The sequence below is a fragment of the Leptopilina boulardi genome, unplaced genomic scaffold, assembly GCF_019393585.1.
Source record: "Leptopilina boulardi isolate dan_hultmark-lab unplaced genomic scaffold, ZJU_Lbou_2.1 LbouV2_121, whole genome shotgun sequence".
NCBI lineage: Eukaryota > Metazoa > Arthropoda > Insecta > Hymenoptera > Figitidae > Leptopilina > Leptopilina boulardi.
Window position 1 is genome coordinate 626,414 of NW_026137665.1, and position 54,577 is coordinate 680,990.

Sequence of the window (54,577 nt, forward strand, 5' to 3'; positions counted from 1 at the left end):
AAGCTTTTCTTCCTGTTCATCTTTTTCAATTTAAACTATAGTTATGAAAAATATTGTCGACAAAACGTACAAAAATTATATCAAATTCATTAGGACATGTACAATATTATTAGATATTAAAAAGCCACTGCCGACAACAAGTGTCTCGCCAATGCGGAAACAGCATTTTTCGGTAATGACGATGTACAATCCTATGCATCGAACAATAATTCATAGTGCTCTGGAAATTTTGAAGGAAACTTAAATACTAAAGACTCAAAACATTTAACCCTTCAGAAAATTCCGGAAATTTTTATATATTATCACTTATACCGATGGGAAATAAAACTTCTAAAATATCTTGAAACTGTTATTATCAGTATAGCGATATTTCGTACATCAAAAACGTATGTATCATATTGAAAAGTTAAAGCACAATAAAACTTGACTTTCAGACCAGAAGTGCCAGCACAGTCAGTTCAGCTGTCTGAAATATCCTAATGTCTCGCCACACCGGCTGTCTCGCCACTGCGGACAACGGCTTACCTATTAATCAAATTAATGAAACTTTCTGATTTTTGGTATACTTATTTAAAATTAAAGCTGCTTTCGATTGATATTAATTATTTGAAAAAGTTAATTGATTTGTTAAAAATATAAACAATTTAATTAAACAAATAAATGAGGGGCTGATAGTAAAAATGGTTTAAAATAACATTGGGAGCAAAAGTGGGATAAGTGACTTGGGAGCAAAAACGGGTTAAAATGATTCGTGTAATTTATTGATAAATTCATTATATTAACGATTAAAAAATATTAACAATAGGAAAAAATGCATATTTTATTATAATTAATATTTTTTAATCGATAATATAATGAATTTATCAATAAATTACACGAATCATTTTAACCCGTTTTTGCTCCCAAGTCACTTATCCCACTTTTGCTCCCAATGTTTTTTTAAACCATTTTTACTATCAGCCCCTCAAATATAATACTAACTTCTCACTGGCTTAAAAAAGAAGAGAGAATGTGTATTTTTTGTTGTAAAGGATCACAGTTTTCTTGTGTGTATCAAATTGATACAAGAATTAAGATCAACTCATGCAACGTTTTGATTCGATATAAGGTATCAAATTGATCCAAATATTTGGATCATTTTCAAGAAATGATCCAGAATATGGGATCATTTTTTGATACCTGAATTGGTATCAAAGTATAACTGTCATGGCTGGCATGATCTTATTGACAAGTTTATTAATTAATTTATTCACTGCACTGAATATTCAGATATTAAAAATACTTTTATTTTGAATTTTAAGAAAGAGAGAATCGAAAACTTATAAATTGCGAGCAATTAAATAAGAAAAAATTTATTTCGAAATAAAATGAAATACTCTAACCTTTATTTATGTTCATCACATAAGATTTAAGTTAAGTTCACAATCACAACACTTGAAAATTTTTAATTATTTTTATGGTTCAAATAATTATCAATAATTTATTTATTATAAATAAACAAAATTTAAGTAATGCACGCTTGATAAATATTTCTAATGTGTTGTCAATTAATGCAATTAATAATTTCCTATTACACAATATCATAATCGACATATATATGACATTTGTAAACAAACAGGGTTGGGAAACAAGAGCCCAAAATATGTTCGTCCAAAGCGAATCTCAATCCTACCCAACTCTGCTTTGGACGAACATATTTTGAGCTCTTGTTTCCCAACCCTGTTTGTTTACAAATGTCATATATATGTCGATTATGATATTGTGTAATAGGAAATTATTAATTGCATTAATTGACAACGTATTAGAAATATTTATCAAGCGTGCATTGCTTAAATTTTGTTCATTTATAATAAATAAATTATTGATAATTATTTGAACCATAAAAATAATTAAAAATTTTCAAGTGTTGTGATTGTGAACTTAACTTAAATCTTATGTGATGAACATAAATAAAGGTTAGAGTATTTCATTTTATTTCGAAATAAATTTTTTCTTATTTAATTGCTCGCAATTTATAAGTTTTCGCTTCTCTCTTTCTGAACATTCATAATAAAAGTATTTTTAATATCTGAATATTCAGTGCAGTGAATAAATTAATTAATAAACTTGTCAATAAGAGCAGGCCAGCCATGACAGTTATACTTTGATACCAATTCAGGTATCAAAAAATGAGCCCATATTCTGGATCATTTCTTGAAAATGATTCAAATATTTGGATCAATTTGATACACTGTAAAAAGTCCAAACAGAATTTTCCCAAAGATAGGAATTTTACTTTTAAGAATCCATGGCACAAATACTATATTAAATGCAGAAATAATACAGGGTCCAAAATGGAAAATACAATATTTGGTAATTTTACTGTTTCGAATATTGGGATTTTCCATTCCTCGGCGAAATTCCTCCTTTTAAAGTGGGTAATAATGTTACCCACTTTCAAAAGGACGAAATGACTGACGGCTGTGAAACTGCACTAGATGGGAAAATTACCATTGGCGAACGTAACCTTACTAAAGCAAAAATGACAATTCCACACTGTAGTATTTTTCCTGTTTTTAATGTAGTATAATCACAAGTGTTGGTAATATTCCCGTTTCTTTAGAAAAATACATTAGCGTGTAAAATTACCATTTTTTTAAAGTAATATTAACAATTTTTGGAAAATTCCCAAATATTGAAATTTATAATATACGCACACACTGTAAAAAGACTTAATGGAATTTTACCACTTTGAAAGTGGGGAAGATTATTACCCACTATCAGAACGGCACTTTTACTGTCGATGGGAATAAAATTTTTAGGTTATGTAATTTTCCAGACGAGATGGGAAAATTGCCACGAACTGTACAGTTACACTTTCTGGTATTTTAAACGCAAGAGAAAGTAAATATACAGACATCAACGATGTTACCGACTGAAATAAAATTGCTTTGAAAAAAGAATACTTTTCCGAAATTTTATAAAATTTCCAAAAATAGTGAAAATGACATTTCAAAAATAGTACTTTTCTTAAATTTGGTAAAATTCCCAAAATTTTTCACCATTAAAAAAAATGAAATTAAGGCTTTAAAAAATATTATTTTTTCAAAATTTTGCACGATTTACAAAAAAATTAATGTTTTTTTGTTTATTTATTTCAATCAATATAAGTTTAACATTATTTTATTAATATTATTTTTATTCGGGAAGGGTGTGTTATATATTTTTTTAAATAAAAAAGAATATTCAACGAAACAAACTTTGTTTATTAAAATGATGAAATATGCATAAAACAATTTTTCATTGGTTAAAAATACAAAATGAGTTTGTGCAGTTATTTTGAATATCCAAATTAATTGAAATATTTTAAATAAGTTATTATTTAACAAAGTTACTTACACACTGAATTAATGGACGTACATACATACATACATACACGTGGAGCAATTTTGATATAAACAATTAAATTGTAAGACCACCAAAAATTGAGTCATTTTAACATTTAAACGTAGATATTAAATTTTTATGTTTAGAAAAAAAATGGGAATAATTTATACTTTTTGTGCGATTACGATGAAGGTATTTACTTTTAAGTTATTAATGTTCGCTAAAGAATTTTATAAAATAAAGAAAAAATAATTATAAACACAATTAGACTCTATATTTTATTCCTATATTTTTGCACAAGAAACATTAACATTTTTGTTTTTCATATTCAAGTTTAATTTAAATTATGAACAAAAACTTTTATGAATTGTCCTATGTAAGGATAAAATAACTCGTGTCGTAAAATTTTACCATTTTTACGTCATCTTTACAGTCAAAAAGAAAATTCATATTGATTACAAAAATATTTTTTCATATACAATTTTTATCATTTACATAAAGTGTGTCAATTTTGTGCAGAATGTTTCAATTGCACATATTACGAAATATATTATTTTCTATTGCAATTGATAGAAATATTTTAAAGTTAAAAACAATTATTTAAAATCTTTTTTAAACATCTTACTTTGAAAATCATCAAAGGAGTTTTGTTTCTTAAATAATTTTCAATCATTGTGCCATTTTTCGCCATACTCGCTAAATTTTTTTTTATTTGGAAAATTCATGTGATAATGTGAAACTTGTAATTTAAATTGTAACAAATTAAAAAAAAAACAATTTTTAATCTTACCCTCCTCCGCGAATATTTAGTATTGCTAAAACTCCATTCAAATGTTGAATAAAAACTAATATCGATACAGTAAATGTAGGTAGCAAGCTAACGTTAAATCCTCCGTACCCATAAAGCAATGCTGGCATAGAACCATCCAATTTTGCTCCCTGTATAAACAATTTATTATTTGTATAATTTTGAAAAGTAAATTAAATTTCAAATAATGTCAAAATAAAAATGAAATAATATACTTTTAATTCTTAATATTTAAAAAAAAAATTGTAAATTACCTTCTTCATTATTATAAACATAGGAATTTTCGTTCCGTCTTTACTTGTATACACTGTAAACTTGATGGTATCATTTTAGAATGCAACGTTTTGATTCGATATAAGGTATCAAATTGATCCAAATATTTTAATCATTTTCAAGAAATGATCCAGAATATGGGATCATTTTTTGATACCTGAATTGGTATCAAAGTATAACTGTCATGGCTGGCATGCTCTTATTGACAAATTTATTAATTAATTTATTCACTGCACTGAATATTCAGATATTAAAAATACTTTTATTATGAATTTTAAGAAAGAGAGAAGCGAAAACTTCTAAATTGCGAGCAATTAAATAAGAAAAAATTTATTTCGAAATAAAATGAAATACTCTAACCTTTATTTATGTTTATCACATAAGATTTAAGTTGAGTTCACAATCACAACACTTGAAAATTTTTAATTATTTTTGTGGTTCAAATAATTATCAATAATTTATTTATTATAAATGAACAAAATTTAAGCAATGCACGCTTGATAAATATTTCTAATGCGTTCTCAATTAATGCAATTAATAATTTCCTATAACACAATATCATAATCGACATATATGACATTTGTAAACAAACAGGGTTGGGAAACAAGAGCCCAAAATATATTCGTCCAAAGCGAATTTCAATCCTACCCAACTCTGCTTTGGACGAACATATTTTGGGCTCTTGTTTCCCAACCCTGTTTGTTTACAAATGTCATATATGTCGATTATTATATTGTGTTATAGGAAATTATTAATTGCATTAATTGAGAACGCATTAGAAATATTTATCAAGCGTGCATTGCTTAAATTTTGTTCATTTATAATAAATAAATTATTGATAATTATTTGAACCACAAAAATAATTAAAAATTTTCAAGTGTTGTGATTGTGAACTCAACTTAAATCTTATGTGATAAACATAAATAAAGGTTAGTGTATTTCATTTTATTTCGAAATAAATTTTTTCTTATTTAATTGCTCGCAATTTAGAAGTTTTCGCTTCTCTCTTTCTTAAAATTCATAATAAAAGTATTTTTAATATCTGAATATTCAGTGCAGTGAATAAATTAATTAATAAACTTGTCAATAAGAGCATGCCAGCCATGACAGTTATACTTTGATACCAATTCAGGTATCAAAAAATGATCCCATATTCTGGATCATTTCTTGAAAATGATCCAAATATTTGGATCAATTTGATACCTTATATCGAATCAAAACGTTGCATGAGTTGATCTTAATTCTTGTATCAATTTGATACACACAAGAAAACTGTGTAGAACACTTGAACTGTTGTATATAAACTGGGATTGAAACCTTCTACTTTAATTTCACGGACAATCTAAAATTCACAAAAAATAATGTTATTAAAATATTTTTTGAAATAGAAATAAAAAATTACCATTATTACTAATAGAATACAATACCTTAGGATTATCATCTTTCTTTAAATCCATTGTGTAGATTATTCCCGTATTTAAAAACGATGTGAATTGATAAAATATTTCTGAGTATTATTTCTCTCCAGAAAATCCTGATATGGTGCCAACATTAAGTGAGAAAGTTTTTGTTACTTCCCCGGATTTTAAGCTATGCAATTGTAAAACAGACTGAAGAAAAGATTAACATAAAATGGAAAGAAAATAAAATAGGAAAAAGAAAATAATTAAGAAAATAATAAAAACAATTATTTAAAATCTTTTTTTAATCAATTGCCAAAAAAATTTAGAGAAATTATATATACAAACTATGTAGATGACATAAATTACATAAATAAAATTGTATTCGCGCATAACTGGAAATTAAGACATTCACTAAATTAAGACATAATTTTACAAACATCAAACTTTTTTATTTATAAAATCTCTCAAAGCTGTAGATTTTCTATCGTAATAGAAGCTGTTTTCAACAGTTTAGTGTTTCCTTAAAATTAAAAACATATATTTTTATAAATTATTACCCAAATAACGCTTATACTTTTTTGGTGTATAAATTATTTTTCGATACCTCGCAATCTTAAAACTAATAACAGTCTCAACATTTTTATTTTTTATTTTAACGTATTTAAGATCAGTCTCAATAATTCCAGTATTTATGTTTAATATTTTCACTCGTATATATGTGAAAAGTTTAGTAACAGTCTTTAAGATAAACATAAATTATTATTCAAAGCTCTCTCTCGTAGACTACATTGACGTTTGTTGCATTTTAAGGATCGTGATCCGCATTGTTTTTTTTTTTTTAATAAATTATACAAAGTTAAAACTTTATCTTTAGCCTTTCGGTTGCCTGCTCTGCAAGGATTGTTAATACTGTTTTTATCATAAATATTGAGTATATACATTTCGATGAATACTAAAGTACTTGCGAGAGTTGAAGGGTACTTTCCATTAAAGACAAAAAACAAAAATATCATCATTTGCAATGATTCTAAGAGAGATTCACATCGCATAAATACCCTTTTTTCGTAACAAACAAAGTACCTACACTTCAATTCATCTTGAGGAATAACCGGCAAATCGTTTTTCACTTCTTGATTTTCAGTATTCGATGAAGCAATTCTGCAACCTTGTAAACTTCGCCTAATAATGCACGGATATGCAAGGTTGATTTGTACATCTCTCTCGTTTACGGAAAACTATTAAAAAAATCAAAGATTTCAATAAATTTTTTTTTGTCATATTTTTAGTAAACATTGTTCAGACAGATTTTTGAGACCGAATAAATACATTTCAATATTAGAATTTAAAAAAAATCAACAGATTTAAAAATAAATATCAAAAATGTATTTTGGTAGTGACCATATATATTTTGTGATAGATTGAACCCTCAAGATTAATTTAAACATTACCCGGTTAATAGAAACTAGTTTTTGATTTTTTGGAGCAAAAATACATATCAGAAATTATGTAGAAATTGGTCATTTTCAGTTTTTTTATTTTTTGAGCTGAATGGAAATGTCAAAAACGTATTTTTATAATAACTATATATATTTTCCTATACATAACACCCTCAAGATCAATTGGAACACTGTCCGGAGTAATTAGAAATTATTTATTGATATTTTGGTGCAAAAAGACACAGCAGAAATTATCTAGAAATTTGTTCATTTTCAGTTATGGACATTTTGAGCTGAATAGGAATGTTAAAAAATGAATTTTAGTAGTAACTTTATATATTTTCTTTTACATTACACCCTCAAGATAAATTTGAGTACCACACGGGTCATTAGAATTTTTTTTTCTTTTTTGAGCAAACAGACACAGAAGAAATTATCGAGAAATTGGTCATTTGCAGTATTGGAGTTTTTTAGAAAAATAGGCATGTCAAATATTTTTTTGTAACTATATCCTTATTCTGATAGATCATACCCTTAAAAATTATTTGAACATTACTCGGGTTATTTTGAACAAGTTCCTTGATTTTTACTCAAATTCCTTATTTTCCCTGAACAAAAACATTTCCTGAACAACCCAGTAACTGCGTTTCAATAATAAAAATGTAATATATATTACTTACCGAGCATGTTTGAAGAAGATTAACATCATTTTCATTAAATCTCTTCTGGATCACTGTCCACATGTGTTGCAGGCGTTTGCTCTCCGACAAGTGTTCGTATGGCAGATGCATTTTTTCATATCCAAAAATTAAAATCGTCTTCACTTTCTGTTGAAAGCTTTCGAGCGGTATGTCAAGTGAACATCCAGTTAATTTTGAAAAATGCCAAAGAAGGCAAGTTTTTGACAAAAAAATCGGCCAATCTTGTAGGATTTGCAAAAGTGGCGTTTCTCCTGGAAATTGGTTGATGAAAAATCTCTGAGAAGAATAGGTTGCTTGGAGTGCATCTGCAATATCCCCTGTGGTCATATCGAATGTCGCGTCGGTGTTAATATTTTTTAGGAAATCCTGTTTCAGTTTCAAAGATTCCTCGGTTTTCCCTTCTGGATGTTCATCCGGCTGCCAGTTGATGGTCCCACTTTTTCTTATTTCCAAAGCACGTTGTTGTTTTAACGGTATTTGCAGTGCTGTACTTAAACCACCTTTTCGTTTCTTACGGTAATTGTTGTGCTCTAAAAGTTTCTTCAAGATGAAATGGTAACCAGTATCGAGACGTTTTCCATCATTCGTACGGTCATCAAATGACTTCGGGAATTTGTCTCGGAACTGCTTAGCTATGAGCTCTAAATGCTTCTTTTTGATTGGAACATTGTGGAAAAGCATGCTTCCAATAACTTGACGAATGACGCGATTGATAACATCATTATCTTTGGTCCCTCGATTGCACAGTTCCAAAGCGTCTGACGAGATTTTCGTCCAATCAACTTGATAATCCTCCCACGTAGTGAAAATCGTTCGTTCTTGCACAAGAAACTCATTTACTTCATTGTTTTCGTCTAGCGGAATTTGAGCTACTTCTTCTCCTCCTTCTTGAGCTTCTGGCACATCGAGCGAATTGGGAACATCGGACAACTCCAGTTGACTCTCTACGTTTTGAGTCAACCCTGTTTCAGAAGGCTGCAAAGTTTGATTTTCCGTATGACTAATAACAGGTAAATCCAACAGTAAGTTAGTCATACTGCGATTGGCCCAAAGCTGACTTTCTTGCATTACCAAGATAGGTTTGTCCTTTTCCACATAATACATGAGGTCATCGTCGTCAAATATTTGCGTCCCGTCTTCTTCAGATTTAAGTGTTGTGCCATTGAGGCCTAGTTTTTCATTAGCCTTGTTTATCACTTGGGGTACGCTGTTCGGCATATCAAAGGAAATTATGCATTTTCTTTCTCGGTTGGCAGACCATACTCGAATGCGAACCATCTAAAAAAAATTGTAAGCGTTAGAGTTGTCCATAAATATACATTTGAGGCTCTAAAACTTAAAAAGGACAACTCTAAAATTTTAGGCATCGTTACATCTCCGGTAATGAAATTTTGAAAATTTCTATAATTCTATTTTAACAATTTTCTCTTTTAGTTAAAATTTAATTATAGCAAATTTCGTAAAAATTTTTTATTGGAGGTGAAAGTGTGTCTAAAATTTAGGTGTGATCCTCTTTAAGATGTAGAGCCTCATTTAATTATTTCGTCTTATTTTTATAATAATCGCTAACGTGAATGGATGATTCTCCGCGCATCGCATATTTCAGTTATTTTTATTATTAATATATTTCATATTTTTTCGAATTTAGTAATAGTCGATATAAAATCTTGCAATGCCAATTGTTGTTTTAACGGACTTTGTAATGCTGAATTTAAACCACCTTTCCGCTTATTACGGTAATTATTGTGCTCTATAAGTTTGCCCAAGATGAAATGGTGACCAGTATCAAGAGGTTTTCCATCATTGTTAAGATCATCAAATGACTTCGGGAATTTGTTTCTTTTATGCTTTCCTACAACTTCCAGATGTTTCTTTTTCAAGGTGTCTAGCAATTTGGTAGTTCGGGGTGTCTACTATTTCTCATTCTTCAAATTCCCGGTTCAAAATATTGAAGTACTTTCTCACTACAAGTATATTCGAATCATAATAAACAATGTTTAAACAAAATTTTTAAGAAAAAAAATTTGTTTATAAAATAACATATTTTATTGTCAAAAAGTAATTGCACTCACAAAATAGACAGGATTTTACATGTAAAGAGTCGAAAATTGTTTTAAAAAAAGTTATAATTTTACAAATAATAAAAAAATTTTCCAGGATTTTCCCGATTTCCCGGGTCGCTAGACACCCTGTTTTTTATTGAGACATTGTGGAAACGCATGATTCCAATAACATGGCGTACTCGACATAGCACGATATCATCTTGGAAACTTCCATGGCAGGTCAGTGACATTCGAATGGAAGTTTCCTGGAATGCCAGGATGTCCGCCTCATAGGAACCTTCCACAGAATCTTCCAAGAACCTTCCACCGAAATATCATGGGAAAACAAACAATTTAAGATTTTTTAATGTACTTTTGTATATTTTGATAAGAAAGAAATTTCATTCGTTCGAAATATTACTTTCCGGTGTAAGGTTCCTACGAGCGGGATATCCTGATTTTCCAGGAACCATCCATTTGAATGTCAGTGATTTTCGATGAAAGCTTCTAGAAAAATATCGTGTTATGAGGGACGACGTGATTAATGACTGCATTATGTTTTGTTCCTCGGGCACAGACTCTTTTTTTGTTTTATTCTCTAAAACTGAATTAATGAAAATGTCCTGATTTTCCAGCGACTATTCTCGCGATTTCATACAGTGGACTTTTTTTGAAATTGAGTGAGATATGTGACCACCCATGACGAAAGGAGGCTTAGGAGCCAACATTTTTTAAGTATATTTTTGATTTTTTTAAAGAAAAAAAAAATTTTATTTGATTTTACCTAATTGAAATGAAAGTTTTCATGAAAGTAAAACTAACACTAAAATTTTTAGGAGCTAGGCCTCTTTTTGTCGTGGACGGTCATATATGATTGAATTTTCATTCGTTTTTCATTGACTGAATAGTTGAAAGTAAATTAAATTAAATTAAATATTAATTACTGAAATTGTTATTTTTAACTGCTCAGTTAGTGATTTGAACAATAATTAAAAATGCAGTCGTTTTCAACTGATTTCAAATGAAAGTTGACTGAATGCAGTCATGAAAACTGAGTCACTTAAAAATCAGCTGATTTGCACTAATTCAATTGTAGAAAGTAAACGCAGTTGTGAGCGAATTTACATCACATTAAAAACCAAAATACTCGTACAGAAAACCAAAATTTTCTCTTCGATTACTGAGAACATTTCCTAACTTATCAATAGGGAAAATTGAACAACGTGGTCCCTTCTCAAAAGGACGTCCACGTCTTTTAACTTCATTTTTAATTAAAATAGATATATGCTTAATAATTATTTTTAAAAGTTTGATTTTTATATAACATAATATTAATGTTAAAATTGTGCTTTTTTAAGTGATTTGTAGCAATATATTGTAATCTAACCATTTTATGTACACATATACTTACTTTATTATTGATAATCGGGCTCAAGAGGTGTATATTTTGGTATATACGTTTGTATTCCCTTGTTTAATTAAATTAACCAATTCAGAAGCTACCTTCTGAAAAACATCATCAATTCCATAATCTGTCAATGCTGATACTTCATAATATGATACATCAATTGAAGAAGCAAATTCTTTTGCTTCTTTTTCGGACACTTCTCGCGTTTCTATCAAATCAAGTTTGTTGCCTATTAAAATCACAACGACATGTTTTTCGCAATGTTTTTGTAATTCAGAAATAATTGTTTTTATTTTTGTGATCGATTCATATGATGTTAAATGGAAAATTAATAAAATTACATTTCCAGCTCTACAGTACGTTGGCAATATTGTTTTGTATTTTTCTTCTCCTGCTGTATCCCAAATCTATAAGAAAATTATGAAACATATTTTCGATTAATTCAATAATACATTTTTTTTTTGTTAAAATATCTTTTATTTAAACATATAAATTTTGTTTGATTCGTGATATAGGGAAATAGAAGTTAATATTAAAAAAATATTTTTTTTTATTTTAACATTCAAAACTTTCACATCATATAACCTGTATTCAAAATAATAATATCTATATTTTTAAATGAAATATTTATCCTGTCAACATTAAGAAAGAAAGATTCCTTTAATTTTTTTTTTAAGTACGAAATTTCATCTCACTTGCAATGACAGATTTATGTCTTCAATATTTAATTTACAACGTAGAAGACTTGTTCCAATTGAACTGCTATAGACAGGTTCAAATGTTTTGTTGACATATCTTTGAGTTACGGCAGTTTTTCCAACACCTAAAATAATTTTTGTTATTTTAGTGTATAGCTCATTTTAAACAGTTAGAATTATATGTCAAATTTATTTTTTAGTTTCATTTTTTCATGTCAAAAACTTTTTTTTCAAAAATATATATTCTGCCGTACAATGTAAAAACTTAGTTAAGTCATATTTTTGACAAAAATGAGTTTTTGGTATCAATGGATTCGTAAGAAAAAACTGCGTCTGATTACGTTATTAAAAATTTTTTATTTTAATTATTTATTGCAAAAAATAGTTATTAAAAATCTACAAAAACCCAGAAAATGAAAGAATACTTGATAAAAACTCAGTTAACTCGACTTGAGTGTTTTCTCTTTCGAAAAGTGGCATGAGCCGGACACTGCATTTCGATGGGAGCAAGCGTAAGTCAACTTCGTCAAAGTTCGGATTTTCCTCGGGTGAATTCGGAATCCCATGCATTTAGCTTGAGTTAACTAAGTTCTTACTTCTGAACGAAGGCTCGCGCTCGCCTACCTTTTCGAAAAGCACTACGTAACTCGAGTTAACCAAGTTTTGCTTTTAAAAAATAAAACGTAAGTCAATTATTTAATATAATTTGTTTAAATAATTAACTTTTGACTTCAGAATTAAAAAGAACTCTATCAAATTACCTAGGAAGTGAAGTTAGATTAAAGAATTATTTATATTACATTAGGTTTTTAAATAGAAATAGTTTTTCGTCATTTTTTCCGTTCGAACAAAATATGACTTAACTAAGTTTTTGTTTCGCACGGCAGAATAGAAAGAGCATCAAAAAAGCTTTCGAAACTGATATTGATCAAAAATTTTTATTTTGAATACTTGTAACAAGAAAAGAATATATACTTTTAAAAAATGTCCTGTGCCTCATTTAACTTTGTATGCTCGAAAAGCAAATAAAAGATTACTCGTATTTTTATACATATTTCAATATTATACGTTAGTGCTTACAAGTAATTACCATTCAGTAGAAAATTACCTATAAATTAAGCCTTGGAACATTAAAAAGCGTTCATTATTATTTTAGAAGTAATTCAAATTTTTATAAAACATTGAAAATGGCAGTTTTCTTATAATATCTAAATGAAATATTGGGGAAATCACTTTTCTTAGGTCTTAAAATTCTCAAAAATTGATCTTTTAAGAAATCTTGTACATTTTTGTAACCATAAATTAAAAGTTTTTTAAGGTTTTTTTTTTCAAATGTTTTAAAATATAACAAGTTAAATCTTTTAACACGTTTTTATGGAACCTATTTTACAATATTTTATGTTTAAATGCAGTAATTCATATCCTTCTTATTGTATTAAGTTCAAAAACGACTGACACTGATCGACACCAAAACAAAAATTTCCTACTGCGAAACTTATATATTTAATATTGAACCGAGCGAGGAATATAACGCTATAGTTATTATTAAAATTAGAATATATTCTTAGTATATACTATAGATTTTTAGTATTTAGTATACATTCTTAGCATTTGGAATGTATACTATATACTAATATTCTAATTTTAAGAATATTTTTTTACTGAATTTAAGTGCAAAAAATTCTAAAATAGGTCCCAAGTATATATGAGGCAAAATTTCTGAAGTGATCCAATTAAAAAAAAATTAATTTTTTCACCCTGTTTTTTAATAATTATGATTTTTCAAAAAATGCAATGATCACATTTTGGAAACTGAATTACTTCAGGAATTTCGGCCCATATATATAATTATTTAAAATTTCTTTTTTTTTTTTTGGTTTCGTCAACAGAAAATGTATTAATAAAATAATTAAACAAGAAATAAACTCACTCCATTGGCCTAATGTTACAACTTTTGCTTCTAAAAATTTCATTTGAACTAAATTATTTAAAAACAAAAAATTAAATTTTGAAAATAAAGTTTCAAAATACAGTAAGAAAATATTCAAATATTATTTAAAGAAGAGAAAAAACTCTCATATACATTTATTATTAATACATTGAACTGAGCAAGCTACACAAAAGGACTGTAACTACAGCAGATCTGAACTACAGACTTGCTCCAGACGAACAGGTTTTTCAACTCATAATATTTCTTAGCAAGTAGAGAAATATCAGTATTGCGATTATTTGCGGTACTTATAAGTTCTAATCTTCATTCTTTATCCCGCGCTGGTAAAGTCGTTTACACTTTTTAAAATTTCACAGTTTTATTAAAAGTCGTTAATTTTTTCTGAAATTTGAAAATCTGACTTCAGATTCGTATTCAGCGACCGCAAAGACCCTCCGAGTAGCGAGATTCAAACAATTTCATCAATTTATAAAAAAAATTTAGGTTCGTCCTCCATATTGAATCTGCCATTTTTAATTTTAAACGTCTGTTTTAGATTTTTATTCAGCAACCCTAAAAACTTTTTTTAATCAAATTTAATGAAAATTCATTACATTTTTTTATTGAATTTAATAAATAAACTATATTAAATGAAGTTACTTAAATGATTTTTAAATTAATATTCGAATAAATAAAAATTCGATAAAGAACAAAAATAAATAAAAAGTCTTCTTTGTGAAAATTTTGCTAGACATAAATTTTGTTAAATAGAAATTGTATTATTTGCATAAATTCAATGTATTTGAAAATCTGTTATGTAAAAGTTTATTTAAATAGAAATTCTATTAAATTAGAATTTAATTATAATTATATGGGTAATTCTACAAACGAGGGAATTATGAGCGATCAAGCTTATTTTGTATATTAATTTAAAAAAAAAAATTTTTTTTTATGAAAATTGTAAATCTAAATGGTTTCTATTGTGGCACTAAAAAGCAGCCGATAAAAAAAATATTTCTTGCAAAAAATACACATCAAAGTGCTAAATTCTCATTCGTCTGGCATGTTCCGCAGTGTAATTGACAGTTCATATTGTGAAAAAAAATTATTTTTCAAGTGTTTAGCGGAAAATTTATACTTGATTAGTAATTTTGAATAGTTGTAGATTATTAATATGGAAATAATTATGACATTACACTATACCTTATTTATAAAATATCTTCTTTAATTTTGTCCCTGGATTTTGTTATCATTCGTCAGGCAGTTGAAAACACGTTAAAATATTAAAAATCAACATTCTAATGAAGTTACAGTTCGTTATTGTTATTAATTAAACTAAACTAAATGTGATACCACGCGCGTTTTATTTAATTTGTTATTCTGCACGGTGGGCAGGAAGCGACGATAGGTTGAACAAAAGTGTCAAGAAAAACTGAAAGTGGGGTTGTATTTATGGATGATTGTAGGTGAAAAATCCGTTTAGAATGAAATCCTAGCTGCTCCTATTTCAAAGTTATCCACATTTTAATTTTTTTAATAGGATCAATTTTTGAAAAATAGAAAAGGCGCGAACATTTCTTTGTGTTTGTGTGTGTACGTGTAGACATATGTTCACATACGATTTCCACACTTGTAGCCAAATATAGCATCCTTTGTAATTTCCCAATTATAAAATAATAAATATTAAGTGTTGAAAGTCACTAGTAGACGTGGCAAATAACACAGCCCCACAAAAAAAAAGTGTCGTGCGCGGCAGACCAGACTAGTCATTTCCCATGTATTTTGACGCGCTGAACACGAATCCGAAGTCCGTTTTGCTCCATCACGTCAGGATTTTTTTCTAACCTCCAAAAACCTGTCGGATTTTGAGAGGTAGGCTATTTTTTTAAAAAATTGATGGATTTACTTCAAAATTGGTATCTAGGGGTTTTTTGAGTCGCTGATGACGAATTTGAAGTTAGATTTTCAAAATTTAAAATGGCGGCTCCAATATGGCGGACGAATTTTGTAAAAATTGATGGATTTACTTCAAACTTGGTATCTAGGGGTTTTTTGGGTCGCTGATTACGAATCTGAAGTTAGATTTTCAAAACTAGAAATGGAAATTCTTATATACATAAGTAAGGTATTTACGTCTTTTTATGGTAGCGCACTCTTTTGTCCTCAAAGGATCTGTGTAATGGTTTTCTTTTCAAATTGGTGCCTCCATGTACAATATCCCTTTTCAGCATCCAACAGTAGTTGGCCATCATATTTACATCCCTTCTTCCTTGATAACGAAGCTCAAAATCTTTCAGATCTTGATGGAATCGTTCTCCTTGTTCTTCACTGTAATCTCTCAAATTTTCAGGGAATTGATCCCGATGCGAGTCTAAGTAATGCAACTTTATGCTCATTAAGCATCCTAACTTACCAAAGTTTTTAATCATATCACTAACTATTTGCTCCCAATTTTCACTCTTGTGATTACTCAGAAAATTTTCGACAACTGCTTTGAAACTAAGCCATGCGGCTTTCTCCTTTTTATTCATCTTGGTGATAAATTGCTCATCTTTTAACAATTTGCGAATACAAGGTCCGTCGAAAACCCCTTCTTTTAGTTTCGCATCAGAGATTTCTGGAAACTTTTGTTCCAGGTATTTGAAACAGTTTCCTTTTTTATCTAAGGCTTTGACAAACTGTTTAATTGCTCCTAGTTTCGTGTGTAAGGGCGGAATTCGACCCTTTGAAGGGTCGATATCGTCCGCCATATTGGAGCCGCCATTTTAAATTTTGAAAATCTAACTTTAGATTCGTAATCAGCGACCCAAAAAACCCCTAGATACCAAGTTTGAAGTAAATCCATCAATTTTTACAAAATTCGTCCGCCATATTGGAGCCGCCATTTTGAATTTTGAAAATCTAACTTCAAATTCTTCATCAGCGACCCAAAAAACCCCTAGATACCAATTTTGAAGTAAATCCATCAATTTTTTAAAAAAATAGCCTACCTCTCAAAATCCGACAGGTTTTTGGAGGTTAGAAAAAAATCCTGACGTGATGGAGCAAAACGGACTTCGGATTCGTGTTCAGCGCGTCAAAATACATGTGAAATGACTAGTCTGGTCTGCCGCGCACGACACTTTTTTTTGTGGGGCTGTGTTATTTGCCACGTCTACTAGTGACTTTCAACACTTAATATTTATTATTTTATAATTGGGAAATTACAAAGGATGCTATATTTGGCTACAAGTGTGGAAATCGTATGTGAACATATGTCTACACGTACACACACAAACACAAAGAAATGTTCGCGCCTTTTCTATTTTTCAAAAATTGATCCTATTAAAAAAATTAAAATGTGGATAACTTTGAAATAGGAGCAGCTAGGATTTCATTCTAAACGGATTTTTCACCTACAATCATCCATAAATACAACCCCACTTTCAGTTTTTCTTGACACTTTTGTTCAACCTATCGTCGCTTCCTACCCACCGTGTCTGTTAACCAAGATTTCTCAATTTGTGACCAAGATTGCGTTGTGACCAGACAAATTCTCATTCGTCTGGCATCTATTTTTTTTGAAAAAAATATTATTTTTAGGTCCTTTTATAGGCTTATGTATTGCAACTTTGAATTCTCTATCGGATAGAATTGCTTATTTTTTTATTTAATGTTGTTTCTACCTATTTTTAAACAAAAACTGCCAAATTCTCATTCGTCTGATTCTCATTCGTCTGGCACTTTTGAGACAGGATATGCATTAGGCACTGAAAACAGCGTAAAACTAATAATTTTTTAACATTTTTCTATTTTCTTGACTTAAAATAATCCTCACAAAATTTTTAAGATATTGCTAAACCCCAATCTTTAATTTTCATTTTGAATGTATAATTATATTAATATAAATAAACAAATAAAAAGTACCTTTTTACTGTGAATCGTATGAATATCACAATAAAATCGAAATATATTTTATTATTAGATACTTAAAGTACTCCTACAGATTTGTGATTTGTAAAATTATGTTCTAGTAGAACACACGTAATTTGTTATAAACAAATTATATAAACAAATTACTAATTAAAGCGATACCTTTTATTGATCCTTGTAAAATTCGTTACTCGGGGGTTTTCGGGGTCGCTGATTACGAATCCGACGTCAGTTTTTCAAAATTCAAAATGGCAGATCCAATATGACGAACAAATTTTGAAAAAACTTATTAATTTAAATTAACCTGTTTATCAAAATTATACGTGCAAAAAATGTTTCGTTCCATACTTTTTCTTTTTAGAGTTACCAGATTACGAGTTTCAAAACAGATTTTCAAAATTTGACTATTTTAAAGAAATATCTTAAAAATTGTGGAATTTTAAAACTTGGACTTTAGATTAGTTTTCAATAATTCAAAAAATTCTGGATTTAAAATTTAATAAAAATCGAACAATTTTTATGACACTGAAGTTTCCAACGTTGAATCGACGAAAAGAATTTTTTTTTCCTAAGATTGAATATTTCCCCGCCTTGTTGGAGGATTTTTAGTGTTTAAGGATGTTTGTGGGACCAAAATAAAGAAGTTTCAATTTTAAAAAATTGGTTCTTGGCCTTTAAACTAATCTGAAAACGAAAAATTCGTTCGTTGATTTGTCGAATCAACGTTGGTAACTTCAGCATCATTACAGAAAATTATAAGGTATTAAAATAAACTGCAACGCTTATTATTTTAATCCAATTTTGCTTATTTTAATACCAAAATGGATTAAAATAAGCAAAATTGGATTAAAATAATAAGCGTTGCAGCTTATTTTAATGCCTTTTAATTTTCTGTGATGTTTTAAATATCTAAAAAGTAGTCATTTAATTTAATAATTGTTTAATTTACTGTTTTATTTTACATTAACATCATAAATTTTAATAATTTATAGATTTAAAAGAGGCGCATGATTATCCCATAAAAATAATTAGTTAAAATTTTCATTTTAAAGAATTTTATTAGATATAATTATTTTTTAGACGAATTTTTATTTTTCAAAATAACATAATTGACAAAATTTCTTATTAAACAAATGTTTACTTAACATAATTCTTATGTATCGAATTTTTATTGTACAGAATTCTTAAAACGCCGAATTTTTATTTGTTTAAAATTTCAAATGGCCGAACAAACAATCGACAGAAAAATTTTGGGGTGATGTTTAGAATTCACCAATCACGATTTTCTTGACAACTTTTGATTGGTGAATTTTAAAAATCGCGCCGATATTTTTCTTTCGATTGTTTGTTCCGCCATTTGAAATTTCAGACAAATAAAAATTCGGCGTTTTAAGAATTCTGTACAATAAAAATTCGATACATAAGAATAATGTTAAACAAAAATTTGTTTAAGGGCAGGTCAAAGTCGATGCGATTTTCCCATTGAGGCTCTATGTAAAAATTGGTTTGACTTTAACCTGCCTTTAAAAAGAAATTCTTTTAAATGTTAATTTGAAAAATAAAAATTCGTCAAAAAAATAATTATATCTAAGAAAATTGTTGTAAATGAAAATTTTAACTAATGATTTTTATGGGATAATCATGCAAATTTTTTTCTATTTAAAAATTTTTATAATTTATATTACTTATTTTTCTAAAATTACAAGTATTTGAAAAATATTTTTTATGCTCGTAACAATATTGAATTTATACGATGTAGGTTAAAAAACAATTTTTATCCAGGGTTTTGTTAATATTGACAAGAAGTGCATATATGGTGTTTCTGGAAAGATAAAGGCATAATGGTGTGTTGAATATATATGTTACGTCAATAATTTGTCTTTATTTGCTATATTGCATTTATTTCTACTTTTAGAAATACCTTGAAAAAAATCAATATTTTTATGAAAGCTACATATTAAAATAGAAATTAAATTATTCAATAATTACCATTTGTAAATTAATTTACATTTAAATTGTTTAAGAAAATAATTTCCCTAAAAACGATTAACTATATATTGATAGAGTAAAGATTGTTATCTTCGACACATCCTGTATTTTAATTTCAATCAGCTCTCCGATAGCTTTGTTTGACATTCGATTATTCGATAAAAATTTTATTTTCTTTTTCAACAATATATAAGATTTCTTAACTACCTACTAATTATTTATGTAAATAGTTCGAAAATCAAAAATTCAGCATCCTTTATAAAAAAAAGAGTGCGGCATTTATATAATTACGATGCTGAAGTACCCCGAAAACCCCCGAGTAATAAATTTTGTATAAATCCATCAATTATTTTTTGTGTTAATGTGAATTTTCTATACACGATCTTAATTTCCTGGATAAATTGTTTAGAAACAACCATAACTTTTGTAATTTTTAATATTTTATCTGGCCACTTTAAGATATCTTTTTAGTGTCATTAACTTGAAGTTAATGTACTTTTCAGACCTTAAATGAGAAAAAAATGTTGTGTCCATATTTTCTTCATTTTCGTCCTTCGTTTGTAGAATCACCCATATAGAAATTCTTCGATATTAAAACTTGATTTATTATAAAATCTACTTTATAAAATTCTGCTAAATAAAAATTCGATATTTTTTACTTCAAAAAATTCTGAAAGGTCTAATATGAAGAATGTTGATGCATCATTATTTATAATATTAATGAATTACATTTTTTTATTATAACAATATAAAATGAACATTTATAAAATGTATAGTAATGCATATAGATGTACATTATTCAAAAGCTCACAGATATATATTATAAGAGTACAAATTAAGTTTAATTAAAAATGTTGAAATAAAAATGATCACATTGCGCATAATTATTGTTTTGTTGAGCCTATACCAGGATTTTAATAATTAATACATACAATAATTATAATATTATATATCTGAGGTTTCCATAACTAAAAAGAAATAAAAAATTTGACATAAATTGTTTTTGATTGTTGCTTCATTTTAGTTATGGAAGCCGAACTGAAAAATATATTGCACAACACGAATTTCACGTTGTCGTCCACTTTTTTGCTAAATGAGCGTTTTCGGTTATTGAGTCTAATATGTATATATATATATATATATATATATATATATAATTTATAAAAATTATTTATAAAAACTATTTTGTGTGTGTGAACATTATAAAATTTAAAAAATAGGTCTCTACTTGTTAAAACTTGATAAAAAATAAAATATTAAAAAACGTTTGAAATTACCCATTGGACCGATTCGATTATCGTACTCGGTAGCCAAAAGTCTCCACCCATTTTAGTAAAAAAAAAATACTAACCTACATAATTTTATATAAAAAATTAACACAATGTTATGTTAAAATATGAAATCATTGAAATATATGACTATAAAAAGGATAATAATAATAATTAATTATTGGCAGGAACATTTTTTCTTCCTTTTTTTTTCGTTCACTTGATTTGAATCACTTAGCACTTTTATAATTTGCTTTTGACTTCTATTAACTAATAAATCAGTTTCATAAAACTTCATGCTTGTCTTCTTCCCTTGTTTAATTAAATTAACCAATTCAGAAGCTACCTTCTGAAAAACATCATCAATTCCATAACCTGTTAATGCTGATACTTCATAATATGAAACATTAATTGAAGAAGCAAATTCTTTTGCTTCTTTTTCGGACACTTCTCGCCTTTCTATCAAATCAAGTTTATTGCCTATTAAAATCACAACGACATGTTTTTTGCATTCTCTTTTTAATTCAGAAATGAGTGTTTTTATTTTTGTGAACGATTCATATGATGTTAAATCAAAAATTAATAAAATTGCATTTCCAGATCTATAGTAAATTGGCACTATCGCTTTGAATTTTTCTTGTCCTGCTGTATCCCAAATCTATAAGAAGATTATGAAACATATTTTCGATTAATTCAATAATACATTTTTTTTTGTTAAAATATCTTTTATTTAAACATATAAATTTTATTTGATTCATGATATAGGGAAATAGTAGTTAATATTAAAAAAATATTTTTTTTTATTTGAACATTCAAAATTTTCACTTCATATAAACTGTATTCAAAATAATAATATCTATATTTTTAAATGAAATATTTATCCTGTCAACATTAAGAAAGAAAGATTCCTTTAATTTTTTTTTTTAAGTACGAAATTTCATCTCACTTGTAATGTCAGATTTATGTCTTCAATATTTAATTTACAACATAGAAAACATGCTCCAATTGTACTTCTATAGCCAGATTCAAATGTTTTGTTGACATATCTTTGAGTTACGGCAGTTTTTCCAACACCTAAAAAAATTTTTGTTATTTTAGTGTATACCATCTACTGATGTTTCTCCAAATAGAGAAATTTGTAGAATCATTGGCATTAAAATTTGTTAATTCTACAAGTTTGAGGTACATTTCTTAAAAACTGTTGAGTGACCAAATTATGTATACTATATGGGGATAATATATATTTGGTAGAGTATTTCTTATAGGTTATATTCTCCTCCGAATACATTAAATTCGCGGAACATTATTGTATAAATTAGTATAACTTCTATGTAAATAAATTCATCCTTCAATAATTTTCTAACAAAAAAAATGAGGAGCAAGTTTTCAAAACTTATGATAAATCCACTTTTTCTTATGTCGAGAAATTGAAACAAACGACTTTTCTCACTTAATCACTACAGTTAATTTTAAAATAAAAAATTTGTAATAATTTATTTCTATAATAATGTTTATATACTTAAGACGCTTCCTTTTTAATTAAACTTTCTTGCAGACACTATGATAATAATAAAAACACTAAATTCGCCTTAACCTCTCGCACTCAATCGTACTCAGCCTTAGTCGAATCACTGCATTGTTTCGTCAACAGAAAATGTATCATCATTAAAATAATTAAACAATAAATAAACTCACCCCATTGGCCTAATGTTACAACTTTTGCTTCTAAAAATTTCATTTGAACTAAATTATTTAAATACAAAAAATGAAAATAAAGTTTCAAAATACAGTAAGAAAATATTCAAATATTATTTAAAAATTGTTATGGCATTCTAAGAAGAGAAAAAACTCTCATATACATTTATTATTTATACATTGAACTGAGCAAGCTACACAAAAGGACTGTAACTACAGTATATCTGAACTACAGACTTGCTGCAGACGAATAGGTTTTTCAACTCATAATATTTCTTAGCAAGTAGAGAAATATCAGTATTGCGATTATTTGCCGTACTTATACGTACTAATCTTCATTCTTTATCCCGCGCTGGTAAAGTCGTTTACACTTTTTAAAATTTTACAATTTTATTAAAAGTCGTTAATTTTTTCTGAAATTTAAAAATCTGACTTCAGATTCGTATTCAACGACCGCAAAGACCCTCCGAGTAGCGAGATTCAAACAATTTCATCAATTTACAAAAAAAAATTTAGGTTCTTCCTCCATATTGAATCCGCCATTTTTAATTTTAAACGTCTGTTTTAGATTTTTATTCAGCAGCCCTAAAAACTTTTTTTAATCAAATTTAATGAAAATTCATTACATTTTTTTATTGAATTTAATAAATAAACTATATTAAATGAAGTTACTTAAATGATTTTTAAATTAATATTCGAATAAATAAAAATTCGATAAAAAACAAAAATAAATAAAAAGTCTTCTTTGTGAAAATTTTGCTAGACATAAATTTGGTTAAATAGAAATTGTATTATTTGCATAAATTCAATGTATTTGAAAATCTGTTATGTAAAAGTTTATTTAAATAGAAATTCTATTTAATTAGAATTTAATTATATATATATAGAAATTCTTCGATATTAAAACTTGATTTATTATAAAATCTACTTTATAAAATTCTGCTAAATAAAAATTCGATATTTTTTACTTTACAAAAATTCTGAAAGGTCTAATATGAGGAATGTTCATTCATCATATTTATAATATTAATGAATTACATTTTTTTATTATAACAATTTAAAATGAACATTTATAAAATGTATAGTAATGCATATAGATGTACATTATTCAAAAGATCACAGATATATATTTTATAAGAGTACAAATTAAGTTTAATTAAAAATGTTGAAATAAAAATGATCACATTGCGCATAATTATCGTTTTGTTGAGCCTATACCAGGATTTTAATAATTAATACATACAATAATTATAATATTATATATATCTGAGGTTTCCATAACTAAAAAGAAATAAAAAATTTGACATAAATTGTTTTTAATTGTTGCTTCATTTAAGTTATGGAAGCCGAACTGAAAAATATATTGCACAACACGAATTTCACGTTGTCGTCCACTTTTTTGCTTAATGAGCGTTTTCAGTCGTTAAGCCTAATATGTATATATATTAAAATTTTGGTTTCGATCTAATAAAAATTTCTTGAAGCTATAAATATTTTTATATATAATTTACGAAATTATAAAAAACTACAATAATAAGTATCAATTATTGATACGCTTTTAGATTTTATATATATAGTTTGTTTTATAAATTACAAATAATAAAAGATTTAAAAAAATTGTTTATAAAAATATTTCTTCACATTTCGTATATATAATTTATAAAAGTTATTTTGTGTATTTTTTTTAAATAGAATCCTGGTTATGAAAATACTGGTATACCTATACAATATGTAATACTTTTCAGTAAATTTTGTAAAAATTTCAAAAGAAATTAAAAAAAATATATATTTTAAATGAACATAAAATTTAAGGGTATGTGGGAACCTCTCACGTGACCAAGTTTTGGTAGTATACATCTTACTCTAAAATAAAAAAAGATTTTTGTCTAAAATTTTGAGGGATGATAGATTAGGGTACAAGGAATCTCGCTGTTCTCCGAAAAATACATAATTTTGCGTTGAATTATTAAAAAATGAAGTTTAAAAAGTGTGATTTTTAAACGAAAATAGAAAGAAACATGGCGGCGCATACACAGACGTTGCTTGAGTTCGTCAGTGCTCCAGTAAACAGCGCCAATTTGAACAAGTGGCCGCTGAATGAACTACGATATAATACATTTTTTTACTATTTATTGCTTTATTTTTATTATTTTTGCGTTAAGTTATGGTAAATGAGTAGAACAGCGAGATTCCTTGTACCAAACAAAATCATTTGTCCAAAATTTTAATCCGAAATCATTTTTTATTTCAGAGAAAGTTTCAAACCATAAAAAAACGTCCTTTGCCCACATACCCTTAAAATGTAGATTTTCCATAAATTTTTTACAATAATATAATACAAGTGTTCTTTTTTTATTTTGCATTCAATTTAAAAACTGATTATTACGTTTTTCTTTAACTTAAGGGGAGTCACAACCTTTATTTTGACCCACTTAAATTTAAATTATTAAACGAGGTTATATTTTTTTTCTTGAATCATTTGGGTTCTGAAAAACATATAAGGTGGTCAAAAAAAGAAAATTTTAATTTTTGACCATTTTAAAATTTTTATTTTTTGAAAAAATTAATATTTTTGAAAATCCATGCGAGAGATTCTAAAGAATCAGTAAAAAAGTGTGGAAAAAATTTGACAATGAAAAATATTTAAAATTGTGAAAGAAATATACATATTTAATAGAAGATTGCAATGATGTTTTAATTGATATTTTCTTTTTTTTCTTGAAAAGATTAAAATTTTTTGAAAATCCATGCGAGAGATTCTTAAGAATCATTAAAAAAATTGTCGATGAAAAATAGTTAAAATTGAAAAAGAAGATAGATATTTAAAATATTAATTTTTTTTTAAGAAATTAATTTCTAAAATTGTCAAAAATTAAAATTTTATTTTTTTGACCATCCTGTATGTTTTTAGGGACCCAAATGATGCAAGAAAAAACATATATCTTCCTACGATCATTAAAATGTAAATGATTCAAAATGAAGATTATGACTCCCCTTAAAACAGAATTGAACTTTGTTAGATGAGTTAGGGGTTGGTTGTTAAGTTGTAACATATTACTTTTACCGAAATTTTGAACTTTTTAATTTTAATTATCTTATTCAATTTTATGCTTATAATCCTTCAATATTAGTTAATTAGTTTTAGTTTTTTATATCTAAATTTATTGTTAAGTAAATTGTACCAAAAGGTTTCATGCCCAAAAAATCATATAAATAACCCCAGCTTTTCTATATGTACGTGTATCATTTGAAACATAACGATTAAAATCTTCAGTTTTTAATGTTTAAAAATTCTATTAATTTTAACTATATCAGTAAAATAACGAATAGTATCATCTATAATTATATTATAGATATACATATAACCTAACAAGTTTTGCATAAAATAATTATTTAAAAATTGATAAAAAATAAAATATTAAAAAATTTATGGAATTTCCCTTCTTAGTAAAAAAAAAAAAATACTAACCTATATAATTTTATATAAAAAATTAACGCAATGTTATATAAAAATACAAAATAATTGTAATATATATAAAACTATAAAAAGAATTATAAATAATTAATTATTGGCAGGAACATTTTTTCTTCCTTTTTTTTTCGTTCACTTGATTTGAATCACTTAGCACTTTTATAATTTGCTTTTGACTTCTATCAACTAATTTTTCACATTGATAAAAATTCATACTTGTCTTTTTCCCTTGTTTAATTAAATTAACCAATTCAGAAGCTACCTTCTGAAAAACATCATCAATTCCATAATTTGTTAATGCTGATACTTCATAATATGAAACATCAATTGAAGAAGCAAATTCTTTTGCTTCTTTTTCGGACACTTCTCGCCTTTCTATCAAATCAAGTTTGTTGCCTATTAAAAGCAGAACGACATGATTTTCGCAATATTTGTTTAATTCAGAAATAAGTGTTTTTGTTTTTGTGAACGATTCATATGATGTTAAATCGAAAATCAATAAAATTGCATTTCCAGCTCTATAGTACATTGGCAATATTGCTTTGTATCTTTCTTCTCCTGATGTATCCCAAATCTATAAGAAGATTATAAAATTCATAATTTAACGGTTTTTATTTTTATTTTATTTTAATTCAATGATATACATTTTTGTTGATAAAATATCTTACATTGAAACACTGTTAAAAATTGTGAATTCATCTTTACACTAAAAAAATTGAAATAATATATTTTCAATCTTGAAAAATGTGAATTTTTGCATGTCATTGGTTGGATAAAAAAACTTTAAGTCAATGAAATAAAAACATTCGCACTTTTCGAGATTGAAACTATATAAATGCAATTTTTCTAGTGTAAAGTTGAAGTCCGATTTTTAAAAGTGAACATATTAATTTTGTTATAGATATATTGTTGATATGTAGTTAAGTTTAAATGAAAATTATTTCGTTGGTTCATCTTGTACATTATTTTATTAACTTAAAATCATCTTCAAACGATACACGAAAAGTAATTTAGTCATTATTGACAATAAAATATAAAAAAATTTAGTGGAATATCCGAATTGTGACAGTTTTCAGGGAATGGTAGCTTTTTTCGATACAGGGTGAGGAACTAGAAGAGAGAAAAAGTAGTGTAGGGCATGTGCAAAAAAATATAAAGATATGTCACATTTCGGACGTTCTACTGCATTTTTGGTGGAAATTGACGCGCCTATTCTAAACTAACCGTTAATTTTAAATTAAACATTATTATAATTTTCAATCAAGTAATTAACTAACTCTATATTAACTCTAATTAACTTAACTCTATATTTAAATTAAGAATTCTTTTTTCTAAGTTTACAAAATTTTTTTTTAATTGAAAATAATTTATAATTCCTTCTTGTTTATGTTATTTTGCAAGTAACAGAATTAGTATCACTAGAGAAAATTTTACATTCCAATGTACAATTTTCTCTAGTGATACTAATTTATACTAATACTAATTTGACTGAATAAAAATTTGTTTTAGCGAAAATTTAATTAAATAAGAATTTGGTTAAATAAAAATTAGGCTTTAATAAAAATTCTATTAAAAAAAATTCGGTTAAATAAAAATTCAGCTATTGAAAAATTTGGTTCTACGTTAAATTAATTTTCTAAAATTCAAACTTAGTACACATTGAGCGTCCCAATTAAAATCTTTTCGATGAAATAACAAATTCATAAAATTAAATTTTATTCTTATAAATATAAGAACAAATTTAATTTAATTTTAATAATTAATAATTATAATTTATAATAATTTAATAATTTAATTTATAATTTTAAAAAAAAATTTTATTTCTTATAAATATAAGAACAAATTTAATTTTATGAATTTGTTATTTCATCGAAAAGATTTTAATTTGTACGCTCAATGTGTACTAAGTTTGAATTTTAGAAAATTAATTTAACGTAGAAACAAATTTTTCAATAGCTGAATTTTTATTTAACCAAATTCTTATTTAATTAAATTTTCGCTAAACCAAATTTTTATTTAGCTAAATTATTATTTTTTTTTTAAAATTAAAGTTGAGAAAGTTGTAGATTTATGTCGTTTTTGAAATTTTTTCCTAAACATATGAGAAATAGTTTAAATATTCATTTGTTTATTAAATAAACAATTTTTTTTGCATAAACAATGAAGATTAATTGAAATTTCTATTGTATTTCAAAGAAATATAATTTTTCTATATTCTCACCAAATTTTATTAAATTTCATTAACAAGCAACAGAGTAATTGCAAATTTAGTGAAAAGGTAACAAAATATTCAATTGTTAATAAATAATTAAAAAATTAATTTTTTTAAAAACGCATTTCAGGAATGTTTTTAATTTGGCATAGATTATGAAAAAATATATTTTAAATTTGAAAAGTCAGTTTTAGGTGCTCTCTAAATCTGAATTAGTAAAAAAGTTTACTAATTTGAATTCGTGACTCACTTTTTGCTTCTCAATTAGTAAAATTTTACTAATTATAAGTAACTTTTACTAACTAATAATTACTAATAATTAGTAAAATTTTACTAATTGAGAAGCAAAATGTGAGTCACTAATTCAAATTAGTAAACTTTTTTACTAATTCAGATTTAGAGAGTGGCCCAGTTGGGAAATTTTCACCCTTAAATGAAATATTTATTTTATCAACATAAGAAAAAAGATCAATATAATTTTTTTTAAGTACAAAATTTCATCTCACTTGTAATGTCAGATTTATGTCTTCAATATTTAATTTACAAAAGAGAAAACATGTTCCAATTGTATTTCTATAGGCAGGTTCAAATGATTTTTTGACATATCTTTGAACTACGGCAGATTTTCCAACACCTAAAAAAAAAAAATTATGTTATTTTAGTGTATACCTCATTGTAAACAGTTAGAATTATGTCTTTAAAATAAAATAACATAGGAATTTGACTATTTCTTTTATTAATAATAAAAAAAAAAATATTTTTTAATGCTTAAAATTTATTAATTAATTCTGTGATTACTATTCCTTTGCAAAATTACTTATCACTTTAAAAAATTCTAAATTAACTATAAACTACTTTTAATAAAATTTAAACACTTGTCTATTTTGCATTTATTAATAGAAAAAAAATAATTTTTTAAGAAAGGTTTTCAGAAATGTTTTATTATTTAAAATTCTAAAAATTTTTGTAATAAAAAAAAGTATATATATATTTTTAAAGAAAATTCCGTGACTCATTCAACTCCGTATTGCATTCCTTGATCGAAAAGAAAACAACAGACGAACAAAAAGAAAAAAGACCCCTAATTTAATACTCATAATAAGAAACGATAGCTTAGAGTTTTTCGCGAGTACGCGATAAGGAATGATGAATTGCTATTTATGTAATCAGTATCTAACACTTAGAAGAAACATTTATTTGACTTACACTATACTGGTCAGAATTGTGGGACCACTTAATTTTTGAAGAGTGGAAATTTTTTTTTTTTAAAATTTTTAATTTTAACTTGGACCACAAAAATGTGAAATCATTTTTTCGAACAAAACAATAATGCTTACAAGTAATTTTCATTTAGTAGAAAATCACCTTTAAAATAAGCCTTAGAATATTAAAAAGCGTTGATTATTTACAAAGTAATTCCAATTTTTTATAAAGTAAATGATATTTTTTTTTTTAATAAAATCTCAATGAACTATTAACGATATCACCAATTTTTGTATTTCATGTAAAATATAAAAAGTTTTTGAATTCTAAAAATAATTATAATTAAAAAATGTCTCCGGCGAAAAAAAAATATTCTGCAATTTAGAATAAATATACTTGGGATTTTTTTTTTTAGAATATTTAATATTTAAATTCATTATGTAATATTCTTAATAAATTAGAATACATTTTTAGTATTTAATACACTGTAAAAAAAATTATTTGATTCGAATAATCGGTTACTTGATATAAAATAAATATTTATTTTTATCAAATCATTATATTACTTGAGTCAATTAAATGGTATTTGTATCAAATACAGAAATTATTAGTTCAAATGCAATTTATTTAATTCAAAATAAAAATTATTTGGTTCAAGTTAATATTTATTTAATAATAGTCAAGTAACCGATTATTTGAATCAAATAAAATTTTTAATTTCAGAATATTTTTTTTTTTTTTGGTTTCATCAACAGAAAATCTATCATTAAAATAGTTCAACAATAAATAAACTCACCCCATTGGCCTAATGTTACAACTTTTGCTTCTATGAATTTCATTTTAATTAAACTTTTTCAATGCGCATAATTGAATAAAACGCCAAGGGCGTTAAAAAATACAATAACAAAATATTCAAATAATATATATATTTAAAAATTGTTATGGCATTCTAAAAGAAAAATCTCTTATACTCTTTGAATGGAATTTATTAAATAATGATAAAATACTCTTGTAGAGATATACATGTATATTAGTCTTTCTTTTATTGTTTTTAGAGTATAATGATAAAAACAATTGAACTGAGGAAGCATCACAAAGAGTCTGCAACCACATACTACAGACTTGCTGTAGACAAACAGGTTTTTGAACTCATAATATTTTCGAGCAAGTAGCGAAATATCAGTATTGCGATTATTTGCGGTACTTATACGTTGTATTCTTCATACTTTATCCCGAGCTGGTAAAGTCGTTTACTGTTTTTTAAACCTCACAATTTTATTAATAGTCGTACAAAATTATCGTAAAAATTTATATATTTAACTTTAATTGAAAGATATTTTTTTTTTAATTTAAAAAAAAGTAATACACCGTCCGACATAATTTAACTTTTTTTTTGACCAAAACAAAAAAATCCAACATTTTCGGAAAGTAGGACCCAAAAAAAAATACCCGTGTCCGGCTGTTTTGCTAGATCAAGTGGTTTGTGGTTTTTAGGGGTAAAAACAGCCCCTAAATAAAAAGTGACAAGATATCTTTTAAAAATTATTAATATTTTATAAAACTTGGTATCTGGGGGTTTTCGGGGTCGCTGATTATTAATCTGATGTCATATTTTCAAAATTCAAAATGGCGGATTCAATATGGCGGTCAACATTTTATAAAGTTATTGAATTTTTTTTTAATTCTTGGTATCTAGGGGTTTTTTGGGTCGCTGATGATGAATCTGATGTTAAATTTTAAAAATTGAAAATGGCAGATATAAAATAAAAAGTTAATAACTTTTTAAAAATTTGATCGCCATATTTCATCCGCCATTTTGAATTTTGAAAATCTGACATCAGATTAATAATCAGTGACCCCGAAAACCCCCAGATACCAAGTTTTATAAAATATTAATAATTTTTAAAAGATATCTTGTCACTTTTCAATTTTCATTTAGAGGTTGTTTTCACCTCTAAAAACCACAAACGACTTGATTTATCAAAACGGTCAGAGACGGGTATTTTTTTTGAGTCCTAATTTCCGAAAATGTTAAATTTTTTTGTGAGTTAAAAATTGTGTCGGTCGGTGATACAATATATGTGACGTTCCATGAGGAAAGGGACCTTAGCTGCAATAGACGCATTTTCCAGAAAAGGTATTTAAAGTAGAGCGTCCCTGATTGGTTGAGACCCTCCATCGAAAATCAGCCCCACCACCTTACTACTACATCGTTCCTACAGCTCACGCTTACGACAGTATACTAGTAGTAGTAGTGGTGGGGATGGTTTCTGTAGTCCGTGCTGGAACGCGATTAACATGGTCATGATTAATGCTTTATAACAAAAAAACTAAATAGAAAAGTACAATTTTTAACTTTTGTATCTGAAAGAGCAACTCAAGATCTATCGACTGATATCAAAAACTCAATTTTCATTTTTCTGCAGCTAAGGTCCCTTTCCTCATGGAACGTCACATATATACATATATGAAAAGATATATGAGGCAAAATTTCTGAACTGATCCTGTCACGTCACCATAACATTTTTTTATAATATTTATGTAAACTTAATTTTTTTTAAATAAATAAATAAATAATTGTTTTTAAATAAACAAATATTTGTAAATAAACAATTATTTATAAATAAACAAATATATTTATGAATAAGTGCCGCGAGAAATACATTGGAAAATATACCTATATAAAAAGAGACCTTTCACTACGAAAACAGTCCCAAATTATACACACGAAATTCGTCATAGCAAGTGTTAGATACAGTTTCCAAAATTATCATAGTTCTCAGTGGTTACGTGCGGTAATAAAAATCTTAACGACCAAGAAGATCCAATCATAGGAGGTCAATACAACAGGTGCTAATTGAAGACTCCTCAATTTTACATCCTAAAGGTAACCATACCAAACGTTAAAACATAAGGATTTATTTGATTGTATAACACTAATTGTTGAGAACATTCTATATTTTAGCTAAGTTAAATTGAGGAAATTAGAATATGTGACGTTCCATGAGGAAAGGGACCTTAGCTGCAAAAAAATGAAAATTGAGTTTTTGATATCAGTCGATAGATCTTGAGTTGCTCTTTCAGATACAAAAGTTAAAAATTGTACTTTTCTATTTAGTTTTTTTGTTATAAAGCATTAATCATGACCATGTTAATCGCGTTCCAGCACGGACTACAGAAACCATCCCCACCACTACTACTACTAGTATACTGTCGTAAGCGTGAGCTGTAGGAACGATGTAGTAGTAAGGTGGTGGGGCTGATTTTCGATGGAGGGTCTCAACCAATCAGGGACGCTCTACTTTAAATACCTTTTCTGGAAAATGCGTCTATTGCAGCTAAGGTCCCTTTCCTCATGGAACGTCACATATGGAACAATTATAAGTTCAGCTTAGTTAAAATTAAAATTTATTTAAAATATGACATAACAATATTTATATATATATATATATATATATATATTTGTAATAAAAAATACTTATTCCGATTTATATTAACATAATTATTTTAATAGTTATGATTATAGATAGTTTGAAATTGAATTCTCGTTTTCAATTAACTAATTGACAATAAATTTTGTATTGCTTTTTCAACTTTCTATATAATAATAATTTCTCAGTATAAGAGATATTATATGTCCAGAATTAATTGTAAGACTTTGTTTCCTGGTCACGTATGCAGTAAGGAAATAAAAAGACATTAGAAGAAATATTAGAGCAAGAATTGCTACAATTTCGATTTGGATGCTGGCTTTGTAAACGCAATAAATAAATTGTATTTACCAAATTGTTTATTTATAAAAACTCATAATTTAAAGAACTGAAATTTTTAAATTGATGGAAATTGCAATTTTTATCCAATTTTTATAAACAATAACATATTTTACTTCTTAAAACATTATATCTACCCACACAGCACATAAAATTTCCTGAATTTGTCCTGAATATTTCATTGAAAGATTCGAAATATTTCAATGAAAGGTCCATGAAATTTTGATGCAACAATGAAATGTCCGCCTATAAGAAATATTGCAGTTCCGATTGTACGAAAAATTTCAGCGAAATGTTCAGGAAATGTGAGGATGAAAAATTACTGACATATTATTTTTTAATATTTGCAAAATAAAAAAATGAAATATGTTACAAATTTTTAAGTGAAATATTTTGAAAAGATTATTAATTAAAATTCTAGAAATATCGAAATGAAATATTTCTAAATTGTTAAAAATACATATTTAGGCAATATCATCCGGATATATTTGTGAAAAATAAAAAAATGAATTTCAGAAATAAATTGCGGTAGTGATTGTGAAAATATGTGACAAAATTTGTGTATTTAGGGAAATAGTATTATTATACTATTTATACTATTTATTTATAAATTTATAATTAAAATTTTGTTTCTTAAACATATGGGTGATTTCAAGTGTGATTTCAGTTAACCCTTTAATTCCAGCCAAATCTAATTTTCTCTTGTTCTGTAGTAAAAAAAAAGAGATCCTTTTTTATGCAATTTTTCGAGTTATAAATTTTCAGAATTTTAGTTTTGTAAATGTAGACAAAAAAATGAATTTCTTTCATTTTCGCCAAGAGAAGAAAAGTTTCAGTTTTTCTTTTACTTTTCAATAATGTTAACAAATAATTTTCTTTTCATTTTTTATTAAAAAATAAAAATTTTTTATAAACAAATTAAGTTTTTTAAATTTGGATATGATTTATAAATAAATTTTTTTTTTAAACATACCTGGAAATATTAAGATTTTGCAAAACAAATTAGAGAGGGGGGTAGGTTTGATAGGTTTAAATAAACATTTAAACACTGCGCGCAGCATTGTGCACATTTCTGAAAAGTAAAAAAAATTGTTAAATTGTTAAAAAAATTTTTTTTCATTTTTCATAGTAAAAATAAAATTTCAGGTTTCAAAAAAATTTTTTTTAATAATTTATAAAAATTTAAGAATTTTTTTTACTATTCAGAAATGTGCACAATGTTGCGCGTATGGTGTTTAAATGTTTATTTTAACCTATAAAACTTATTAACCCACTATACATTTTTTGCTAAATCTTCTTATTATTTCCAGATATGTTTAAAAAAAATCACATTCAAATTAAAAAAAACTTAATTCGTTTATAAAAAATTGTAATTTTTTTTAATAAAGAATGAAAAAAAAATAACGAAAAAAATTATAATAGACATTAAAACAAATAATAAAAAAAACAAAAATATTTGAAATTACTGAAATTTTTTGCAAAAATAGCTATAACTTTTTAAAAAATAAATATATTTAATTTACATTTGAAATTCAAACGTATTTTTTCGTGTTAATTACGAAAAAAAATTCTAACAGGCAATAAAAAAAAAATTAATAAAGAAATAAAATTAAAAATGACTTGAAGAGATAGAAATTTTATATATAAATGGATAGAACTTATTTAAAAATAAATATTTTCAGCTAATAATTAAAAATTATATTTATTTTTCCATGTAGAATTAATTTTTAAAAAAAATAGTGGGTTGCTTCTTTATTGGATTTGCAACAAAGTTCCTCTCTTTCCTTCTCTCTCACGCTCTTTCTACGTAGCGCATGCTATCTCTCTCCTCTTACCTCCTTCCTCATTGAGGAGGTAGGTAGGGGCGAGAGAGGAGAAGAAATAGTGCGCAGGAGAGAGAGTGTGTGTGAGGGGGAGGGGGACAGTGTGTGCTACTGAGAGAGCGTGAGAGTGAAGGAGAGGGAGGGAGAAGAAGAATTTTCAACCCGGAAAAAAACCCACAGTCGTGAGAAATCGAACCCACGACCCTACTACTAGAAACCCAGTAGAGCAGCCACACGGCCGTCCCACGTAAATTTCTGAAATTTTAAATTCCCACTTAAAGTGAAAGACAGAAATTTGTTGGAAAAATAGCTGTAAAATTTTGGAAAATAAATATATTGAGATAACATTTGAGACTATGCTGTCCCCATTTACCCCAAAATTTAGAAAATTTCATAAAATTTGTCCCCATTTACCCCAAATATTATGAAATTTTCTAAATTTTGGGGTAAATGGGGACAGTCAGTTTCATGCGTTTAAAACTTGACTAAATTTTTTCTGCTGCATAAAATTAATCCTGGGAAAGTAAATAACAACTTAGAAAAATATAAACCTGCAAATATTACCTTTTAAATGAAGAAAGTTACGTAATTTGTAAAAAATAGCGATTTTGTCCCACATTTACCTCAACTGACCCTATTTTATTTTTTTTAAGTTAAAAAAAACTAATGTCTTGACAAAATGTTTTTAAATTTAATATTTTAAAAAATATAAGCTACTTTTAGTGTGTAAAGATTTACAAATCGAAAATTTAAAAAATTTGAAAGTTTAATGTAAGAAAATGATATTTTTTATACACTATTAAATAGACATCAAAAATTGACTAAATTTTAAATAAAATGAGAACATTCATAAAAATTAAATTGTAAACATTGTTGTCAGTATTAAGATATTGTGTGACAGAAAATATAAGAAAAAAAGGACACTGCCTACTTCTTGAGTATACACTTTATCAAAAGTGCGCTGAAAATCCCAATTTGGAAACGGCCTTATAATCAAACAGGGTTGGGAAGCAAAATATATTCGTCCCAAGCAAAGGTGGGTAGATTTGAAATTTTGTCTAACATTAATTTTCACAAAGTGTATTGGTTGGTTTCCATTGTTGGTTGGTATGGTAATTAAAGAGATTTATGACAAATGGCGAGTGGGGACAATGGAAACCAACCTATTTAACTGTTTAGGCTGTTTTTACAATACAATACAATCAAATATGTACACTTTCTGAAAATTATTGATGGACAAAATTTCAATCTAATCTGGTTCATTAATTTTTTTGCTTTAAAATTTTTATTAATAAAATAAGTAAAAAAATTGATATATGCAAAATAAGTAAGCTTTTACTTAAAATCTCGAAAAAAGAAGTAAAATCTCGTATATATATGATTTTCTCTAGATTCTATAAATCTTCTTTATTAAATAACAGAAATAGACAAAAATTTTGTAACAAAATCAACCAAAAAACAAAGTATTGTTCACCGTCTCAATAAAATCGAAGCCTTTCCTTACAAAAATACAAGAAACAAATGTTCCTTTCAACTTGATTAAACTTATCAATCTATATAAAGGAGGTCAGTCAAATTCGTTTACGAAGGATTATGTATAAGCTAGAATTGAATGTTTCCAAACAAGTTTATTCAGAATAAAGGATGAGAAAAAAAAAAGAAAGTTTCTATAAATAGTGGTGGAATCGTGATCACTTGATTCGAATGGGCGCTACGTCGTCAGTCGAGAGCAAAGTGTGCTATGTAGCACGTATTTTAAGGGAGGATGAGGGTGATCAACAATGGCGGTGCGACCTCAGGAGGCTCCACCGTTCTCTGTTCTCTGTTCTCGACGCCATTTTAGGTTGATTACGATGTGGTTAGCTCCTTCCAGCTTGATCTCCCACTTTCACCCCCCCCTCCCCCTTATCACCCCTCATCGTCCTCACGTCGCTCTCTTTGCTCGTTTCAGCCACTACCACATAGCATTGCCAACCCTCCGCGAATCGGCTTCTCCTTACTCCTCCCAAACCCTTATACACAATCAGCCCCCGTTTGGACCCGCCACCCCTGCTCTGTATTTTCTATCTCGAAACCAGGGCCAAAGGGGGTTGGGGATGGGTTCCCCCCCTCTACCCTTGGGACGTCGATCAGCTTCTCTACGAGATTTTACACTTGGCAGAGTTCTCAACTTTTTATTACCTTCATTACATTTTTCCTAATGCTCGATGACCCACATTGATCATTCCATAGACGTTCAAAAACAAACTTCATTTTATAATGATTGTTCTGCTCTTCAAATGGCGTACTTCTGTTTTTAACGCATAGTTGGCGAAAAGGTTTTTTGCAATTTACATATAGAAAAAAATTTTGTTGACTCAAAATCTTAAGTATAAAACTATATACTCATTTTAGCTGCAGATCCTGCCTTTAATTTATTTTGCGCTTTAGGCAAAAAATTTCAAACATTCAAAATGGCGAATCCAATATGGCAGTAGATTTTTTAAAATCCATTCTTTTTGAATTTTTTAAAGATCTGACTTTAGATTTACGATCAACTGTAAAATTAAACAGCAGAATTGTTAAGTAAGAAATCTTGTAAATTGAAAAGTACAAGTACCAACTGTGTAACGCAAAATTATATATATAATGGCGCCACATTTCAAAAAAATATTTATTATTTTACTTTTACGTTAACATAATTTTTTTTTGTTTTTCGTTAATATAAAAAGTTACTAGTGACTTCTCCATATTAATCCATTAAGAAAATTTTTTATTTCTCACAACGCCAGGGATATTACTGTATATGTATATATGATGACAGAGCAACGAGAATGAAGATAATAGAAAGCAATCATTATAAGTTATGATCTATTGCCTTTCATCATATATTTACCCACCAATCTTCCGGAAGTAACCGCCTACCAATCTTCACGATACTTTTTATATATCTTCTATATAAGTGGAGGAATAACCTTATCCATTATCGGATTTAGTAAAAGCTATGAGTGAATATGACTATATCTATATCATCATCCCTTTTTCTTTTCCCTTTACATCTACATTCCCATTTTAAAAATTGCAATTCCAATAATTCATTTCGATGACTGTTTCTTCATTTCATTTTCGAAAATAATAATATTTGTCTCCAAAAGTTTTGCTTTCTTTGCATTATTTTAATATCAAAATTGATTGTATTCTCTTCATATAATTATATATGATGTATATGATTATAATTTTTCTGTGGAAAAAATATTTTATTGAATGAAAAGCTTATTACAGTGAATAAATATAAAAATATACTGTACTTTAATTTTATAACTATTTTTACTATATTAATTTTATAGTTACATTCACAAAAAGAAAAATTCAGAAAATAAAATTCTTAATTATTTACTTATTTAATAAAGTAACTAATTAATAAATTAATTTGTTTGTTTTTCAATATTACTTTTACTGTCTTTTGAATTAGCAAATTGTTTTTAACTAATTTGAATTACTGACTCAATTTTTGCTTTAAAATTTATGTAAAATTTAACTAATTAATAACAATTTTTGGACTCATATAAATTTGATATAAAATTTATAAAAATCAATATTTTTCATTTTCTTCAGAAATCCTGGAATAAAATCCAATAGTTTGTTCAACAAATTTTCCATTTTTTATTGCTTTATTGATTACAAATTTTATAAATATGAAGAAATTGTTAAATAATTATATTTTAAAAGCAACTATTTTTGTATATTAAATCTGAATAATAAAATTTGTGATAATATTAATAAATATCATGTTACTTGAATAGTAGTTTACACAGAAAATTAAAAGGCATTAAAATAAGCTCCAACGCTTCTTATTTTAATGCCTTTTAATTTTCTGTGTAAATATTTTTTATTCTATTAATGGGTGTCGTTCACTGTTTTCATACCATACATTTTTAAATTAATATTATAAACTCTTATCAAAGTGTTTTTTAATTTTAAACTTATGTACTATAAATTTTATCCCAAATCTTTTATTTGAAATTTATTTTAAAACTAAATCTTTAATAAATTCCGATAAAATGTTATTTAAAGTTGAAAGTATGCCCAGGATGTCGGTACCGTTATCCTGCACTGAAAACTTATGTTTCATTACTTTTTTAAACCATAAATGTGTGACGTTTCACAGTGAAAAGGACCTTAGTTACAAAAAAATTTTAGGTTATGTTTATGACTTTTAGAGTTAAAAATACACCAATTCTTAATATAAACCACTGATGTTTAAGTCTTCATTAGATCCAAAATGTTCTATAAAAACTGATTTTTATATTGCATAATTAAAAATAAACGTGTTTTATTAAGGTAAGACTATCACAAAACATAACCTAAAATTTTTTGCAACTAAGTTCTTTTTCACTATGAAGCGTCACATATTTAACAACGAACACTAGAGGGTCGATTACGTTACTATTCCGAATTCCACTTTTCACATTCCAAATTCTACTTTTCAGATGAATCTGGAATGTGAAAGTGAAATTTGGAATACGTAAAACGTGGAATTTGTAATATAAAAAATGGAATTTGGAATGTAAAAAGTAGAATTCGGAACATGGAGAAAAGTTGACAGTGATGGCGACTGTCGCGCCATTTCTGGTGACTATACCGTTTAGTAGATTTTCGACGAACTAATTTAACAGTGGGATTTACTAAACAGCCGTTTTGTAGGTGTTACATATTAACTGTAGAGTAGCACCAACTGTTAAAATTGTCAAAAAGTTAAAATGACCGCCTTTGTAGTGAATATGCTAAACATAACCTACTCTACGTGATTTAAATGATTCAAATTTACTGTTTCTTGTAAAAATAAATAATAAAGTATAGGTAAAGTTTAAATAAACTATCAATAATTGAACCGCCGGATCGTAGAAGGGCATACGCGTGAAATCCAGCGCTTTAAGTTGGCCCCTGACATGAAAAAAAAATTTTTTTAATTTTGATTTTTGAATATTATATCCTTGTAGAGAATAAAATTACGCAACTTTTTTCTCAATAAAGTTTTTTCTTAAAGTGAATTGTTTTCAAAATAATTGCAAAAAACTTGATTTTTTTATACCGTAATATTTCATTCAATTTTATGTTCAACTCGTCATAAATCCGAAGTTTTTTGACTTTTTGACTTCAGATTTGGAGGATTTACTCATCAAAGTGTCCCAAAAGTGTTAGATGAACAATAAATAAATTAAAATAATAACTAACATTTTTATTAATTTATTTATGTTAAAGGCCAAAAAAAATTATTTAATACTTTCAAATGAAAAAAGTCTGTGACGAACTTTCGAATTGGAAAAACTTCCAGTGGAAGAATTGTTTATAATAGTTCAATAAAGTTTTTCCAAAAGGTTTTAAACTAATTTGATTAAACATTTAGAATTTATAACAGTTTTACTTTTTGGTACGCCGAGCGTGGACCGGCCGTGAGTATAGTAATAGTGGCGTGATGCTTTATGTCCTGGATATTTACTTATTGTAAAGACTTTTAGTTTTTAAAAAATTATTTGAATATTTTTGAATATACATTTTTAAACAATTTTTAAAAAATATAATTTTTATTTTTTGTATGTATTATATTTTATTAATGTTTCAAATTCAATATTTATTATTTTAAAGTTTTTGATGTTTTTCTCTCGCTATGTTCTTTTACCCAGTCCGTCCTCTATTTGTAAACATAAACATAGCTATTCCTATATTGTTGAGTGTCTATAGAAAATAGTTTTTACGTACAATTCGTTTTTTAAGAGTGCAATTATTTAAAAAGTATTCTAAAAAGGAAGGTTTAATTCAAAATGTATTTTGAATTAAACCTTCCTTTTTAGAATACATTAAATACATACATTCTCATACAATACATTTTAAATACATTCAAAATGCATTTTGAATTAAACCTTCCTTTTTAGAATACTTTTTAAATAATTGCACTCTTAAAAAACGAATTGTAAAAATGTATATTCAAAAATATTCAAATAATTTTTTAAAAACTAAAAGTCTTTACAATAAGTAAATATCCAGGATATAAAGCATCACGACACTATTACTATACTCACGGCCGGTCCACGCGCGGCGTACCAAAAAGTAAAACTGTTATAAATTCTAAATGTTTAATCAAATTAGTTTAAAACCTTTTGGAAAAACTTTATTGAACTATTATAAACAATTCTTCCACTGGAAGTTTTTCCAATTCGAAAGTTCGTCACAGACTTTTTTCATTTGAAAGTATTAGATAATTTTTTTTGGCCTTTAACATAAATAAATTAATAAAAATGTTAGTTATTATTTTAATTTATTTATTGTTCATCTAACACTTTTGGGACACTTTGATGAGTAAATCCTCCAAATCTGAAGTCAAAAAGTCAAAAAACTTCGGATTTATGACGAGTTGAACATAAAATTGAATGAAATATTACGGTATACAAAAATCAAGTTTTTTGCAATTATTTTGAAAACAATTCACTTTAAGAAAAAACTTTATTGAGAAAAAAGTTGCGTAATTTTATTCTCTTCAAGGATATAATATTCAAAAATCAAAATTAAAAAATTTTTTTTTTTCATGTCAGGGGCCAACTTAAAGCGCTGGATTTCACGCGTATGCCCTTCTACGATCCGGCGGTTCAATTTCTAAAAATTTAATTTAGTTTGTGAAATTGGAATTATATTGTGGAAATAAGTAAATTTCAACAATCTCAGTATATATCGTATTTATTTATTAATTACACATTTTTCTAATTATAATTAAAAAAAATGTTAATATAAATAAAATTAATATTTTATTAGATAAAGGAAGTTTAATAATGTATTTTAATTAATTTAATAAATAATTTAAAACAATTTAATGAAGAATATAAACCTAAAATATATGTATATTGTTTTTCATGGATAATAAAAAATAGTTATTACATGATAAAATTTTTTGAAGACTTAAGATTTAAATTGAATATTATAGAAATCAAAACTTTAAGATTTTTAAGTATAATTAATTAAACATAATTATATTAATTAATATGGACATTAATAATATTATATTAATTAATTAAAATTGTTTTTTTAAAAAAAAATAATTTGAGATTATTAATACATTAGTGTAAATAAAATGCATAATAATAACACTGTTTGCATTTGAGAAATATTTAAATACTTTGCTCTAGAAAAATTTGATAAAAAAAATGGATTATTTGAATAATATCAAAAAAATATTTATATTTTTTATATTTTTTTTTTTGCCTCTGCTGAAAAATTATTTTCCAAATCCGGTCCCGTTCATGTGTAAAGATAAACATAACCTTAAAAGATGCAGCGATTCTTGGGGCGGGCGATCGTATTTAAATGATGTATATTGTTTTAAATTTACTAATAGAATGGAATAAACTTACTTTTAAATTTTTCCTCATAACTGGAAAAGCCCCAGTTAGACAATAAATCTTCTATATTCATGAGTTATCTTTTTAAATAAAATCAACTCACTTGTGTCAAATTGTCGCAAACAATATAAGTGTCCGCCATTTTCATAACATAAAAACTAGTAAGAAGTGGGGAGACTGAGCAGTCGCATTTAAGGGGTTACGCCACCCTGAAATTTTCAAAAAATTGTTTTTTTTTTGCTTAATTTCAAAATTTATATTCTAACGAATATTTTGAGATGTCTCCGAAGACAATGTCTCACTAATTACAAAAGTTATAATCTTTAGAAGTCAGCGGATAGGGACGCGCCGAGAGCTGCTAGAAGCCGTCTAGCGCCTCCTTAACGATTTTCCATTTTCAGATCAGAGGACATTCTTTCTATTCTAGGAGAAGAGTATTATGGCCGAGGAATTGATGATTAAATAGTAAGTTAAAAAATTTTCAAGTTATAATACACTAAAGTATATTTTTTTCTTCTTTTGCGTTTTTCTCGAAACCATATTTTACGAGACGGTGTACACGATAACTCAAAAACAATTCAACCGATTGACTTGCAAATTAATATACATCTTCCTAAATAGATTTTCCACAGAGTGACGTGGGATTTTTTCAATTGAATAATTTGAACATTTTTTATCCAATTTTTTATACGGTACTTTTAGCCCAAAAAAAGTCAATTTTTGAAGTGCTTACATTTGCGTAAAAATTTTTTTTTTTTTAAATGGCTTCGTCACTCTGTTCAGAATTTGTCACTTTTTAAGAAAAATATTGTTTTACTTGTTTCAGACAAAAATTGAACTGCCAATCAGGTACACCATCAAGGAGTGCTCTGGAAAAAATGATCTACGCCAATACTTATATCTCCGCCATTTTTAATTAAAAACCATTTTTTTTAATATTTATAAAGCTTAATATATGTATTGAAGCATCAATAAATGTAAATAAGTCCTACCTCTAACAGTTTTGTCAAAAAAATTCCTAAAAAACCATCCGATTTTCATGCGTTCAGAGTGGCGTAACCCCTTAATCAACGGGTAGTGTTGGCAAAAGAACCGTTTAGTAAATTCAACTACAAGGAACTAAACGCTGTTTTGTAACAGCGAATGCCAGTAAAGTTATCCTAACAATATTTTTGCCTACTAAACGCGTTTTGTAGCCATCACTGTAACTTTTCTCTCCGTGAATATAATTACACAATCGACCCCGAAGATGAGAATTAATAATTATTTTCTACGTAATAGCTCAAAATTTTAGTTCTTAATTATTTTAAAGTTTAAAATACTTTTCTAAGAAAAAAATTTTTGAGCCTACTTTTTTTTAAGAAATAGTGTGAAAATGTAAAAAAGTTGGATCAGAGACAAAACGAGTAATTTGATAAAGAGAGAAGGTACATGAGAGGAATAAAGAGTATGCAAGAGAAATCAAGAGAGTGAGAGAGAGAGGGAGATGAAGATCAAGGAAAGAGAGACATGGACCTAACGTGGCGGACGTCGCTATTGTTCACTCGCCCAAGGGGTCGTCGTCTCGACTCTCGACGTCGGGTTGATTGTCGCAGATCTTATTATCCCCTCTTGTTCTGAAGCGCACTATGGTAGAACTGCGGGTGTATCTAGATATGGCAAGGGGTTGGGTGATGAGGAGCGACTAGAGAATCTACCTTCCGGCAGGTACTACCGACCCGAGATAGTAACCATGTTAGCGCTAATGACAACTTCTGCCGCGAGATATGCGTGGACCAACTTCCTCCTAATCCACTCAGACACTCTCATTCTTCCACCTTTAAAACTATATATATATATACTGTTTCCTTTGCCCTTCTTCTACAAAACAGTCACTAAAATGAAAAATACCATTTACTGTACATAATAATAAAATCCCTCAATTTTTAAATGTCTACAGATTATTTTTTCTCAACTATAAAAATTGCGCTGCGACAGCACAATTTCTTTTTTACAAACACAAATGTTTTCTATGTAAATTGCAAAATTTGTCTCTCTGCTAAATCCACGTAAATGTTACCCGAAAACTTTGTTTCTCGTCAGAAATTGGAACATGACCAGAAATTCGAACATCTACTTAACTCTGAAAGGAATTTATTCTAAATTGCAAATAAGACATATATATAAAAAGTTAGAAAAAATATTATTATACTTATTTTATAAAAGTGTTATATACATTATCATTATTAAGTTTGACTTATATATTCGAGATTGGGAAAAAGATATATATGTATGAGATGAGAAGGATGCATTAGATTTCCGACAAATTCGTTGGAATAATAGTACTATTCCGTAGAGTGGATCATTTCCGTTCCCCGGGGCTGGCTCCGAAAATCCATTAGACCGGAAAACGAGGTAGAATCGTAGAATGCAATGGCGTCGGCGTCTAAGAAACAAACGACGCCCGATAGGAGTGAACAAGCAGTGAATCACCCGAGCACTTGTTTACCAAGAGAATCAGGATTCAAGGGATGGCCCCTGCCTCACGTTCCTCGTCTCGGAATCCACCTCCTCGTTTTCCGACCCACGTCACCACCACCACCACCACCATCACAATTCATCGACTCGAACGTTACTCTCAGTCTCGTCACGCGAACATCACGTTCCCAAATACACACAATTCCACTCAGAAAATTCCTGCATCGCTGCATTATCGCCTTTATTATATTTACTTTTAAAGGCATGTGTCCGCAATAGATTACATACTTGGCCAATCATTTATAGAAAATTAATTTTTATTTTCTACAATGTTATAATTTGATTTTTAAATTTTTATTTATATATGCTGAAATTATTTATTTAACTGCAATAGAGTTTGAGGCTCAAACTAATTACAAAGACATTTTAATCTAATCGCAATTTTCTAAAATTAACCCAGACGGCACAAAATGTTCTATGCTCAAATAACGTTTTTAGAAAGTTAATGTCCGCTAAAATAACGTTATGAAAATGTTTCATGGTTGGCAAACATTTCTATTATCTCTATTTTCTATTCACTCAATTCTATTTATAGTTAAAATCAAAAGTTACTATAAAATCACTAAATTTTCACTGGAGCAGGGTGCGATAGTTGACGAGAATCAGTGTGGGGACACTGGTTACCTTCTTTTTGTCCAAAGCAAAGGTGGCTAGAATTGAAATTTTGTCCAACAATAATTTTCGAAAAATTTACATTTATTTAATTGTACTATATTGTAAACTCAGCCTAAACAGTTAAATATACTTTTCGAAAATTATTGTTGGACAAATTTTTAATTCTACCCATCTTTGCTTTCGAAGAATATATTTTGGACTCTAGCTTCCTAACCCTGTTTGATTACGGGGTTGGTTTCCATTGTCCCCACACGCCATTTTTCATAATTCTCGTCAACTACCGCACCCTGCTCTAGTGAAAATTTAGTAATTTTATAGTAACTTTTAATTTCAACAACAAAATCACTAAATTTTTACTAGAGCAGGGTAGCGGTAGTTGACGAGAATTATGACAAATGGCGAGTGGGGACAATGTTATTTCGTGATTCTGCCAACAGGAGGAGATTGGCGCTGTTACTAACAAATGCAAATATATTATTTGCCAAATAGCTGTCAAAATCAGTAAAAATAGTGTCGATATGTTATGTTAAAAAAAGTTTTTTTCGTTATTTTCGTGATTGGTGATTCTTAGCTGGTATATTTTTTAGTGTTTATTAATTCTCCAAATGAAAATTGCATTCTTCTTTGTTATCTCCGAGAATATATCTTAAAAGTTTTCGTTAAATAATATGCTCATATTTAATTTATCGTCATTAATTTTTTTTCATTATTTTAACTCAAAAAAAGTTTTATCTGGTATATTTCTTAACAATGATTTATCCTAAAGGAAAAACTATTTTATTGTCTTGCTTTCAAGTAAATACTGAAAATAATTTTCCAAAATTTTAGTTTCGATATAAGTGGTGCTGCTTTACTAGGACCTATCCTTAAGGCTAACACACAATAAGGTTGGTTTCCATTGTCCCCACACTCCATTTGTCATAATTTTCGTCAACTACCGCACCCTGCTCTAGTAAAAATTTAGTAACTTTATAGTTTTAATTTTATCAATAAAATTACTAAATTTTTACTAGAGCAGGGTGCGGTAGTTGACGAGAATTATGACAAATGGTGAGTGGGGACAATGTAAATCAACCATAAATTTCATTAATAAGAATTTCAAAGGAAAGAAATAAATGAACTAGATTAGATTTATATTTTGTCATGGCAACACGTGCGTTAGAAAGAAGGATAAAATGTGTAGGCATATCTAGTCACAAGTATGTACATATTTAATTCTACTGCATTGTAAAAACAGCCTAAACAGTTAAATATACACTTACCGAAAATTATTATTGGGCAAAATTTCAATCCTGCCTAACTTTTCTTTGGACGAACATATTTCAGGCTCTTTCTTCCCAACCCTACACGGAGAGAAAAATTAGGTGATAACTGCTTTGTTTCAAGTCGTTGGTCCAATTTTATTAAACAAGGCATTTGTAACTGGAGAGCACGGTAGATTTGACTTGGCTATCAAGTTAGGGCTATAATGTTCTCAAATAATACCGACAGACGGTTTGACCAATCAGCTTTGCTTGGCAGCGTGGCGCTATTCACACACACATATTAATAGAATATTATATTTATTAATTTTTTCTAGGTTAGGTTTGATTTTTAAAAAAATTTCAAATATTAACATTTTTTTGATGATTTAAAGGAAATAATAAGGTCCACAATATAGTTTTTAAGCAATTCTGAATCCAAAGGTTTTTCAAATTAACTGAAAAATTATGTAAAAATAAAAAGAAACACTTTTTGAAGTTATGTTGTGTGTTGAATTTTCAGTTTTAGACACTTTTCTCGTTATACATATAATAAAAAGTTAGGACATTGCGTAGTCGTATTTCAACATTTAAAGCGTATATTAATTATTCACTTTAAAAAAAAGTTCTAAATTAGAGCTGATTTCGGTATTAAAATCGAACCAAATTACGGTTTAGTACAAAAATTGGTACTAAATTAGTACCTTTCTTTTTACAGTGTTTTTTACATTACTTTTGTGAACGCATTCATTAATAAGTATTTAATTATTTTGTCAGCAAACCATAACACACTTCGAATACGATAAATGACAAATTTGTAAGTTTCGAAGTGCAAAATTTTTATTTAAATATTTTACAAATAAATAAATTGGCATAATTTTTTTCTTGAATTCGCTATTGAAATTAACATATTGATATTACTTGTTACACGAATAACCTCAACTGTTTAAATGAATGGAAATATCACTTTTTAATGGCACATTAATACTATTTGGGACCGCACTGTCAAAACTACCGTGCGACCAATTTTGCTTTAACTGTAGGCATCGTTACTTGAGTCACTCAAGTAGTTTTAACTTAAGTCTCCAGTCCACACAACCTAATTTTTCTCTCCGTGTATTTGTTTACAAATGTCATCTGGCAATTAAGCTATTACGTGACAAGAAATTATTAATTGCATTAATTGATAACGCATAAAAAATATTTATCAATTGTGCAATGTTGAGATTTTGTTAATTAATAATTAAATTATTAAATTGTTGATAATCATTTGAACCATAAAAATAATTAATAATTCTCAAGTGTCTCTTGAAACAGAAAATTGCAATATTTGCAGATGTTGAATACAACTTTGATTGGACAGAATTTTTATCCAACAAAATTGTGCTGTTTAACAGAATTTTCATCTGACAGAATTTTTATTTAACAGAATATAAATATTGTAAAATTTTCATTAGACAGAAAGTCCGTCCATTAGAAGGTTTCAACATCAGACTTTCTGCGATACAGAACTTTGTTTGGACGGAATTTTTGACTAACAGAAATAAATACTATTGAACACAATAAATTTTATGTCCAATCAGGGACTGACACGGAAACGAAACAAAACGCCAAATTAATTTTGTGTAGTGGCGTGGTCAATCACAAACACATTTAATAATTTATAATGTTTTCGTGTCCTGACCGGACACTTTTAAATTAATGAAATGTTTTCGTGTCTCGACCAGACACTTTTAAAAAAATTAAATGTTTTCGTGTCCGGACACGCTACTTTTAAAATTTTTAAATGTTTTTATGTCCGGACACGACACTTTAAAAATAATTAAATGTTTTCGTGTTCTAACCAGACACTTTTGAAAAAATTAAATGTTTTCGTGTCTGGACACGATACTTTTAAAATAATTAAATGTTTTCGTGTCCGGACACGACACTTTTAAAATTTTCAAATGTTTTCGTGTCTGGACACGATACTTATAAAATAATTAAATGTTTTCGTGTCCACACCCGACACTTTTAAAATAATCATGAGTTTTCGTGTACGAACACGATACTAAAACTTTTTAAATGTTTTCGTGTCCGGATAGGACCCACTTTCTCATTGTAAAATTTTTTCATGAACAAATTTACTTGTTACGCCATATTAGATACGTCGTTTTGATTTTTTTCATTTTTAAAATTAGATTTGGATTCAGTGATCCCAAAAACTAGCAACTCTTCTTTCTCCTCCCCTCTCCCATCACAAAGATTAAAAATTTAATTAAATTAATAATAAATTATTCATATTAAATTAAATTAATTAATTAAATTTTTCAGTGACTAGACCTGAAACATTAAAAAAGAATTATGTCTCGTATCCAAACACGAAACGTTATTCAATGAGAAAATCTGTTGTGTCTGGACACAAAACATTTTATTATTTTAAATGTGTCAGGTCCGAACACGAAACCATTTCTTTATTTCAAAAGTGTCAGATACAAACACGAAACGATATTCAATGAGAAAATGTGTCGTGTTCTGACACAAAACGTTACTCGACAAGAAAATGTGCCGTGTTCGGACACGAAAACATTTCTTTATTTCAAAAGTGTCGGGTCCGGACACGAAACACTATTCGATGAGAAAATGTGTCGTGTCCTAACACGAAACGATAATCAATGTAGAAATGTGTCGTATCAGAACACACCACATTAGTCAATAGGGAAATGTTTCGTGTCCGGACACAACACATAAGTCAATGTGTAAATGTGTTGTGTACAGAACAGAAACGGAAACGACACGAATGAGTCGGGCAAGTCCCTGTGTCCAATAGAATGTCTGTTACCTTATACTTCTGTTTAACGAAAATTTAGTCAAATGAAATTTCTGTTTAACAGAAATTTCTATCGAATGAAATTTTTTTAATATATGAACTCTCGCCTAAAATGTAAAAGATATTATACACATGTTCATTATATTTATATTTTATTGTATGTTATAGATTTGAGAATATTTTTACGTGATGCTTTGTACTTGCAAAATGATAAACTTTATTTTATCTAAAAAAATGTTTAGGCACTCGTGTGTGAAAATATGTGCAAAATACACGCGTACAATTTGTACACGTATGCATATATACACACAAATACATAGAAATACAGAGGTTTACGAATACAGTTTCTCGCGCACGAGTACAAGCAGAGCAGTAGAATTGCTAAATGTAATTCGGTTAAAAGGGTTTTAGTAATACAATGCATATAAACATGAGTGCTCTCTGCCTCCTTGACTCTCTCTTTGGCTCTCGAGTCCTCTCTCATCCCATTCTGATTCCTGAATCGCGACTTTAGGGGATCGAGGAAGACTAGAAAGAGAGTGAGAGAGAGAGAGAGAGAGAGAGAGGGAGAGAAGTCCCATGCATTCTCTGGTTCCTCTGAGAGTTTAACGGAGCTATAACGTCTTCAAGATAGGTTAGCAAGGCAAGGATGAATCGTTGAAAATGGATGACGAGGAGCGGCAAGGATGCGGAATTATTTAGCTATATATGTGTTAGAGGGGATTGGGTTTTGTTGGACAACGATTTTGATAAAAGTTTACAGATGAATTGTCCTTTCATCTTGAAGGGCTCATCTTTACTTTTTCTACTTTTATCTTTTTTTTACTTTCAGCTAAAGACGTTTGAAAGTTATACTTTTACCACTTTGATTCTATATGTATACATACTTTACAACAAGTTTCAAACTCTTGCTCGAGTAAGAAGCTCAATTTCAAAATGATGTTCTAGGCAAACGAATTTCTAACTCTGAATACACATTTAAGTTTGCAAGAAAAATTCTTTGAAAATATGAAAAAAATTCCATTTCCCAGAAACTATAAAATCATCCAGTACTCTTTTGAGTTAAATTGTATGTACTAATATACAACAAATAGTAGAAAATAATTTTTTTAAATTTAATTTTTGTGCTACTACAGATGAAAAATTATTATATATTAACACTGTAAACTTGATGGTATCGATTGGAATGCAACGTTTTGATTCGATATAAGTTATCAAATTGATCCAAATATTTGAATCATTTTCAAGAAATGATCCAGAATATGGGATCATTTTTTGATACGTGATTTGGTATCAAAGTATAACTGTCATGGCTGGCATGCTCTTATTGACAAGTTTATTAATTAATTTATTCACTACACTGAATATTCAGATATTAAAAATACTTTTATTTTGAATTTTAAGAAAGAGAGAATCGAAAACTTATAAATTGCGAGCAATTAAATAAGAAAAAATTTATTTCGAAATAAAATGACACTAACCTTTATTTATGTTTATCACATAAGATTTAATCACAACACTTGAAAATTTTTAATTATTTTTCTGGTTCAAATAATTATCAATAATTTATTTATTATAAATGAACAAAATTTAAGCAATGCACGCTTGATAAATATTTCTAATGCGTTGTCAATTAATGCAATTAATAATTTCCTATTACACAATATCATAATCGACATATATGACATTTGTAAACAAACAGGGTTGAGAAACAAGAGCCCAAAATATGTTCATCCAAAGCAGAGTTGGGCAGGATTGAAATTTGCTTTGGACGAATATATTTTGGGCTCTTGTTTCCCAACCCTGTTTGTTTACAAATGTTTTATTGTGAATTTTTATTATGTGTTATGTGAATTTTCTGTTTCGTAAAAATATATATATAATAAATATTTTCTCATTTTATTTCAAAGATTAAAAATGTAAACAAACAAGCACTTTATAAATAAAAATTAAACTTTTAATCTTTTTTCCCAATAACAAAAATATTTTTTAAATTATTTTATTCTAATAATTTATTTAATAAAATTATTATATTGGAAATATTAAGATTTTATATAGAAAGTTTTAAAGTGAGCCTATGATAAAAACTTTTTGCTTAAATAATTTTTTTAATTTAATTAATTATTTGATATTTTTATTTAAAAAAGAAAGCCAAAATTTTAATTACTAATAATTTAATTTAAACTGAATTAAATATTTGAGTAATTTTCCAATTGAAATTTCAATAAATATATCAATTATGAAAATTAATATAAAACTGTATTTTTCACCCTTGACTATAATATTTCTTGCTTCAAGTAATCCGTTAGGTCTATTTGTCAAATTACCATTTTGCCGCATCATAAATTTTATACTATACTAAAATTCGGTGTCCAAATGGAATCTAATTTCGTAGCGTTGATTCGCTATACTTGTAGTATAGATGATTCACAAAATTATCGTTCGTAATTGCAATAACAATGTTAGCACCCTTGTAATTAATTCTATTGTTACTACTGAATTATAATATTGTTCTACATCAAAATCTAATAATTTTATAAATATAAATAATTTCCAATTAAAAAACATCTTTAATTAAATAATAAAGAATTTTATCTATTTTCTAAATTTTGTAAGTTATTATAATATTTTCTTTCCAAAAATTGAAATAAAAAAATAATAAATGGAAGATTTTAATTACATTTATTATACATATACTTATTATAGAAAAATAGAAAAAAAGTAGCTATAGTTTGTAAAATCAAATTACTTTCAATTTTCTTTTTTACTCTTAGTTTTACTTCCTTCAATGGAAATAACAGATTTATCTGCTGACTGGGCTCTGCTTCGCGTATACAGATGAGGTGATCTGGCAGAGTGCCATTTTACTTTTTTTCACGATTATATTTTATCATGTGAGTTATTTTTTCAAAGAAAAAAAAATTATTTTCAATTTTTTGTTTATGAGTATATTTTCAGAATGCCAAATGAATTGCAAAAATAGCGCTAATATTTACATTTAGAAAAATGAATGTCTATTGGAAATATATTAGAACTTCCGAAATATGTCATATCTTTATATTTTTGACACCTGCCTCACTCTGCTTTCCTCTATTTGGTTGGTTTCCATTCTTTCCACTCGCCATTTATCATGATTCTCGTCAACTACCGCACCATGCTCCAGTAAAAGTTTAGGTACCTTACAGTAACTTTTAAATTTTTACAATAAAGTCACTAAATTTTTACTAGAGCAGGGTGCGGTAGTTGACGACAATTATGACAAATGGCAAGTGGGAACAATGGAAACCAACCATTCCAGTTCCCCGCCATGTATCAAAAAAATTTACCATTCCCTGTAAAGTGTTACAATTCGGATGTTCCATTGATTATTATACATTCATTGTAATTAAGATTTTGACATAATTCTTAATCTAAATAAAAATTACTTTACGTGTACTGATCGCTCGGAGATAATTTTAAATTAAACTTTATTCTGTGTGTATTAAATTCACGGTATTTTCATCCAAAGTGAGAAATATAATACAAATAAAATAATCAACCAAAGTTTTATTTCTCATTTAAACTTAATGTATATAAAGCACACAATAACCTTGAAAAGAAAATTATGTTTAAACGAAAAAGTTAATTTATCAACAAAAATATATTTACAAATTAAACTTAAATATGTTTAACTATATGGCAAAAATATACTAAGTTTCAATTAAAGACAATAAACTAAAAATATCGATTTCTCATTGTAAGAAGAAAAGAAAGTCAATAGTGTCCAGTGGAAAAAAATTTTCAAGGAGCACGATTAAATTAATATTAGATCATTCAAACAATGTCAAGCCTCGAATTTAAATATTGGACCAATATATTGTCCCCATATTTAAGGTAATGAATAAATTACTTGGATCAATATTGTCCCCATATTTAAGGTAATGAATAAATGACTTATTCTCTGTATAGTATCCAAGTCGATTATGAGAAAATTAATCAATGCTGCCCTCTGATTCTTAATTGCAGATCTCTATTGGTTATGTAGATTACTAATGTAGATTACTGATCTAGATTACTGATCTAGATTACTGATCTAGATTACTGATCTAGATTACTGATCTAGATTACTGATCTAGATTACTGATCTAGATTACTGATCTAGATTACTGATCTAGATTACTGATCTAGATTACTGATCTAGATTACTGATCTAGATTACTGATCTAGATTACTGATCTAGATTACTGATCTAGATTACTGATCTAGATTACTGATCTAGATTACTGATCTAGATTACTGATCTAGATTACTGATCTAGATTACTGATCTAGATTACTGATCTAGATTACTGATCTAGATTACTGATCTAGATTACTGATCTAGATTACTGATCTAGATTACTGATCTAGATTACTGATCTAGATTACTGATCTAGATTACTGATCTAGATTACTGATCTAGATTACTGATCTAGATTACTGATCTAGATTACTGATCTAGATTACTGATCTAGATTACTGATCTAGATTACTGATCTAGATTACTGATCTAGATTACTGATCTAGATTACTGATCTAGATTACTGATCTAGATTACTGATCTAGATTACTGATCTAGATTACTGATCTAGATTACTG

General features: G+C 27.3%; 3 protein-coding genes across 3 annotated transcripts; all 3 read right to left on the reverse strand.

The window, feature by feature from the left end:
• Nucleotides 1–3,970: 3,970 nt before the first annotated feature.
• Nucleotides 3,971–4,480, reverse strand: LOC127285279 (prolyl endopeptidase-like). Its single transcript, XM_051311208.1, has 3 exons — nt 4,429–4,480; nt 4,157–4,305; nt 3,971–4,062 (listed from the first exon to the last, which is right to left on the reverse strand). Exons 1-3 carry the CDS (start codon nt 4,447–4,449, stop codon nt 4,032–4,034), a joined length of 201 nt encoding a protein of 66 aa, XP_051167165.1. The 5' UTR covers nt 4,450–4,480; the 3' UTR covers nt 3,971–4,031.
• Nucleotides 4,481–6,351: 1,871 nt separating this feature from the next.
• LOC127284729 (uncharacterized) lies at nt 6,352–23,219 on the reverse strand. The gene is made up of 7 exons (XM_051310357.1): nt 22,930–23,219; nt 22,181–22,308; nt 11,488–11,844; nt 10,451–10,667; nt 9,659–9,872; nt 7,967–9,194; nt 6,352–7,085 (listed from the first exon to the last, which is right to left on the reverse strand). The coding sequence occupies exons 1-7, from the start codon at nt 22,970–22,972 to the stop codon at nt 6,591–6,593; spliced, it is 2,682 nt and encodes an 893-aa protein (XP_051166314.1). The 5' UTR covers nt 22,973–23,219; the 3' UTR covers nt 6,352–6,590.
• Nucleotides 23,220–23,978: 759 nt separating this feature from the next.
• On the reverse strand, nt 23,979–30,943 carry LOC127285206 (ras-related protein Rab-30-like). Its single transcript, XM_051311088.1, has 3 exons — nt 30,613–30,943; nt 29,120–29,247; nt 23,979–26,975 (listed from the first exon to the last, which is right to left on the reverse strand). The coding sequence occupies exons 1-3, from the start codon at nt 30,653–30,655 to the stop codon at nt 26,496–26,498; spliced, it is 651 nt and encodes a 216-aa protein (XP_051167045.1). The 5' UTR covers nt 30,656–30,943; the 3' UTR covers nt 23,979–26,495.
• Nucleotides 30,944–54,577: the final 23,634 nt, after the last annotated feature.

What these genes read in the sequence shown, in the direction of transcription:
- LOC127285279 (XM_051311208.1), bottom strand. Translation starts at nt 4,449, where the DNA reads ATGTTTATAATAATGAAGAAG. An exon ending in TGTTTATAATAATGAAGAAG is followed by an intron (nt 4,306 to 4,428) that starts GTAATTTACAAT and finishes TTGTTTATACAG; the next exon opens with GGAGCAAAATTGGATGGTTC. An exon ending in CTAAATATTCGCGGAGGAGG is followed by an intron (nt 4,063 to 4,156) that starts GTAAGATTAAAA and finishes AAAAAAATTTAG; the next exon opens with CGAGTATGGCGAAAAATGGC.
- LOC127284729 (XM_051310357.1), bottom strand. Translation starts at nt 22,972, where the DNA reads ATGAAATTTTTAGAAGCAAAAGTTGTAACATTAGGCCAATGGG. An exon ending in ACATAAATCTGACATTACAA is followed by an intron (nt 11,845 to 22,180) that starts GTGAGATGAAAT and finishes ATTTTCTTATAG; the next exon opens with ATTTGGGATACAGCAGGAGA. An exon ending in TTAAAACAACAATTGGCATT is followed by an intron (nt 9,195 to 9,658) that starts GCAAGATTTTAT and finishes TATGCCGAACAG; the next exon opens with CGTACCCCAAGTGATAAACA.
- LOC127285206 (XM_051311088.1), bottom strand. Translation starts at nt 30,655, where the DNA reads ATGAAATTCATAGAAGCAAAAGTTGTAACATTAGGCCAATGGG. An exon ending in TGTAACATTAGGCCAATGGG is followed by an intron (nt 29,248 to 30,612) that starts GTGAGTTTATTT and finishes TTTTTTTTTTAG; the next exon opens with GTGTTGGAAAATCTGCCGTA. An exon ending in ACATAAATCTGACATTACAA is followed by an intron (nt 26,976 to 29,119) that starts GTGAGATGAAAT and finishes ATCTTCTTATAG; the next exon opens with ATTTGGGATACATCAGGAGA.